Source organism: Ruditapes philippinarum, unplaced genomic scaffold, assembly GCF_026571515.1.
Source record: "Ruditapes philippinarum isolate M1 unplaced genomic scaffold, ASM2657151v2 ctg1245_1_1_1_1, whole genome shotgun sequence".
NCBI lineage: Eukaryota > Metazoa > Mollusca > Bivalvia > Venerida > Veneridae > Ruditapes > Ruditapes philippinarum.
Window position 1 is genome coordinate 63,955 of NW_026857902.1, and position 67,454 is coordinate 131,408.

The window sequence follows — 67,454 nt, forward strand, 5'->3', positions numbered from 1 at the left end:
GACTTCTAGATTAATAAAATTAATCTGTCACAGTATTTTCTGACTGATTAATTTTTAGTCTCCGCAAAATCCGGGGGATGCTCTCGCAAACTCCCCCTTACATCAACTTTATCTAATTAAAGGTTAATTTACGCACGGCAAAAGCGCCTTGCTCGGATAATCTGATATTACAAATACGGATGAATAGGAAGGAAAAGCATGCTTTTCAGCACTATTCCTTCCTAGTTAAACCGATTTATCCATTGTTCATCCTCAGTCTTAGCCACATGGACATTAACAATGTTTTTAAGATTATGGAACGCCGTTTCTGTCTTTTAAGAAAATGAGCATCTACATATGTATGATTATGTCACATTGGGAAAATATCACGTTAATATGTTTCCTTTCATCACCTTCTGACGCAAATGTCGAAGCAATATAAAAAACAAAGTATTTTTCTTGTTTGAATTACACTTATGTTGAAAGCATTAGTAAGTTGACTCAAGAAATATAAAGAAAGAATGGGTTTATGAGAGCTATTAGAAGATCACGTGACTTTGTCTCGCGCTTTGATGAATGAGATGGTATACTTTGTGTGTCGTAAAGTACTAATTACTTCCATAGCAGAAAAGTCTTATCAGATCCCATTGTTTTCAAATTAATGACATTTCATCGCTATTTCCAGATATAACGTCGCAAGCCTGTAATGGCCAGATAACAGTAGCAGAAAAACAATATCTTTACCATCTTAATATAAAATACTTTCGCCGATCGATTGCCGGCAAATTAAAAGCTAGTTTCCGCAGGTATTGACGGTGATATATGAAAACTGCACGCAAGATTTTAATTAGTCTTGTACAAGGCTCCATTTCTTTACGACATTCGTCAACTTGGAAACGATTTAATTTTCCGTCCCCGGGGTCATTAAAGTAACGGATGGATGGCTGATCGACAGGTTCGCAGAAGACGACAACGTTATTTCTACCGGAAGGAAGTGACATGTTGCTATCGGAAACTATGCGTTGTTGAAATTAAACGCTACCGGATGTTGGTAACGGATAGCAATGCTGGAAACACGGCGTGGTTTTATAAACTGGTATTGATATGCCCTTTCAATTCAAAACAACACAGCGGTATTAGAGAGGAAATCCCCTTTAGCAATTCATATTGAGTAAGCCTAGACAATTGCTCCTGCAATTTAATCAGTTGTACGAGTAAAACCGGTATTACATGTTATGTTCTAACCTAGATCATAATTGAACCGGATGGTGCAACTTTGAAATTGTCATATTTGCGGTGATGTTTCTATTATTATTAATTAAATCGATTGTATGACTAGACTTGAATATGTAATATTGTAGACTTGAGATGTACGCTCATAATTATTATTTTAAGGATATTTTGCTATTGGCTATATATTTATCAGATGACCCTGGTATCTGTATTATAACATAAAATAGGATCTTGTTATTGCAATCACACAATAACACCATGAAGAGGAATACAATCAGGGCGCAAACTACGTCTTTTTACCTGAAAGTTTTACATAAACAACATTTTTTCATTAATGATTCGATTGCATTCTTAGAATTGAGCATTTTTCATAAAAAGGAACATTTGTCTATAGAGAAAATTTAAATATAAATGAAAGTAAATAATTTTGTTCATTATCCACTTCAGCTTTGTAAACATTTTTTTTTAAATATATAAGAAATGGACGTTTGAGAATGTATGTTCTTAATATACCCTGTTAATGGATTTGCCAGCTTTTAATTTTGATAAGACAATTGAAAGTTTAGAACCGAGCCAGGCTAGTTAAGGATCGAAGCTTTAAGTTTCGTATTATGTTTAAGCGTTTGTGTTCTTATTAATTTTGTACTTGGTGGTCGTTAAATTTTCAATTATCACATTGTTAAATCTGTAAGTAGCCCTTGCGTACTAAAAATAAAAATAAATCAGCTTGACAGGACTTAAAGCAAAATCAAAGATAACGGTAGTGTCCGCATCTCACAGTCTGTTCAGAATTTAACTCTCTTAATTTCATATAAATGTAAATGTTTTATCATTATGTATGATTTTACTGACATGTCAATTATGAAAATATTATAGCACTCATTTGAATATTCGATAGTACTCTAGTTCTGTCCGTGTAGTTTACGAGAATTAATTAATATGGAGTATATAACTAATGTTTTTGAAAGTCCCACATGCTTAATGTATATAGGTTATCGTCACATCTGCGGGAGCACAGTCGGTCGAGTGGTCTGTTGTTTAATCCCCGCTGTTACCATTATTTTAGACTTACTCATTATTTTTGCAGTATATTTTAATTGATGCAAAATTGTCTTCACGGATATGTCCTATGAAACAACTTAGAAACACTGCTTTGTCTCGTTTCGTACTGAATTTCACAGTATTGAAATAAAATTTATTAATTTTAATCCAAATGATTTTAAATGTTACTTCTGAAACTGTGTTATCTAAAAAAGTTTAGACTTTACCCAAATAATTGCAAAACATAACATGTAGGACATTTAGAACTTATAAAGTATGGAAATGACAGGTAAATAAAAACAAACAATAAATATCCATGTTTTATCATTGCATGTAAATATCCATGTTTTATCATTGCATGAAGAAATCAATGTTTTATCATAACATGTAGATATCAATGTTTTTGTTATGTTTAACCATTGTATGTAGATATCCATGTTTTATCATTATTGCATGTAAATATCATTGTTTTATCATTACATGTAGTATAAATGTTTTACCGTTTCATGAAGATATTCATGTTTCATCATAACATGTAAATATCGGTGTTTTATTATTACATGTAGATATAAATTTTTATCATTACATGTAGAGATCAATGTTTTATCATTGCATGTAAATATCCGTGTTTTATCATTACATAGAGGATATTTGTTTAGTTCAGTGTAAGATCGGAATATATTTCACCGAGTGAGCACCAAAAGGTATATTTCACGAGTGGCGCTTTTGGTGTTCACAAGGTGAAATATATTTCGATCTTACACTAAACTAAACAAATTTCTTTTTATTACATGCAAAGAAACGTTTTAAAAAGACATTATACCTAATACTGAATAAAAAGCGCGCCAAATAATAATACATCGTGACGTCATTTACGACGTCACGTCATTAAGTTGGTACCCAATTCTGTGCACGCTGGTATTTCACTGAAACAACGTAAGGGGCTTAAATTCAAAAACAGTGAAATTATCAAAGTGGTAATTTCACTGTTTCAAACAGTGAAATTACCAGTTTTTATATCACTGATATATTTCAATAAACCACCGAAAAGCATGTAATAAAAGTAGATATCAATGTTTTATAATTACATATAGATATACATGTTTTATCATTACCATATGTAGGTTCATGAACCTTGTGAGTACATCTTATTATTAATATGTCTAGTCAATTCACTTTGAAAGCCGTAATGCACTCATTAGCAGTCTGTATAGTAAAAGAGCAGAAATTAAAATCACGTGCGTTTCTGTTCACCTAGACAATGCTTCAATCATCTATATTGTAATATTTTCTTCAATATATGGTCTTTGAAATCCAAGATTAATTAGTTTTTATTTATTGATTTATTATATTTTGAAAACGAGTAGCTTCGTTTGAAAGAAATGTTAAAAATGTCTGCCATCACGTGATTCCACGACCGACGGCTGTTGGTATAACTAGTATACGGTAATTTTATGTTTTATAGTTAGCATGCCACAACGACGCTTAATATCATAACTGTCGCTAAATGTCGCAACGCTGTCGTCAGTGTCCTTAAATATCACAAAAATCCTTGCCCTTAAATGTTGGAATAGTAATATCAAATGTCAATCGATTTTACTTTACGCTAAAAAACACCATAATTTAATTTGTTAAGAGTTATTTCTAAATTAAGTTCAAAAAAGATAGTTGACTATATCAATTTAAAGGTTATGTTGATATTATTAATTGTTGATATGAAAATATTGAAAGTTATCTGTATGTTTTTAACTTGATCTGAAAATAACTTTAAAGAAATTTGACGACATTAACGATAATGTTGGGACATTAAGCGAAATGGTTGTTTAGCATTTAACATTGAAATTTAACGACAGAAGATTGTGTGATGTATTACGACTGTTGTAACATTTAAAAGACATCGTTGTGACATTTAGCGACAAGTGTGACATTAAGAGGCGTTTCGATATAAAACGGAAGTTAACGGCAACGTTGCGACATTAATTTTTGCTGCGTGATATAAGATGACGTCTCGACATATAACGGTGTCGCACCAAGAAAATATGACTATTTTTGCAAAAGGGGCCTATTATAACGCGATCTCCACGAACACGTTTATCCGAAATATGTGAATATTTTAATCACTACGGAAAGATTTAAAAACAGCTATTTTAGCTTTTCAACCAATCCGTAAAATCTATTTTAAAGTAAATCATTATTTTGATTAAAAGATTATCAATAAAATAGTGTTCAACATAAACTGAACTAATATTTTAATCATTATATACAGGGCAGCAAAAAATAAAAGGAACACATTTATGAATACTCTGTGCGCGTGTATGTTTACAAGTTCTAAAACGTCTTTTATCCAGAAGAAATTATCTTTTATATGTATTTATTTTTTTGATTTTTTAACTTATATCTGAATCAAATTTATATATGGTTGTATCACTTTTCATTTTTGCAGTTTAATTCGGTTAGACATCTTTATATATTTGGATCTAGCCCATTCCAAGTGCTTCTTCATCATATTTATCAGTCTTCGTGGAAAAGAAGAAAAATAAAATAAGAGTCAACACTGTACATTTCAATATTTTTTGTTTTTTATTACATTATGCTGCAATACCGTCACAGTTCCAGACAATAAAAATGGAATTGCCAATAAAAATAATCAATAACAACGAATAAATCACTCATTACCATGGAAACAGAAACAGTTTATAATTATGTAATTTCTAACTGTAGTGCTTTTTTTAAATTACGTAAGTTTCAAAGTTAATGGTGTCCCTTATTAAATTCTCATTTCTTTTTTTTTTGTTTCCGACTCTGTTGATGTTAAAAATGAAAACAAAAATACTTTCTTTAAGTATCTGTGCATTTTTTTTACTCCCAAAATTAATTTTTAGATGGATCCCCCTTTTTTTAAAGTATCCTTTCGTTGAGCAGTCTCTAGCTTATGATCAAGACATAAACCCACCCTCCCCTAACCCTCGACCCCCCACCGTTTCGACCCTCTGAAGAAGTTTCGTTCGGCTGCTAACCAGACGACAATGTCATTTTGCTAATTTGCAATTCTTAAATAAACAGAATAATAAATACTTAAAGAAATGCACGTGCAAGCATTTAAATAATGAAATTTAAATTTATTAATTTCATACGTTCAATTTTCCGACTGGTATATATCTGTCATTTTAATGAAAAATCAATTTTTAATCATAACTTTTTTTATTATGATTAAAAAAATAACCATGGCAAACTGTGATGATAAAATGATACAAAAGACAAAATGACATGAAAAAGAAATTAATGAAATTCTGTTGGGAATTTCATAGCAAATGAGAAAATAATTCATTCAAGCCTTTTGTCATCCGTATATAACAATATCTGAGAACTATATACATACAATAATAAATTTATATATCATTAATAACACATTAAATATCTACTTAACATCTTCTTGTGTATATAATAATATGTCGATATACTCAACAAATTTTCAAAATGGTCACTGTTAAAAATGGATTCTTAAAAAAAAAATGTGCCGATTAAAAATAAGAAACAGCAAAGTTATACAAACAGGGCATTTTCTTTCTAATATATAGCCCCAATCTAAAATATTTTTCCCCAATTTAAAAATTATCCCAGCTGCTATTAATGTCTAGCTCTTTCAGCTTCTGGGAACACTAGAGCTGTTTTGACATTTTAATGTAGCTGTACGTTATATGATTGACACATACTATATGAAAAAAACTTAAGTCACTGTTTTTTTTATCAACATTTTAGAATTTTCTTAAATTTACGAAAAAAAGCCTCATATTTCCCAATTCAAGCTAGAAGCATTTTCAAAAAAAAATGCTGCAAAATGCTGCGTAATCAGTCAATTAAAGAAAATTAAACAACAGATTGTGCATTAAGTACTATAGTTTGCAAAATTTACAACTGAAAAAGAAACTATATTTTATACCATTTAAATAGAAAGAGCAAATATGATCTAAAAAGGTAAAGAAAACGTAAAATAAAAACTTTTAAATTGTTTGTTCGTACATGCATTTTTTCTGGTCCTGTCAGTAATATAAATAAAATTTACTTAAAAAAACGAAAGTCCCTAAATTAAAGTATATTTAAAAGTTTTTGTTCAGCCATCGCTTAACGTACTAGAACAGAAGATGACTATTTCATATATAGTCCATGTGCATTTAATAACCTTTTGTTCAATCTTTCTCTTCATGTTATTGAACGTTTTGTTGTTGTTGTTGTTGTTGTTGTTGTTGTTTTATGGCATATTTTGCAAATTAAATCAGACAAAGAGTGTCCATTTAGAAAACATGTTGAGTATAATTTTTTTTAAACCACTCGTTTACAATTTTCCTCTCTCTTATTAACTTCTGACATGAACATATTATAAAAAATGTCGCGAAAATCGTGCTAAAAACACGGTATCAAAACATTGCCAGATTTCGCTTTGCAACATTTTTATTCAAATTATTTATTTAAGTTAATAATTTTTTGGGGGAAAAACTGTTCAGATTTTGGTTAAATCTCTATCAACATACATGTTATATACACAATAATCATGTCACGTTTCTTATCATTCTTGTCAATATACTGAGAAGAAAATTAATATTCAATTGTAAACTTCTTGCCAAAATTCCAGGAACACACACATAATAGATTAAAGTATATGAAATTAAAGACAGACTATTTCCAACTGCAAACGAGTAGTTTTAAATAAGACAAGGACTAAAGAATCAGATAAATAACATTCGCACATAAATTTATTCGAACTGATATGTAAATATTGCACTTTACCAATCTTTCTGTACGAAAATTAAAAACAAAAACAATAAAAATAAAATTTATACAGAAAAACAATATTCTTATGAAGGGAAAATTAGATAAAGGAAAATAAGAAATATGTCTTAGCCTTTTTTCTCCATTTTTTTTTAATCAGTACATTAATGGGTTCTACCGGTTTAATCACCTTCATTAATAGAGGAGCCCACACTGGCAATCGGCAAATTTCGTCAATGTTCGTAAAAGGTATGTTCGCTTACAATATAAATCAAAAGACCAGAATAAGAATAGTTTGTGTTTTACGTACAAGAAGCTCTTTTGTACAGATAGAGTAATATGGAATCTATGTAGATATATATACTATATGTAGATAATTTTTCAGTTTTCAAAGTATACTATCTATTAAACATAAATATACTTACTTATCAACATAATGAGCATCAAACATAAGGGCTATCTTTCACAAAGTACACACACAAAAGTTTCCATTTTTTTCTGTTACCTAATCAAAACTTCATTCGTTCCAGTTTTTTTCTCATGACGTCACATAACATTTACGTCACATAATATCGATGACTACCATAGTATTCAAATGCCAACAGATGATACTGATACATGTCATAATGCTTTGTATATTACCTAGAATTTCCTAAGATCCCAAGTCCAAGTTACTATATCGACTTTCGCTCTACTTGAGGTGACTCCAGACATTATATGCGCATTTCATCCCCGAATAATCCAATTTTATTTACTATCCGAAATAGATCTACACTCAATAAACTTCCACGTGATTTGAATTTGGACCAAAATCCGGATAACCACGGCCATTATCGTTCATATCCGGAGGCATCATCCTTTGTGCCATTGGATTTCCGCCCATCATTGGCGGGATTCCGTCCATTGGAATTAAATGTCCATTCATACCAGGGGATCTCCTTTCCATGAAATTAGATGTGTTCATCATACCACCATAAGGGCCCCAATTTTCCATGGGAGGCGTACCTGGAGGCACATGGTGCCCATGGCCTGTCATATTTTGTTCATGATCCATGGAACCAGCAAATATATCACTCGAAAGACGCCCACTGTGAACAGAGCCGGGGTCCATTTCATCTATGTCAACTGTAATTGAAACAATTGAAAGTTAATTGACACAGTATATTACTGATAAAGAAAAAGAATTATGCATTGTACTAGAATTTCAGGACTCTTTTAACGAAGAGCTTTCTTCAAATTTGTTTTAGCTGTGAAAATGCTTATAATTTTTACAATTTTACAATGTACTTAGAGTTAATTTCATTAGATGAAATTTCAACGCACCATGGTAGTCTGTCATGCCATCTTCCGAACGATCATCACTTAAAGAGCTGTCGATATCGCCATTCTTTTTCAGTTGTCTTAAATATGGGCTCCATCTTTGTCGGCCAGCGTCCTTCTTTAGACGCTTCTCTTTGGCACGTCTATAAATAAAACCATATTTTTCTAATAATAGCTTTAAGTTCATCTATTGATAGAATCTACTGTTACAAGTACTTTGCGGATGGCTTACCCCGTAGGAGCCCCTATATGAAGTCAATTGTCGTCCATTCTGTTATCATGTGGTATTAAATTCTCTATTCTGATTAGCTTAGAACAGGTGGTGTACGTGCGGCTTGGAAATGGTCAAATCTTGTTAAATGTATATGTTGCCGCAGTCCAGCAACTGTTGAACGGCGACAATTAGGAGCTTACATTGACACCATCAAAAGAATATGAATGAACAAGAGGAGCCATGAACAAGAGGTGGCGCTTGACAATTGTATTTAAATGTCCTTTCACTTTGATCTTAGCTATGGTATCTTATTTCAATTTTATTAAAACCTAACATGTACAATGATAATACAATGTATATGTATATCAATGTAATAAATCAACCACCTGGCGGCAAGTTGTGGTAAAGTTGCTTACGCCGTCATGCAATCTTTTGGTTAACAGACGAGATCACGCGATGCCGGTCTCCTGAATTGGTGCACATTATTTTAATAACTGTTTAATATTCATTAGGTGTCAAAATAATGTAAATGCAAGCGAATTCTAATTTCCATGCTATCATACAGAGTAATGAATATTTTGTATCTAATGAGGATTATTAAAATTATATATTCATTTTTAAAACAAAAGATTATATACATCAGTTTCAAAAATGAAAAAGGACTTAACTCTTGTTCGTGAGGAAATGGAGGAAATTTGTGGTGGTAACACAAAAATTGATTTTGTTGAAAAATATTAGTAATATTTTGTACGATTGCATTTTGTTTTAGCATTAAAAATTAAAGCAAAGGATCGCCATTTTTAAATTCATACAAATGTACATTTGTAAATATAATACTGACCTGTTTTGAAACCACACCTGCACAACTCTCATATCTAGGCCGGTTTCAGCGCTCAATTGTTCCCGCACATGACGTGCGGGTTTTGGGCTCTCGTTGTACGCTCGCTTCAGTGCTTCAAGCTGTTTGGCTGTTATTGTAGTACGTGGACGCTTACTGGCGTCGTCAAGACCATAGTCACCAAAACCCTCTGTGATATATATAAAAAAAACATTGATAATAACAGACTGATGTCATGAGACATTTAACTTTATTACGTAATGATAACAAGAATATAATAACGATTGTCTCTACTACAATTCATTTTTCAACCACTTAAAATCTTCGTCTGTCACTTTTTATAAAGGGGTCAATTATGGGTAATCGTCTGTGTATATGTGTCGGAATGACCCAATATAAAGAAGCATTAAGGTTAAAGTTTATTTGGAACATTAGGAGCAGTCGGATTTCAGTTTTAGAATGTAATAGACCTTTCTTTCCGGGAAAATGAAACCTTTTCTCAAAACAGATTCATATTTCACCATCGTGTGACATATACCTGGTATAAGTTCACACACTCGTCTTAATATATATTATATCAGTTTACACAAAAGTTGTAACACTTACAAACTATCAAACTATAAGTAACCGAGGCTTATTTTACAAATGTGGCGTTATAGCAATTTGAGACTGTGATAATTCTATTGTATAATAAACATTTCACCTAGGTGTCCTTTTTCCTTTCTAAACATCACACTGACTTAAACTTAACAACAAATTTATTCCCGGAGCATTAACTTTGTATATGTTTAACAATGTCTTTAAGTATTGTAAGACCCGTGCATATGTCCACTTCTGGATACAGACCACATATTTTTTAAACAAAACAAAAAGCAACTAACACAAAGTAACGTATTCATTTCCAAACCTACATACATATAAGTATTTGAGTGTTAGTTTCAGTAGAAAATGAGATAAAGTGAATTTTTTACCAATGTTACAGTCACGTGACATATTTCCGAAATTATATCACATTATTACAAGTGATACAAAGTCACAAACAGCTACCAACTCAGTAGCAGACGACACTTTCATAAGACTTTCAAAACTCTCTCATAAATTCAGAATATTGTGATCATTTGATGAAAATTGTATAACAACATTTTGTCGCATCAAATCTCTTTTTTATATTAACTATCTGAAAAAGTTGCGAAGTGCACATATAAGGGCATCAAGGTTCATCATCTGAGCCCCGCATATCAACAAAGAGTTTATAATTTGTTTTCAATGCTGTTCGTGACCCGTTGGGAAATCTATCACAAATAAATGGGAGAAAATCGTTTGCGCAATGATACAGATTTGTAGGTATTTTCACACAAAGCGTTTTATATGAAAACACTGAAAGATCAGTAAAATGTGGTAGCGTGCATGTACTTTTAACTTCTCCCCAAAGGCTTAGATTAATCTAGATTTATAAAGTAATGACTGGGATTTGTTTTAACGAACAATAAGGGTTTACTGGTATTCCATCTATTTTCATTCTGAATTTTAACGGCAATAGTCACTGACCTGTAAAAAAACATCAACAACAAAAAACATATATACATTGTATATTCATTGTATAATATATATGCTTTCTGACAGTTTGCATGTCCCTGATGATGATATATTTTTTTTACATTTTCTTTTTGATTCAAGAAATGCTAAATGCATTGACAAATCAAAACAGAATCATAGCACGTGTCAATATTTGAAAAATGTTATTTCCGTTACAGTTTGTGGAGGATTTTTTATATGTATGTGTATCTTTGCATCTATTTAGTTTAACTGTTTTAGTCATGATATGATAAAGCCTTCAATTTACCCATAGAAATTTAATTAAATTAATTTATTAATCCAATGAATGAAATAAGAAAAGATAATTTTCAGGGCATTTCTATGTACAGAAAGATGAAATTAAACAAAATATTTAGATTGGTTTATTACTCAACTCACCCTCACCTCTGGCTTTCGCTGCTTCATAATCCGTTTTACAAACAAGTTTTTTGTCCTCCATTAAATAAAACTCATCTCCCGTGTTGAGTTGTCGGCTGCACATAAGGCATGCGAAACATTCCAAATGATAAACATTGTCCTGCGCACGCCGAACTACTTCCGTCGGAGGAATACCTCGATCGCACCCTGCGCATTTCGTACCAAAATGTCTGAAAAAAATTAAAAGAAACATGTTTATATTAATATCTTGAGTAGAGAAAAATGAAACAGTAGGCGTTTTTCATATTTCATAAATGCTGTTGCATCTTTCATTTATCTTTCTTTTTTTCTAAGTAGAAAAAAAGAAAGGGAGCAGACATCTTGCCGTTGACATCTTATATAACACCGCATGTGCTTTATCACGTGACAAATATGGTCCAGAAGGATCAACTGTCCCAGAATTAGAATTGTAACCCTTCAAAATGTTATCATATACAATCTGTATACTCTTCGCACAATAGATTTATTTTGTATCTACTGTAGTATAAAACTAATACACTTAGAACTAAATAATTTAAGCTGTGATTTGTATCATAAAAAGTCATTTATATGTATCGTCTGCAACCTTTATGCTAATCACGTTTATCATCCAGAAGCTGTAAAATATAACACAAAAAAAGAAGAAAATAATCAACGCTTCATGAACATAAAACATTTTTCACGAACATTACAGTATTTGTACAGGGACGGTATCACTCGCTGATTTATAACCCGCGCTATCTCTTCCCTCTATTTATACAGACAATATTTATGAATCCTTAAGAAAACAAGAATTTCCACCGAAAATGGAGAAATTGGGCAAAATAAATATTTTCTTTTGCAAGGCTTCAATCAGCACGCTGGGGCAGATGACATAAAGTGATTCAAATCTTGGCTAAATGTTGCCGCTTGTCTGAAAGCAGAGCAGAATTAATTGCAGAAGTTTTATTTTCTTACATTAGCGACATCTGCGCATTAATATCAAGAGTATACTGTGTTCATGAAATTTTCATTTGTTTATTTATTTGTTTATTTGTTTTATCTCTGATGAAATTTTGAATGTCTTCAATTCGGTTTTATTGTATTAGGAATGTTGTATTAAGGAAATAAACAAAATTTGAATTTTCTGAAGAAAAAGAAAATCTTCAATTTCTATTGAAATCGCTGTTGTATGTGATGAGAGACTATTTCTTATGCTCGAACTTTAAAGAAAAAAATTAATTGAACCTGTAACGATAATTGAATATAATCTTTAATTTATAATAATCAAGTGTTTTCTAATGCAGCGTTTGTAAGCATTAAGAAATTGTTATCTTTATATGCAAAAAAACTGTATAGTAACAAAAAAAATCCATACTATACATTGTGTACTAAAGCAAAGGTGTATGCGAACGACACTAATGCAAAGTTGCGTTATATTTAGTCCATGTCGACTTAAGGCTATTTGACAAAGGTCTTGTTAATGTTCACAATAACACAGAGTGAAGTCTGTTTATTACAAATATCTGTTACAATAAGTCATTGTTATATTTATGCAAAGCTCTGAAACAAAAAGTATATGCTTTACTCATACAATGCTCTGGAACAATAAGCCAATGTTATTTTTCATGCAAAGCCCTTGAACGCTAACACTAACTTAGACAATAAGTCAGAGCTATATTAATGCAGTCACAGAACAAAAAGTTAGTTTTATGCACTGTTCTGGAACAATAAGTCAGTGTTATTTCATGCAAAGCTCTGGAACAATAATTCCAAGCTATATTAATGCAAACAACTGATCAAAAAGTCAGTGTTATTTTTATGCAAAGAAGTAATGCTGTAATCGTGTGTTTCTAATAATAATTTCATCTTAATTTTGATAATTAACGTTGGTTTAATACGTATTTACTATGTACTTAATATAAATATCACATACTTTCATAAATAAACTCTTTCAGAAATTAAAAGAACCAATGTACGGTTGATTTACATTAGTGAAACTGATAATTAAGTATAACCAATTTAGTTTAACGCAAAACATCTGTAATTGCTCCTTTTATAATTTGTTTTAAAATCTAATTCTCTGTAGACGGTTAACCAATGACAGCATTGTCAAAGAGATACGCAAGGGAACTTACGTCAGATTAGCGATTTTCACAAATGGTGGATAAAACAATCCATTTAATGATTCCATTTTAATTCTAGAATCCTCAACGGGTTTCTTTGCAAGATATAGAACTGTTCATGTTTTAAAACGTTTACTACGCGAATATTCTCAAAGATTGGAAATAATTTTTACGTACAAAAAGAAAATGTCTTCTAACCGACAAAATAAGCGTCTGTTTTTACTGACGTAATATCATTGAAGTTTATTGTAGTTGTTGTTGTTATAGTTTACATTTGGAAAGCTTCCGGTGGATCAAATGATTAAAAAAATGGATCGAATAAAAAACCATGCCGTTAATATTATTTAAGAAACGGCATTTAACATCTAATAGAATTTTACAAATATGAATGTGATAAGCTCTTGGACTTGCATCAACGCACCTTGTCCTTTCCGTCGAAGTTCGATACAGCTTATAAACCTAATTTGTTTTACAGATTCACTCATAAATGTACATTGATCTTCATAATACTTTTATATATTTTTCTTTTATACAGATTGTTTGTATTGTTAAAGGATAGTCTGTTATGTCGGAAAATAGCTTATATAGCTAATGTTTATATGTTTTTGTAACCGACTATAAATAAAGATTATCTTAAAGATTACCTTAGGACTGATACTAGTTGTTCGGTGTGATGTTCGAATGATATAATGAGCGTTCTTTTTATTAGACCAACATGATTATACATCACCTACCGGCGACATTACAGAAATAAATGACATGCTCTCCTGATATGTGCATCACCATGGAAACTGTTTATTATTAATATGGATAATTGTTATTTCTGTTTGTTGTTGTTGTTGTTGTCTGTTGTTGTTATATCGTAGTTTTGGTCGTTAAATCTTTTGTTAGTTTGTTCATTCGTTAGTTTATTCTTTGGTTTGTTTGTTTTTGTGTGTTTGTTTGTTAATTCGTTCGTTCGTTCGTTCGTTATGGACAGCGAAAGTTTACTTTGTAAATTTGGAATAGTGGAATATGTTTGGCATTTTCTGTGTGTAAAATAAATATTAAATGTTCAGCTCGTTAAACTATGGAAATATAGTCATTTGATTTTCAGATAAATTTCCATATTTCAGTTCACTACTCAATGATTCTTTCACTAGAATATATTACAAATAGAGATGAATATTTATCATAAAATCAAGTAATTTCAGCACTATAAAGGGAAATAGAACCATTTCCAATATATGTATTTTTAACAAATTGAATACTTTGAAATTGTCATAAAACGTTTCGCATTATTTTGCTATGCATAGTTAGATATTTCGATTTAAGATATTTCGTTTTAATTAAATTTAAGTGTCTACTAGAGAGATCGGACCATGACAAAAAATGGTACTCTAAACGAATGAAGTGGTCCGAGACTGACTAATATTGTCATTTTTTACAACTTTAACGGTATACGACAATTTATTAATTAAATTGATTGCATTAATCAAATAATCATATCTTGTCATTTTGCTTTTATCTTTTATAAACTATTCATAGTTTAAAGATGTGACGGCACGAAACGGACAGTAATAATTATTATAAATATTTAAGGACACTCTTTGCACCTTGAAATTAATTAGGAAAATGAGAAAATGGTTTAAAATAGACGCACATGACGCGTAAGTCACTTTGATAATATTCGTTAACATAAAATGGCACTTTTTTCTAACCTGGCATTTTATGAAGCAACCTGGAAACTGGTTATCCGTCGCCCCTGGGACGCTACCCTAATGCAAATGTAGTGAAATATTAATAATATTTGAATATATCCGGGCTTAATTTCTCACTTGGCGGAGATAATTGCAAAATTACATCAAAGATAGAAAAAAAAATGATCGAAATAACCTCTCGATGGATAAGACTTTTTTTAGAAAAAGGTTCTCCCGGCGCGGATTGAAATTATTATACATCAGGGAAAGATACTTGATAAATTTTATATAAGATATGTTATAGTAAAAGTGTTATGTGTTTAATAGTATTGTGTGTTTGATAGTTTTGTGTGCGTGTTCCAATGAAACGTAAGTTGTGTAATTTTCGTTTAGAGATTAAGCCGGTGCAGATACATGGGAGGGGAGGCCAGCAGTGTCGCCATCACATATATAACACACGTCATCTTCTTGTTAATTTAGCAAATTATGAGTATAAAGTAAGACCATTCTGCGGTATATACCGAATGATTCTTGAGGATGAACATTTTACATTTCTAAATCATTTCAAAACATTCAAAACATTTAAGTAAGGGTTAATCCTGTCACAGTCCTTTATCTTAGGATAGATCCTAAAATGTAAAGTTATACAAGGTGAATATGTCTCTGTCATATTTGTATTATTAAATTTCAATCTCCCCGTTCCATTGGCTTAATATACATGACGTTTGTTTGTTTGTTTATAATGAGTTTTACTATTTGTCTTCATCAGCATTAATCCACTTAAAATGAATAGTTTGATAAACAAAAATATAAAATTTGAAATTTGTTAAAACAAATCATCCATCTATATAAAACAAATGTATGATTGTTTTGATCTGATATTTTTTGTAGATATTATAGAAAATGGCTTTTTATAATAGCCTCGAAGGTAAAATAACTCAACTTCAAGTATTTAAACGATAACTATCTAAATTGATTCAGCATCAATTATAATACTATGAGAAAGAAAGAGCGTTCGCCCATAATGACCGTCCTGACACCCAAGGTGACCCATACTACCCATTAACGTTACCAACTTCCGCACGAGATCTCATGCAAAAAACAGAATTGCCTTGCAAATAACGTCATGGATACACGGAATTTGTTAATATTCGGACGAATCCAACATATGTTTTCCCTGGTTATCGTTTCCATCTAATCTCTGGCATGCGATTTGGCCATTTAATTTCATTAAATATCGTGATAGCAACAAGTAAAATGATAATTTATTTCCTTCTTTTTAAAGTTTCTTGCGATTATCTGAAGTGATATTTCGCCATCGGAAAGAAACTTTTCACGATATTTGTGCTTTATTTTAGAGAGAACACGGTTGTTCGCTTTCTTTATTTTGTTTTGTGTGTATGCTGATTTTGTTGCTATTATTCTTTTTGCTTTTTGTTTATTTTTCATTATTTTATTTTTTTCATCAAATCTACCTGGTCCTGATTTCTTACTTTTAGTTTAAGTTTGAACTGTCGCTTAAAAATTGCGGAAAGCAAATGAACTTAGATAATTTTCCAGTAGGTTAGGTATATTAAATAACTGATAACAGAATGAATATCAAAATGAGTAAAGGACACTTTTAGCTTAGTTTGTACTATCTTTAATCAAAATTTATAAATATGTTAAATATTCCAAAACTTTAAAATGGCGTCACAATACATGTGCCTAACAGGTTTCATTATAAAGATTGAATGATTTAAAAAATATTTCATTCAGTAACGTACATTATTTAGGTCTCATCTGCTCAAATAATCAACTATAGTGGAGGAACTCAGCGGTAAGGGGATTGTTTATTGGTTCTACAAAATGCTTCTTCTATGATTCATCAAATACATGAAAACATTTTGTTGCAATTTAGAAATGAAGAATTCATGAAACTTTCATATTGCTTGAATCTCAAAAAATGGGAACTGCAAACATAGTACAGGGTACTTACCTAAAGAAATCATCTTTGCAGTAAACATGGTCCCCTTTTGAGAAGCATTTGTCTGTGAGCTGGGCATGGCAGTCGGCACATTTGAGGCAGCGGGCGTGCCAACATCGTTCCAATACTTTCAATATGAAGCGGTCCAATATTGGCTCCCCGCATCCAGCACATTTCGGGATTGCCGCTGAAAATATATAATAAAACGCTTGACCATTGATATGTCAAAAATATAATATGTTCCTTAGATAAAGTACAGTCTGCTAAAAATAAATTGCCTTAGCAATGCTACGTCCTGGAGTAACTAAAACTTGAACCTATAGTATCAAAGTGTCTTTAGCTGATTTTTCACAGTTGTTCTGTTACTTCAATTTTATATCTTAAGCTGTGATTTTTCATGACGTCATGTCAATAATATTCGATAACATTCAATATATAGTTGAGAAATTGATGTTGTTTTTTTTTATTGAAATCCTAATCATCCGGAATCTATGTGTTTTTTGAAAAATCTAGCTAACAAGACAGCATCTCGGGACACATGTATTTTTATACCTCCAATTTTCCAAGACGTCACACAACCAGGTCATAAATACGGATAACAGTACCGTACGCTGGTTTCTAGCGCATGCGGTGTCGGTGCCCATATTGAAGTAAAATGAGTTACGTTGGATTTAATTTAACTAAAACTTGCGAGTTTGAGAGATAACTTAATTACTGATATTAGTTATTTGCGAGGAAGCGGTACGCTCACACAGAATATAATGTAATTATATCCCGTGTTGACGCAGAAAATCATTTTATCCTACATCACGATTTTTACACGTGCTAGTTCTATTTTCTCTCATTTTCTTCAATATTTTGCATTTCAAAAATTGATGTTTTGTTGCATTGTTTTTGGTTTTTGTTTTTGGTTTTGTTTTTTGTTTTTTGGCTGGGTTGGTTCGGTGTTGTTTTATTGTCACTTTTTTATCTTTTTTTGTTGTTGTTGTTGTTGTTGTAGCTAGTTATTTTAATGTTGTTGTTGTTGTTGTTGTTGCTGCTGCTGCTGCCGCCACCTCAACGAGCGAATCATGTTTTCCTGCGGGTTTTTACCAATCGCTTTTTGCGCAGTATTAAAAGCAATTTAATTATCTATATTTAAGGTAACAATGACAATATTTGTTGTATATGTAGTTTGTTTCATTACTGAGTTCACAGTTCCTCACAATCAAATCTAAAACGGGAACAAATCTAAATAAATTTATTATAAAACTGACTTGAAAGATGCTGATAACAAAATATGTAATATTCTGTGTTTCCTTAACACCACAGTAAATTAATGAAATATAATATCATAAACTTTATAAAATAATACATGTTTTCATCATTTTACACCACCATTCTTCTTTTTCTGACAATTTATCAGTATATATAATGTATTTTAATATCAAAATTAACGATAGCTCATTCTTACACGAAGAAATATAATTCTTTTATTATCAGAACTTTGTCTTTTTGTTATGTATATTTTCACGTCGGCACTTTAACTTCACGCGTTTCCGACACCCATGAATGTTTAAGGCACACGTATTTTCTCCTATTTCGTCTATACGTTCATTGTCGGCCTTTTGTCCACAGGTGTCGCTTGTGACGGTAATATAATCAAACGAGATGGAATTTCTCTAATTCAGAGGCAAATGTCATTTTCTGTCTCATATTTATTCTTTTAGAAATGGTCTTATAGAAATTGGCTCTGGCTCATTTTGAAAGCGATACATATAATTGCGAAATGAACATATGCGCTTAAATTAGTACGTTTTATGAGAAAATAAACGAGATTTTTTTTTTAATTTTTAATCTACTTTTCATGGTAAAAGTTACATTAAGTATATAAATAGTGACGAATAATTAAAATTATTTATACTTTTACAGACAATAAAGGAAGAAAGATTCCTACGAAAAAGGTACACTATCCTAGTGTTTTAATTTTTTTTCAATTTTTATTATTATTTTTTTTTTTTTTTCAATTATAAAAAATCCATTACGATTAGTCTGAATGGTGTTGATATATCTGTGACTCATGGGTTGCACTGGGAGGCTAAAGACTGTTGCCATGAGAACGGTAAAAACAACAGATAAAACAACCTTGCATTTAGACGTCCAAATACCGAAATAAAATAAATCCTGGACAAAATTAGGAGACAAAAGTGCTTACCATGAATGTTTACGGATTATAAGAGCATAAACCTCTACCATACGGTACACGTATTTTGTATGGTGACTGTATGGTGAATTCATCTTTGACAAGCAGACCTTTAGAATTAATGATGTAACTAGCGTATTATCCTTTAATTTGTATCTTAATATCTTGCTGCACCATACAATTTTTACCAAGAATGGAGCTAATCATTTCAAACTAGCTTTTGATGTGAGTTGTCTGCAATACATAATTCATACGAAAAGTAAATGAATAATAAATATTATACTTAAACAAACTTTTAAAATAGAGATAAGACCAATGGGTAGAGATCAATCTTCATTTCATCTTGTTTTACTGTTTCAGTCCTAAAGATCGACAGTCAAAGATTTATTACTGTTTGGAAAAAAAAGAATAAAAAGAATTACATAGCCAGATGTTTTACTCATACACCGTGACGATCGCGTGCAGTTTTATCATTTCTCACAACTGTTTAAAGTTACCGCTTCACCGGTTTCATGGCTGACCCACGCGACATAGTCAATATTTTCTCATGATAAAGTTCGATTTCTTGAATACGTTTTCAATAGAGAATGAAACTTAAAAAAGTACAATAATTGAATATGTCGCATTTTTATAGAAAGGGTCCCTTTTATGACTACTGCGGTAGATACTGCTTTGATATCCGTACCAATGCCTGTCGAAAGTGAATGTGCACAAAGTTGACATAATAAAATTGTCACAGTCGCTTGCCCAACTAAATAAATAGATGACAGAACATGCACGTTTATTTTAAAAAGGATGACATTTGGAGAACGTAAAGTCAATATCGAACTTGAATAGTAATTTTAACCGATTCCGATGCACACTTTGGTAATTTTAAACTTTTTATTTGTATGTTTGTCAAATACTCTTATTTTTGTTATTTTACTATTTTGTAAAACATTTGTTTATTCCAAGCCTCCACATCTTTTACTATGAACCTACTTTCTTTGAAACTTTTTTAAAGAATAAGATCTTTTTATCAACAGGACGATATCAAAATAAAAATGAATGTTATCTTGAGCTAAGTAAATGTTTTGTCTTATCCCGGAGTACCAGCATTTCTTTTATCTTTTATATAAAAGTTTGTTACATCTCGGTAAACGACAGGGAAAACCCCCACTTTTGTCGAGTTCCTGAATGTCTCTTTTATCTATACATGCATATAGCTAGGTCATTTGAAACCATTATTTTTACATGACTAGGTCATTTTTAAAAATAATTAAGACATTGCTAGATCACTATTAACAATTATTTAGATATGACTAGGTCACTGGTAAATATTGCTTACAAATAACTTGGTCTCTTTTAAGCAATTAACTAGACATAGGTAGGTCACTTGTTACAAGTATCGCATGATATTACAAAGCAAGAAAACTGTTTTAATCAACACCGGAGTGGCAGCGCGTCGGACTAGTAATCTAAAGCTGACCGCGTGGGTTCAAACCCTATCAGGGACAAGCCGTTGTTTCCTTGAGCAACAAACTTTACATTCATTGCTTAGTAGTGGATGGTTCCAGGAATGGATTGAAAGTATTTCAGTAAGGTTATAGCTTCCAACACAATCGAACTAAAATAAATTTGTATGAACTAAACTAACATTGGACGATTCAAATAAGTGCAAAATAAGGGGCTGAATTACACTGAAAACAAGGGACGTCATTTGATAAATATATAAAAGCATATTTCTTTATAATTGTTCTTGCCAGGCGGGTAACCTAAACGCGTTCTCGGTGGTATTTTGTGTTTCCCTTAAATTTTCCTAACAGTTTGATAACAGATGTGTTTCTATCGTTAGCACGTGTTTGTATCAAGACTCCATTACAATACTTTAAGCTATTGATACATCCGAAGATATATCCTTTCCATTTAAAATGGCGTCAAATTCTAACTTCCGCCGAGGCACGCGCCCTCCACGTGCAAGTCACATGACAATATTCCGCCCTCTGGTGAGCTAATTGACAATGATTAACCGAGAAAATTGAGCGTTAGAAAATGTCAAGACCCATCAAAGTATCTCACTTTGCAAATATTGACGATATTTGACGAAAAGAAAGTGAAATGGACACCAGAATATGAAGTTTTATTGAAGCTTGTAATTGTGGCCATAGAAAATTTTATTACAGCTAGCGCGTATGCCGTAATATCGTTGAAGAAAAGGAATTCTCATCGTGTTTTCATTTAACCAATGCATAAGACGCTCCCTACAAGTTTGTCGTAAGTTTTTGCTATTTATGAAAGATATACTAACTAATTTCGCAGAAAACTTATTCTTTAAAAACTCTTTAGTAGCAAAAAATTGCAAAAGAGATGAACAATAGTAAAAATGAGCATGATAAAGCTACTTTATATTTAACGAATGAAAATAACACATACATGTACTTGATTTTATATGCATTTTAAAAAAAACATAAAAAAGATAAATCAGACGGTAACCATTTCCTAGGATCATTTATACACAAACGATTAAAAAGCAAACTAAGGAGTTCGCGATAATTTCACATTGTTTTTTCAAATGTTTTGGCCATAATATTTTAATAAAACTTGTTTCAACTTTCAAATATAAATCAATATATAAGTACACAAAAAGAAAGTCAGTACATTTGTTATCGTGCTTCCAGATGTTTAGATGAACATAAAAGGAGTATCAAATGAGGGAAAAAAATAAACTGTAGTTCTTAATTAAACACTCCTGAGAGCTTTCACAAAGGAAGAAAATTTCTGCATCAGTACGCAAAATTGAAAATGCACCAAAAATGATAAACATTGCTACACCGTGTATATTTACTTGCTTACATTAACAGATCATACATTTGGAAAATAATAAAGATATATATGTCTGCTTGTCTAATATGTGTCTCCAAACACGTCATACCTACTGCTTGTGTGCTCAGACTTAACATTTGATGTTTACTCTAGTTGCCACTGGAATAAATGGAAGTTGTTCGAATTTGCAGGTTATAAAAAACAATTATTTAAAATTTTATGCATGCAAGATAGACCTTAGTTATTCCACGAACTGTCCTTATGATGCCCTATTATAGTATAGCAAATTAGAAAACGTTTTATTTTATTTTTTTCTATTCTGTAAACATAAAGTCATGCGATTATTTCAAAAGGTTTTATAAAAATGAAAGGGAATTATGTAAGTGCGACATTTTTACTATCTTGACTGCATTCGATAGGATCAGCAATAAAAACGTTTCATTTGTTGTTATACATTGCGCATGCGTAAAACATTACTCCGTTGCAAAGGATGTCATTGTTACTGTTAACATATTTGAATGTAAATTGACGCTGCTTTTGTCAAATTATGCAAATGCATTTTAAGTACTTCTAACTTATGTGTGGTAATTTGTACACCTTATCGTCAGTTAAACAGAATAGAAAATATTAAATGAATCATATCTTATTACTTGTACTCATTTTATTGACACCTTGGTATTTTCTTGAGTTGACGGGTTTATATACTTCTTTGAAATATTTCAGGACGGTGAATAAAACAGTTCAGCAAGTCCGTGAAACCGTTGTTGCAAAACAATTCTATTCACTTCAGTAACTTGTTTGATAAATAGTAAACTAACGCCGGAAATATCAATATATATTAATGTCAATTCTGTGAAATAACAAGATTTCCGGTGCAGTGATTTGTGTACAGCATCAATCCTAACTACAGTGATGGCAATTTAATTACTCCGCGGAGAAAAAAAATCCCAAATCGATGCAGTTCCTGGTATAAAATTTGTTTTGGAAAGAAGCGCCGTGTCTACTGAAACAGTTTTATATCTTTTCTCGCCCTAACTCTTAAGATAAAACATGTCGATACTTCGATTTTACGCTGGAGATAAAAAACAACAACATAACTTTGTCAAAACATAAAATCATTCACGTGGATCATCTTCAAAAAGAAATATCAAAACAGAATATAATTTAATATGCATTCTACGCATGTCACATCATTCTCATGTGAAAAAGCAACTTTTTGTAATCTTTTTTGTAATCATAACCTTGATAGTCCAGCAAAATTAATGACCAACTATAAAATAATACAGAAAAAAGCTTCCAAATATGTGTCCTAAAGTATCTCACGATTCTTTTTATGGTGTTGAAAAAAAACCAAATCAATATTTAATAGATAAACACATCTGATTATTTTTTGCATATGTTAGTGATTCATAAAAGAATACCTTACCAAACAATAACTAGAAAAATAGAGAGGGACGATATCATGCCATAAAAAATGAAACACTTCCAGTTTTCAAACTTTTGTAACAAAAACAAAATGTTATATGAACAGAAACGATTCAAAAAGCTTAATACCCATTTAACGGCTAGAAAGGAAACAAAAAAAAAAACGTTGTCTTTTTGTTGTTTTTTTTTTTCCTAGCAGAGCACGATTTTTATTTAATGAACACTTATATTTTGTAAAATATTTCTTATATAACTGCTTGAATGCTTGCGGTATAATAGTATATATTATCTTTATTGTTTTAACTCTATATTTTCTTTATTTGGACATGCGCAATGACATTTTTCAATAACGTCGTCTGCTCGTGAGTTAGCAGGAATTGAATGTGGCTTCACCGGAAATCGTGTAAAGTTCTTAGATCGAAACAATGCTGAAATACCAGTAGGGTTTCCGTAGGGACCGGGGAATAGAAACATTTACGATTATTTGTAAGGTTTCATTGCCGTCCGTCCTCTACCGTCTATAGCTTGTTGACTTCACGGTGACACAGCACGGGTTTCGTTCCCCGGCGATGAGTTCTAAAGACAGATGTTTTAGGGTTTATATAAAGAATACTCGCTTTCCTGTAGAATTGAAATGGTTTCTGTTGTCATTTAAGTTTAAGATCGTGATTTAGAGAATGTACGGCTTCAAACTTTGACTTGTAGACCCAACTCGACCCACATTTTTCCTTCGAAATTATCAAGAAAACGTATAATAACGCTCTATTCATCATTTAATTTACTATATTAAAAGTGTTCTTTACCACAAACATATGCATCTAACATAACGTATGTTATTTATTACGGAAATGCCGTTTTCTGAATAAAGTTTTTTATCATTATCTTTTTTTCTACAGAGATATATAACGACACACATATATATATATATATATATATATATGTATACCGAAGGACTTGCATAACAGAACATGGCTACAGTAAAATGTCCAGAAAACACGTGTATTTCCTTGGAAAATGACCCTAAAAAATAGGTGCGTTCATAGTGCAAATATAACTTGTTTTGTTGTTGTGTATGTTGGACTGCACCTTGGCGTAGATTACATAAAAGCATGTATACTTAACCTTTGTAGAAGGTCATTCATCTTGGGTTAATATTATTGTACATGGCTTAAACTAGCCACCATGCTTTATGATTTGAATAAAAAAAATACGTAAAATTTCTAAATAATGTGTATGTTTCTTTTGATAATGACTGTATATAATTATACAACGAATGTGTTATTATGTGAAATAACTGATTAACTTTCTTTTTACATTTTAATGTCTGAAACTTCTCTATGTTGTAAATTTGTATTGATATAGATACAGAGAAACATAATAATAAGATATGGTTTATAGTGAATCGGATATACATAACCATACGTGCAAATTGGACGTCATTTATAAGTTCGACGTCATTTTTAAGTTTGGCGACATTTAAAAGTTGGACGTCAAAAATATAAATCTACTTGTCGGATCAGAATTTTTTAACTAACTACCTTTCCCACGGCACACGCAGTATTTGAAAATAATTACAATATATTCTTAAATAAATTCAAAGCCATCTGAACAAAAACAGTGCCCAATCCGTCTGATAGATAGATAACATAAACTCAGTCAGTATTCATCACGGGATTCGAACACACAGCCTAATGGTGTGCGAGTGATGAATTTTATACACATGTATGTGGCACGACTATTTCTCGTTATTCTTAAACCTAAAATAAATGTGACTAACCTGCTGTTGTTTTCTACAAACTTTTTACAGACTATAATACTTAATTGGCAACCAAATCGTTTTAAGAAACCAAGTTTCAACATTTAAGTAAGATAAGAAAACTGCGTTAAATATATAATATATAAAAAGCGCGAGTGCAGTATTTGTATGAGGGTGCTTATTATTATTATTATTATTATTATTATTATTATTATTATTATTATTATTATTATTATTATTATTATTATTATTATTATTATTATTATTATTATTATTATTATTGTTGTTGTTGTTGTTGTTGTTATTATTATTATTATTATAATCATTTCGATACGTTCCGGGTTTAACTCCAACAATAAAATATTGTTCATTTAGAGGGGGTTGTAATTTTGTATTTTTGTCAACTTTCATAATAATATTATACAAATACATGTATGGACTTTTTAGCTGTTGAATATGATGTGATATGTACTGAAAAAATTAATATTGACCGAGGCGATAGCCGAGGTCAATATTAATTTTTCAGTACATATCACATCATATTCAACTGCTAAAAAGTACATATCTGTTTTATTATATAATTTATAAATAGCTTATATAGGGCTTATCACATCTGCCATTGCATACAACGGAAATCATTATTTTTCAGCTTGTCTACTGTTTCCATAATTTGGCCCTTTCCATTGGCATGCTAATCCCTATTGTTCTTAAAAATGTAAAACGGTAACAAAAATAGACTAATTTGACTATTATGTACACCCCACCCAACGTTTTTAGTATAAAATATAGAATAATAACAACAAACTTGGCGTGATGTCACGTCAAAGTCTTGCGTCTTTTAGGGATTTCCAGAAAATCTATTTTTAGAAGAAAAGCCGGTGAATATACTCTGAAAATCTATTTTTAGAAAAAAAACAGTGAATATACTCTGATATTGACCTGTTATTTTTTACAAAAAGTTGCTTGTTAGCCAATCAGGGAAAGGCATTTCAAAGCTATTTATAGATTATATAATAAATTGATTTATTCTTGTTTTCATCAACAAATCACATTTTTAGAGGTTGACGGGTTCACAAATTATACCTTTGTCAATTCATGCGTGGAAAGTAAGCAAAATTTTATTGCCTTTGAAAATACACACAATTTTTCCAATATTTTGGAAATATTGAATTTGGCCGAAAGGTCATTAATCAAAATTAGGAATCTGCTGTTCGCCGTTACCGTTATTTTGTTGTTAGTAGAAGCAGGTGGGCGCGTGCGGCGGTGTCTTTGATCTTATATGGGGACTACCTGTGACAAGTCATGCTTCATTTAGTTAGTGTCTGTCTATTTCACCTGGACGATCGTCCGTGATCCGACTAGAGTAGACATTGTAACACTGAGATGTCAGTCAGGATAGGGCCGTAAGCCGGTTACAACTCCGCGCTATAAGCGGATTCCACGTGGTTACTAATGGCAACAAGATGGATGACAGCGATAAGTGATAAAATCCGTGCCGTGCACGAACTATTTTACAATGCGGTGATGTATTCTATATGATAACAAACAACTCGGAAGATTAAACCTTCGAGGAATAATAAGAGGTGCTATTACATCGCCGTTTTTACAGACATTTGCATAAAATTTGAATCATTTACTAATAAATATGACAGTCATGGTCGAAATAATTTCAACTGAAACCTACTAAACCTGCGATATGAAAATTGTGTTCCTTCACAAAACGTGCGTGCCAGTCTCTAGAGCTTATGATAGAACTGATGCTTTATTTTCCATGCGTCTTAAACAACGGTTTTATATCTTACACTGTGTCTCATATACATTGTTAACAAATATTACATTTTTTCGACTTTTAACACCTGTTGAAGTAATATGTGAAACATATATATGTGATTGTAACGTCTGCAGCCATATTATTGAAGAAAAAAAATACATTAATGCAAGAAAAAACGTGGCACCACAATGTTATCAGAACAAAAATAGAATTTTATTATTCTTATAAATGATAATTTAGTAAAATATTTCGTGAAACATCTAAAAAAAGCGCTTTCCTTAATAAAGAATGTTTTTGGCCAGAACACCTCATCTTATTACATATTAATGATGTCATTTCAACGCTTAATATGGTGACATCATTTCGCGATCTTAAAAAGAGCTGAATAGAATTAGTGTTAGTCAATTCTTTGGTATTGTGATTGATATGTTATATGCGAGAAAAAAATCAAAAACTGGCTGAAATATTTGGCTGTGCCGAAACTCTGCAGAGCCTCATTATCCGTCTTAAACAGTTGAAAGTCGGCTTAATACCGGAAGTCGGTGCAACAGTTTTAACGAATATCAGAAAATTATCAAAATTTCTTTTTCTGCATGCGACAACGTTGTACGCATTTACCTACGCGTTAACTGCCCTAAACGTTCCACGTAACGTCTTCTAGGCATGACAATTTATTCACGTTCAATGAAATGATATCAGTTCACCATAATACTTTATCAGATCAAAAAGTGGACTTTCATATTATTATACTTTTTCACATACTTAACATGTATATTCATCGCATTAGAAAGATAATAAAAATATAACTCCGATATATTTTTTTCACATCATATAAAATTCATATTAACACATTCTCGGATAGAATATATTGTAACTTTAAACCTGACATACATCTTCCACTGACAATACAGGGCATACAAAACCACTATTAGTACAATTAGAATAGTCCTGATATGTTAAATTGTCATAAATATATTCGGTTACTATTATATTCATACTTGATGTTCAAATCCGTAAATTTTCTTATCACCAAATCTATTTTAACGCTAACATTTTTAAAGTATGTACCATGAGGGAAAAAAACCAACTTAATTGAATTTATTCTCACAATAAATATCAATGATAAAATGATTTAATGATTTATCAATAAAAAATCACAAGAAATGAAATATGTTATTCATGCTACAATACTTTTTTAATATTTTATTTGATTTTTTTATTATAGTTGTGAGCGAAATGGAAAAAAAACGTACAAGGCCGTGAACCTTTTGAATTGGCATTGCATAATAAATATCACATTTAAAAGTTCGCTATAATTGAAAAGCGTGTTTAATTGTGCAATTAAACTGTGCCAAGTTTTCAGTATGTTACTATTTTTTATTACGCAATTCGTTTGTTTTTTATATCAACATATAAAATATTCATCACGACGACTCAGTAACTATATAATAAAAAAACTCTTGTTTTTAATGAATGAAAAATTATTTCATTTTTTAAAAATTCATAATGAATACCAATTTCGTACATTAAAGACTTAAACAGCTTACAGGAAAAGCATTATGGGATAGGGGAATCGTTGTCATGAAGACCGTTTATTTACAAGTAAGTTCTAAATATAATAATATTGTATACATTAAATTTGTTTTATGATAATATATTTTATCTATTCAGTCTTAATTGACCTATGCTCTCACCTGATTTGTAATGATGAAAAGAAAAAGTAAACTTGATCACATTTGTTGCAATATAAAAAGTATTTGGTTATCACAGTCACTTTTTTCGTGCGCGCGTTCGTTTAAATGACCTTTTCATCAATTATATGTTTTATGGCCAGCATTCATAATGAATCGATTAATATTAAAAATAATTTTCTTCTTTAGGGACAAATTAATTGAACTGTGATGTAAAAATCAATAAGGACCCGAGATTAATCAGAGACAGGATTATAAACGATTCCGTTCTACAATGTACATGGAAAAACTAAGATGAAATAAGTTTTCTATAAACAAAAATTCTATATACATAATTTCTTTTTATTTTTTACACAAATAAGGCTTTATTGGAAGGCTATGAAACTAGTATTGTTAGAAAGACTAAAGCTCACTGTCAACAAAAACTTTTAATTTTAAAACTGTATTCTTAGAATTGAAATTTTAATGAAAACACAGTTTTTATGTGTATCATGAAATGTTATAAAAGCTTTCTGCCTTTTTTTTATAAAAAAAGTCGTCTGCGCTTACCTTCGAGCATCTTATTCCGGCTAATCATGTCGGCAAGAGATGCCGGCGGACTCCCGGGACTTCCCGACGGCGGCAAGTATCCGTTATGCGGGGATTCAAGTCCCACACTCATTTCGGCCTGCACCTCAACCTTGGATGTTTCTAGATAAGGCCGCGTTATATTTATTGTAATCCAATCAGATAAAGAATTTTTCCCGTTAACAATTTTCTAATTTAGGCTTATCGCTTAAGCCCCAAATTGGTCCGCTCCGAGGTTAGATTTTGTTGTTCTTCCAAACTTTCAATTCTTAATAAATTGTGACAATAGTTATTGGCTCTGCGTCTCTCATACCACTTGCAGACGACAAGCATCGTAGAACCACGTGACTAGGATATGAATATTTATTAGGTCGTCATTGATTTTTGACTCTCTATGGAGAGATGGGTGTTTCCAATATTACATTGCTCTTTTCTGATTTTACCGTTATTTGCGGGCGTGAATTAAGGTTTCCCGATCTGAATATTTTATTACAAGTCATTGGCGAACCGGAATTTAGCATTGCAGTTCTTGCAAAGAACGGTGAAAAATAAAACTTGCAAATTCGTCTGCGATTATATATCTTCATAAGACATTGCGACGGCGTAACAGAAATTAAAGAAAAGTCAGACATAGTAGAAAAAGAAAACGATTTTTCAGAACTAATAGAATTGTAGCGAGCTTAACACGATTTCTAAACACAGATGTCGATCTGGTTGTGCTGTCAGACGGACAAACGTATCTAAATAATGCTACAGTTGTAATACATACATGAGAAGTCCATTGACATTCCTTTAATAAGACATTTCAAAGCAGGCGACATTTGTATCAGCAAAATTTTTTGTTTTAGACATTATACAAAAAGCTTAAATGAATCAGTGGCAAAATGTGTCTTCCACTGACCCCAGGGATCACATGTCCGATCCCTACCCGCCCCCCCGGTCACTACACAACATTAGTACATATCCGAGCCTAAAATGATGTTTAAAACTTAAGTGATCTTTGACCGATTTTTATATAGACGGAGTGAACACAAATTTCTTTTCCTTTTATTTTAGCACCGTTGCTTTTATTATCTGCACGTGTTTTCAGGTACCATTGTAAGGAAACAATAACTATGAAAGTAAAGGTTTAAATTGAAAGAAAAAAGAAATATGGTTAGACAATTTTGTAATGGCATGTCAGGTAAGGGTCCTTTTACAGAATTGTATTCTTTATTTAAAAGACATCGATGTGTTTACCATGATATCATGTTATAAATAACTAACCTAACTTAACAATAGTTATTTTACTTATTAAATAACTTCATTTAATAATTGATGCTTACTTTTTAGTACAATTTTTCAGGTTACTGTCATATAGCTAGAAGCATAATTACTATTACCCTTCTTGTATACGTGTGTACAAAGTATCAAACACTTCTCCAGTACAAAAAGTGTGGTATTGCTATTGATAATTTCACATAAAGCGTTTGCAAAAAATGAAGAAATACAACCATGCAGTATTAGTATAGCAAATTGATTTTCAAATATCACGTGGCATACATTGTATGAATAGATAGTATCATAAAAACATTGCTATAATAAATATTAAAAAATATGTTTATATAACAGATGAAGGTTGACGACCCCACATGACATTCGACAAAGTCCATGACGCAGTACAGTGCTTAATCCTGAACATGTAATCTGTTTTCTTCGACTTTTGTCGCATTTTTCAGATTTTTATTTCTTTTTTTTTACGTAAACATTTCATAACTTATTCAATCAATGCCAATCTGCACAACTGTTTATCTCTACCAGGATAAACGTGTACCCTTCCAACATAAATAATAACTGTTCTATAATGATTAAAACGGGAATATCTTTCTTTATATTAGCTTTTTTTGGAGTTTTTTTTTTTTTTTTTTTTTTGGGGGGGGGGGGGTTGGAGTGGAGTTGTTGTTGTTGTTGTTGCTGCTGTTGTTGTTGTTTTATGCATTAAATATACTGTATTTAATGTATAAACAAATGCAAATCAAATGTTTAAAACTATAATTTAAGACAGCTTAAACTGTACATTGTGTACACATTAAATGATAATACAAAGGAATGAAAACATTTCTTTCTTTCTTCATTTTAACCGGCATAGTAAAGTTCTGACGTTTTAAAACATTTAACAAAGCTATTGTCTGTGAAGTAAATAATAATATATTTACTGAACCTCGGGTCCATATAGATCCAACAGGGTTTACACGTAAATTTCACACGGGTTCTCAAAATAAAGGGAAACGCAGCATGTCCCGGCCTTTACCGCAAACACATCAAATGAATTAATGGAGAATAAGAACGCGACGGAGATCGCACGCATGCTTACGTCCACCCCTTGACATAAGATATACGTGTGAAAAATGAGCGGGCTTACTGAAAAAAATCGCACGTAAGTTGTCGGCTCGTTGGCGCGTGCTGTATACAGACTAGAAATCTCAGCCGACGTAATTATATAGTCATACGTGTTACCAAAGGTAATTATTTACTTTTCCAAAACTTTATGATAAACAAACAGACGTTAAGCATCTTTTTCAAAACTTTTACATAATTCTTTATTATAGTCTCATCAATGTGATACAGTATATACAACATATCATAATTTAAAAAAGGCACATTGTCACTCTGTACAGAGTAATATGTTAATATCATAATACAAGTATTAAAATCCGCACATTATCTACATCTTGAGCATAGCACATATGTAATATTTCTATCTATATGGGACATTCATGAGCCCTAGTCATGTTCTGGGTAAGTTTAAGTAAGAACATGTTACTGAAATATAGATGTAATGTTATTGTATGCGCTGTGAGAACATGCTATAGGACATGATCTAAGTCATGTAATGTTTATAGGGATCGGTGACCATGTTAGGAACATGTAATATTTACTGAACTAAAATCTTTATGATATAGATAAATACATCATTTGTCAGCACACAAAACACTGTCTCTCTTTTATGTTTCCTACAAACTCTAATTATCTATAATCATTCTTGTATGTGTGTAAAACTATAAACACAAAATGTCATATGTATTGCATTAATCACCAATAATAGTTTGCATTGTCTGTCAGTGGTCTTTATTCATAAGTCAGTTGTATTCTAAGCACTCCCACAAAACCCAGAGAAAACTAAGCATGTCAACGTTTGGATTTTCATACCTCTTGTAAAGAGTTCGCCTGGCACAGTCAGTAAGAATTCACAGTCCATGTTAAATGCCAAGACACTGCGATCTAGATAGTTCCCCGGCTAAAATTGGCACCAGAACAAACGAAGTATTGACATGTACTTTCAAACGTACACTCTGCCATTCCTTCAAATAAGTTGTTAAAAAAGTATGGTGAAGGAGTGTTGCTCTCCCGCTGAGCTATCAAAGTCTCGTAAATAAAGTACATAAGTGGGAATGTACATGTATACAAAGGAAGAAGCCAATGTACTAAGCTTACAGATGAGAAACAGACAAACAGACGGACATGTGCATCTGCACATAATCGTAAAAGCACTAAACTTTATAAAGGTAAATTAAATTCTGGAAAAAAGTGATCCCTCGGAAACACTTGTGTCAATACTACAGGACATTTCAAACTTTACAATATGTTTGAACACTAACTTATTTTTCCCTAAAATTAGTTTGTCTTCCTTTAATAATTTACAGGGAAGAGTTTTCATTGGTCATTTTGAAATTACAAAATGAAATCTAGGAATCTCATTGGCTATTTTAAAATAAAATGTAAGATACACATGTAGTTCTAAACTAAAATGTAAAGGATGGTTCTTGCCATTATAAATAAAATGTAAAGGATAGTTCTAAAATAAAAATGTACAGGATAGTTCTTAAACTTTCTAGTTAAATTGCTCAGATATTTAAGTTCTGTTTAACAGTAATTCCTCCCACAAAACATTTAACACTGCATTCAGATCTTATTACATTTTCTAGTGAGCAGTTTATTTTTCTTAAGAACTTACTGAGTTTATTTTACACAAGATCTAGTTTTAAATTTTGTACAAAATGACGAGAATAATATCAGAACTTATCAGGTACCCTAAGTGTATGATGTTCACAATAAGTGTTAAATATATCATATGATTATTGATGTGTTCAATTTAAACTTTTCATATATTTATGCAAATTAATCAAGTATTGAGAAATTTTCCACTTTTCAACAAGAATCATTAGGTCATTTTTATACAAGCTATGCTTACACTTTTTATGACTGCATGGAAAACTAAAAATCTAACATATGCAAGTTAACCTGTTTTACTTCGGCACAGCATCTTTTTAAAGGTACTTCTTGTTTCAGACTGGGGTCCATACGAAAGTATTCTTGTTTCAGACTGGGGTCCATACGAAAGTAAAACCTTACAAATAAACAAACATTTAAATAGGCAAACTATTGGGTATTTGGTAGATCTAGTTGAAATCGGTTACTGGTATATAGCAACGTTTTGATATTGAAATAAATAGTAGAATATTTTCCGATGATTTTACTTATTAGATTTGAAGGATGTACAAAAATTTTGCACCAGTCCACGAGAATGTAATATCGTTCAACGGTTCAATATAATGCGCGCTATTTTTCATAAAGCAGACGATATATCCAGCAACCAATATACGTATTGCAACATTTTTCTTGATTTCCCATGAGAGTTACAATATCTTTCCGCGAGAAATTTCAGCCTATACGAGATTACCTTGAAGAAAATAGACCTATTTTGTATTGTACTTATATATGAATGATCTGGAACTACAATTTCCGGCGCACCTCGTCGTTTACCCATAATCCTTTAGTCCGGAAGGGACGAAAAAAATGTAATTGATATAGACGGCAAAGTCTTACCTTCTTGTGAACCTAAATATGTGACCTTGACCTTGAAGTTTCGGAGCCTGAGAAGTTTAGAAGAGTAATGGTATGTGAAACGTCGGTTCACGATAATAGTTTATGGGAAGGAATTGTATTTTAGGGGGGAAACGCATCTGGACCAATAGAAAAACAGAACAACCAACTATAAGGTGGCCTGGAAAAAATACAAACAAAAACTCATCCTCCAAATGAAGGATTGTGAGCCATCGAGTAGGCATGCGCAACAATCCCTGTCACGTAGCTCAAATGTCGTCTAATTAGCATATAGAGATGACATTGACCCCACAAAGTTGCAGATTGTCTCACCAGATGTACGAGTACGCGAATACAAGTTATATATATACTAGTTTCCAAAACTGATGAAAGTTGTGTGTTTTTTTTTTCTTTATTACAGCCCTTAATTCAGATACAATTATTTTTTTTATAAATCACACTCTCTTTATTAGTAATCCTGGATGTATGAATACATGTCCTGGTACATCTCTTCCTTTTATTAATAACTTGGAGGTATTTGATACCTTTTATATAAAGTTTTCAAAATAATAATTATTTTACTGTGTCATAAATTGTTTTCTTATCACTACTGTATAATTAAAAGTTTATTTTTTATAGTCATAAATAGTTTTATTGTATTATGCTTTTTATTTGGTGTTGTTCTACTCATTACAATAATTATGTGATGTTGTTTTTCGTTTTATATCTTGAAATGCCATGTATTTATATACTGAAATGAATTATTACTACATGTATTATAATTATCATATATTCATTATTCATATATGTGTAACAGTATCAATTTTATCCTGAACATTTTCCTAAAAATTTAATTAACCCACTTCCTGCTGACTAGCCGTATTTTTGAGAGCTTGAATGATAATCGTGGTCAAAAGTTTTATCTTTAACCTAATATAGTTACAGAGGCAACAGCAGTTCGAAAGAAAAGTTAAACAGATTGCGACATTACTTTTATTTCCCGTTATTTCTCATTTAATGTGTCTAGCTACACCTGTTAAGAATTTCTCAAGTCATTTTATGAGGACCATCAATTGAAAAATCAAAAGAAAATCAATTCTTCTACAGCGAATGAATAATAATTCAAGTAGCACTGTGCGCTGTTTTGCGACATTGAATTCTATTGCCGCCTTTGTAAGATGCGATCACTTTACGGCAAATTACCGAACACTAGAAATTCTCGTTTACCAGTTTTCATAAAAATTCTTCTCTGTAGTTTCCCGTCTGTTAACTTCATTGGAACAAAAACAGAATATTAGCAAAGGCTGACCGCAAAAGAGCTACACACAGTACTGTATATGACCATGCGTTGCAGACGATATTGCTATAGAACTGAAAGGAATTGAGCGGGAACGCTTTGATAGCGAACCCTGAGGGAAACATGCGATTTTAAAAGAATCAGTTTGTTGGAAAAATTAAGGGTTCTCGGGAGAGAACGGACAATTTGATTCTATGACAATCTGATTGAAACTAGACGTATCAGGCAAGTTTTATCATGTGATATTCATAGACGGTGATTTAAAAGCAGAAATCCGGCTTTAATGTCAATAGAAAATAACAGATGCACGTGGCTTTTGATGATAATCTAATACGTTTTTGTAACAATTGTTTAGTATGAAAATGGCCACAGGAAATGAAAAATATGCTTTATAAAGTATTGTTTGTTAATACATCATATAGTATTTGATTGCATCAATAACAGACTGAATGCATCCTACTATTTGCTTTTTGGTACCTCGAGAGTTCTACGCAGAATACATCATTAACAGTACATAATGAAAATGCAAAAACGGTACCACAGTGGTATTTCAGTAGCCTTCCATTCATTATACGGTAACTTTTACTGCTATCCAAACAGGTACGGTTATAATAAAAATATTTCCCAATGCAATTGAATATCGGAGGTGAATACTCATTAAATTCAGTGGTACGACGCCCTTAAATACAAGAATAATTGAGACATAGAAAATTAACATTGATACTTTTTCGATTAGGAAAAATACAACAGCATCACATAGTAATATTATTGTAACGTTAGATATGCACATCAGATGAAGAAACAAATTTAAAACTTTAGAAAAAAACATGTATATTAGATAGTTGAATTAAAGGGACTCCCATGACGGGTCTGGACATACATTTTCGATATAAATGTTCCATTTGATGAAGGTCTGGACCAATACCTTGTGTGCAAAATTTCAGATCATTCGCTAATTCCCATTTATAATAAATGTGAAAACTGATCCAAAATTGAAGAGCATGACAACGCTTTTTAATAAAAATAAAAACACCACGAAAAATACGATTTACAATTTATTTCTGAGTATGTTTATTTATTATCCTTTGCATATCTTTCTGTTTTAAGTGTCCCAATTGATCTATGGAAGAAATTCTATTTTATAGCCTTTAAGACCTCAGTGAAGTCCCTTTTATGTATCAACATACACAAACAAATCGACCCTATGATTATGGAACCGATTGATAAATTTTATTCAAAAACTATTTTATAAGATATAGCTTTATACCCTTTAAAAGAACTTTTGAATAAAACACTAGTTCGTTATCTCGCTCAGTTACCCAACATTTACCCAATTGTGATAGAATCGTATACATCTCTGTCAATATTATTAATTGTTCATTTGGAGAGCTTTCATTTCATCGCAATATTTTTGATACTCATTTTTGAAAATTTGCTTTAACTGGAGACGAACCGACAACCGTTTTATTCAAACAAGTCATGTTTTTGTTATTAAAGTGGATTGGTCTATACAATGAGCACTTCTATAAATATTTCACAAATATTGATCAAAACAATAGAATGTATCATTTTGATATTTATTGAAAAAAATGTTGAGAGAGTTCAAGGTGATTCTGTCTGATGAATAATAATATATTGTTCTAGAACAGCTTATAATATGCTATATAGATATGCCAGTTTGGATAATGTTTCCCAAATTCCTAGTCTTTAAAAACAACACCATCCGTGGTTTGTTGTTGCGTATTATACTAAATACTATATGCATTATCTATTATGGTATTATGGACCTTCCATTATGTGCCAATTCACTTTAATTGTGTACAATTTATCCGATACTAGTAGTTTAAATGGGCAATTTTCACAGCAACGTAGAATGGATGGTAAATGGGGAGAATTAAGGTCACTCGTGATAGAACAGTCGTGTGTTGATTGATCCTTTTCATTTAAAAGGTCAACAAAGGACAAGTGATCTAGTGATTTGAAGGGCCCTCTTTATTAAAGTTTAATTTAAACTTCAGAACAAATTGACCGCCCTTGTAACATGACACATGGTTTCGCTAGCAATTCGAAAATTTAAGCTCATTCATTGCAAGGTCTAGATTCCAGGAGCATCTTGGACAACTAGGATAACTTACAAGTTAAAATTATCTAGACTAGAATTTCTGTAACTTAGTTAAACATTAAGAATTATAGCACACGTATATTTCTCATGGAAAATTGCTGTATCCATTCACTTCTATTAGTTTGACTTAAGGGTTTTAAACAACATGTATATACATATAAATATATGTAAATATTCTGTCATAATTTTGATGCGTTTCTTATATACTACTTAAAAACAGCGGAATGGAGTTGTTACAAGCAGAGGATGACAAGAGGGAAACATCAATTCCCGACTGGACACTTGGTCAATATCTGGACAGCTGATGAAAGGCCTTAGGTCAGCAAGAGGGTGATGGGATGTATGGATCTTTGACGACTTCACACTTAACCTTCGTCACCTCCTTAACGGACCGGACATATTGCTCGTAATGGAAATAGTTTCGCCAATACAATTTGGCCTTTTGTCTGTAACTGGAATCGTGCATGTGCATTAATAATTCAAAGCTTGGTTACAACTATGATTATCAAAGAGTACAGAGTCTAACAAACGGGAGACAATACATGAAAGAAGAACAAATGAAGAAGTCAAAGATAAATAGAAGAATGAATATAAAGTTTATAAAAGAGACGATGTATTAATTGACAAAAAACAAAGAATCGAAGGCTGGGCGAGTAATAATAAATACAGTAAGAAAATGGATATATATCTCTAGAATTTTTGTGGAATTTAGATTAAGAACAGATTTAAATTTATTACAAGTTTGATTGTTTCACTTTCTACATTTTATAATATATCTGTTACATATAAATGCAAGATAAACTTTATAGAAAGATTTTTCTCTATTTAACAAATCGCAGTGAATTTCGATGATATATTTGACTAAATATTTGTACTATTACCATAACACTTTTACACTGTTTTGTAAATATGTAAACAAATTACATGTAAACTATATTTTGTTTTTGGATGGTGGCCTATTAAGCAATAAAGATATTGTATTGTATTGTATTGTATTGTATTGTACTGCAAGCGGTGCATTTTCAAATGCAGTACCATTTCTCATTGCACGAATTATTCCATCTGATATGCCGAGACACATTTTAAGGGTATTTGGTGATATTGCATACTTTTTTACTTGTTAAATAGTCAAATCTAAATTACTGTAAGCAAAGATGACTCAAAACGCTGGACGATGGTCATATAACAAACAGTCGTAAATTACAATGTACATAGTATATGAATGTAATAAATGAAATAAATATATCATCAGAATTAAACAACCGTTTATTAAAGATCAAAAAAAAAAGAAATATTAAAACGACTGTCAAACATAAATCGACTTTACAAGCGTGCAGTATTATATCAGTTCTATAAATTAATAACGATGAGGAAGAGTTATTGTTAAAAGATAACTTACAAAACTCACAACATCTTATTGTTTGGATCACTTATAAAAGGAATTCAATCAATGTCTGAAAATATTCTTTGTTTAAAGACATGACAAAAGGGTTTATTTATGCGGCGTTTGTCTGTTGACTTATACAAGTTTTTGTACAGGAAGAACTTGAACAGGGTGACATTGTCGCGTTTCGACTGTCGTTGTCTGTCACGTGAATCCGTTTGTCGTTAGTGATGGGTTTTTAGCAACCACACGAAACAATGTACATATAGCACAGAACGTCTAATCGCTCCGCTTGACTAATACAGTTTCATTTTCAATGCATATAATATGCGAGTGGTTAAATTACAAATGAGGTCACATGTTAAATAAAGTGATACTATTTCAATTACAATTAATTTACAAAATCATGAAAAAACATGAGCAAATCAGATATGCAAACATATGATAGAAATAGGTCAGTGTGATGCTTGGGTATTGGCATAAACATAAAATAATAATAATAATAAACATAGGAACAAGAGTATAAATTTATGCTTGTAAGCTTTTATAGCATATATTTATGTGAATATAAGATATGTACTAGTTTTTTTTTGTTTTGAGTTGTTTGTTAATAAATGATATAGAATCGTTTGATTGTAAACAGTAAATCAATCGTGTAAATCTGGGGAAATCATTAATATTGTTCACTGCACTCAATAGCTTTTCAAAATTGTAATACTACATAATCAGAGATCTATACAAATATATAATATTAACATAAACAATGAAACAATTAGTTAATTGGAAAAAATCTTTTATAAAATAATGATAACTTATTTAATCTGGTTACATCAGAGATGTATATAACTATGTTATGTCTCTAGTTACAGTTGGAAGCTGTTTGTGTTGGTGAAAAAGCTTATATGAAGACTGAATTCAATTCTTATATGAAACCAATACTCTGTCTAAGAATTTTAAATGTAATGAAGATGAGGAAAGACAATGAATCTAATGTATGATACGACTCATTATTATACAACATTTTATATTAACTTCATGATAATAGTTAAACAGATGGAAACTTATGAAATTTATTTATATATTTCCATGGCAATCATAGAGCGGCGAGGAATGTAAAACAGACGGGTTTCCTCGATTTTTCTCCTCAATTATTTAGGATGAAAGACCCAGATTGTACTATTTTATCGAATTCACGGCGACTTCACAGCGACCTTTACACGTCTAAACCATAAATATGGAACAGACCCGAGCATCGCTTTGTATGCGGGGTTAAAGTTTCGTCAGCGGGTCGCGAAAACTTGTGAAGATGCCTGAAGGAAGAGTCTGAGATTACACTTTATTCGAACGCGGAAGTGCGAGATTTCACGATATTTGACAGTAGACGGCGAGTCTCTGTGAAATATGTCCCCACATCGCCAATCTGTTCGATACTGGTTAGGGCTCGTTCACACATTGCATTAACTAGTTAGATATTTCATCCGGGTTTTTACGCCGCGCGCGCTGATATTCTCGTCTTGTGCATACTATTAGTCAAATCTCGCGGGATTTTAAAGTTAGTTAACAAAGATTTTAACTTAAATAAATGAAATTTAATTATAGTCCATTGTCTGAAATTAGATACAGTGTCCCTTAATTGAGCCATAAGGTTATAAAATTGTTTAATTTCAAGCTCAGAAGTTCTCCTACAAAGAATAGAGAGAGAAAAAACTGATAATTTCGAATATTTTATATTTTGATTTAATTAATGTATCAAATTAATTCAGAAATAAAAGATATAACAAATTTCTTAAATGTTTTAAAAATAAAATTCCATGGAGAAATTCAAAATCAACTGAAAACAAAACAACAAAAAACAGAAACAACCATATGAAGAATCATCGTTATCATTATTATCATTATCATTATCATTATCATCATTATCATATCATTCATCATATCATAATATCATCAATCATCATCATTTAATAATAATATAATAATTAATAATATTATAATAATATTAATTATTATTATTATTATTATTATTATTATTATTATTATTATTATTATTATTAGGTTGGTATATAAGACAATTGTTTGCGATATGATTTCAAGTTAAGGCAAGTGTAAGCATGATCTAGTTAGAATGCATTTACTTTGTTAATACACCACTCGTTTTCTAAAAATAATAATGATTTTAGAATAGGTTAGTGTTTATAAGTAAGCATTTACAAAATTAAATAAGTTAGTTCACTGTATATTGAATATATTTAAGTCTTTTCGGTATTTGCGAAAAATAGTTTTGTTGTTATTATTACTACTCGTATTATTGTTATTATTTAATAATAATTTATTAAAATGAGCTAAGTGAACGTTATCTATATACTGATGATCACAGTCAATCAGTATCATTTTTTTAGATTTATCATAAAGTCGTTGATTAATACAAGGGAATTATTGCCCCTTTTCTGTATAAGAGTTTCGTTCGTGTTTATTTCTTGTGACATTCAGTAAGCTGGTAAAATAAAATAAAGGTTTACACTTCATTCGTTTTAATTGTTGCAATATTTTTAGAAAATTGTTAAATTTATGTGATATTTTTACAAGACATCTTTGTTTTCAATGTACTTGCCCATCATATGTTCGTATTATTTTTAATTTTATATGGCTATGAATGTTATAACATTTAATGCCTAAAATGTTATATTATCTTTTAAAGGAACTACTTAGAATAAACAACAATATTGATTTATTTATGGTAATGTTTTACATAATGTTTCAGAAATAGAAAAGAAACCACTAATCATACCTTTCTGGTTAAACTTTAACAAAGGGAATATAAAAAAATCCACAAATATCCCCTTTCAGTTTCTTAAATCCAAAATTTCTTGGTAAATTTCACGTAAGACGGTCGCATCTAACCATAGATTGTTAAAGAATAGATAGACAACACACAAATGAAACAAATTTCGTGGCTATTGATGGGGGAATATAATTAATCAGGGTTTAATTAATTAGGGGAGGCCATTCTTTGTGTTATACTGAATAGAGAGTATAAGCCATGTAGCATTTATCTAATTTCAAATCTATCCCATGTCTGATGATTTTGACCCATGAGCGACTAATTGAATTGGTTTTATTAAATATTTCCATCCTCTGTCGACCCAAGATTTAGAAAAATTGCATATTAAGTCGTCAGCATTTAGTCGTCATATTTGTAACAATTTTCAGAGAGTGACTTTCATCAGTTCCTCGAGCAGAATAAATGAGAACTGACATTTTACAGCTCAAACATATCTAGTGTTCTAAAATACGGAAAACTTTTTACTACTCAAAAAAATGAAATAAAAACTTTTGTCGGTCAGTTAAGAAATGTTGCTTTGTTTTCCTTGCTTTTCAATCTTTTGCTAAATAGTTTGTTTTTATTCTAAGAATTTTTGTTATATTATGTATTTGTAATAGTTTGTTTTTATCTCCAATTTAAATTTCATAGCTAATGCGTTCTACAATATAATAGAAACAAATTGTGAATTTTTTCTCCTAATTTAGATGATCTTTAGTTTTACATTATTTTTTCTACTATAAATGAAATAAATGGATTCATTTAAATTAGTTTCTAAAACATCTGACATAAAGTTTAACATATTTCGGAGCCAGGTGAAAAGGCGAACTGGCACATAAATGTTATAATATGTATGGGTGTGTTTCAGATAAATTGTGTAGAACATTAAACAAAGCTACTGTATGGAATACATGTTACTTGATTTCTATATCTGTTATGTCAAACAATACTGGTTTATAAACATTTAGTTATCAAACTCATTGCTAAATCTATCATATTAAACATATTGCCCGGTTAGTCAATACTATTTTATTTTTTTCGATTGTGTAGGAAGCTATAAGATTATTGGAACACTATCGGATCCGTTCCTGGAACCAACCAGTACTAGGGAATGAATGTTCATGGGGTTTAAACCCACGCGGTCAGCAACATTTAGATTACTAGTCCGAGTGTTACCCACTCGGCCCTATCGTCACTTTTCTTTCTTTGCTGTATTTTTAAATAAAAGTAAACACATACATAATCTAAAAAAAGATCAATGTCTATGTAAATTCAATGTATATGTAAGATTGTTACACTGATGGAAGCATATATTATTTTTATCATATGAAAATATAAACAACTATATGCATCAAAGGGACATGTACAAAGAAATAAATCTCGACATATCAAAAATATTAGTGTTAAATGACAGATTGACGAGCAATGAACATATTCTTTAGAAAGTTATTACACAGTTTTGGTTCTTGAGTAATTATATAAAATGTGCCCTAAAATCTGTTTGCAGTTTCCGTTATCAAAATGAGACCACACCAAATGTGCATTTAAGTGACATTCGAAACTTGTTCATTTTAAGTCCGAAGTATCCAATAGATTCTTTGGTAAAAAAAACAAAATATGAAAAAGAAAACGCAATATTAAAAATTGAATTATAACTAGACAGTGCTACACACCCTTAAGGAAAACCTAATTAGTGTGTATTCCCTTATGGACCAAGGGTTGCATTTAATGGCTGGGGTATCAAAATTGTAGCCAACGTTTATCTATGCGTGATAGTAAGTGGCGACTAAACTGGAGTCTATGCATCTCTTAGCTCCAACAGGTGGAGTGGTTTGACTCCTGGTGTTGGTTTGAAGATTGTAACACCCGAAGTCAGCCAAAATCATCTTTCCTGTTTCAACGCCATATGAACTAAACTGTGTTGGTGCACCGTAAAATCAATCAAACAAACCATCAGTGTGTAACGGTTTCTGTCATTCATTTATCAAATCGGTACACTTGAAAGGGTTGAACTATAGAGAAACAAGCGATGATATTCAAAGGGCGGGCGATTTTAATCTGCGACGATATGATATTCGTTCTGTCATAATATGAGTGCCGCATTTGACAAACGCCCCCAGTGGAACACGATTTAATTCATCAAAACTAGTTCTGGGAGGCTCTGGTTAGTATACAGTCGCTATTCTGACAATTCCAGTCAATAATTAATTCATGCGGAAGTCTGTTTTTGAATAACGCAAACCATCCAAATATACAGTGTTATATTTTGGGACAACTTTCAGCAAACAAGCATTGGCAATTGGTCGTTGATAACGGTAACGTATAAACCTCAACATAATATACCGTAAGGTCAAATAGAGAAAATAAGAATACCTTTAAAAAAGCCCAACACGGCATAATTGAACATGTTGCAGGCTCGGTTTGATTGAGCCTGTTCATGGACGGTACGGTACGGTCAAGTGCAAATTACCGTCCACGCCCCCTAGCACTGGCTTATTCAAACCTGAATGAGTTTAAGCTCTCTTGCAAAAGCGTTTGATCTACAAACTGTAGAATCAGGTGTCAGAATCCCGATTGTGGACATTTGGTAAAGGCAGGATGTATTACTGACAACGATTCGGAAATGTCAGTTAATGTCTGTTGGCATTTCCTCGAGGGAAATAGGTTTCACTGCTTGCGGTACATATTGTATGGGTATAAAACTAAACTCAGGTTAAAACCCTACCCTCCAGTTTCTCTGTACTTAAGAAAAACTATTCAACATTGTAAGCTAGGTATTATACGTTTTTGTTTTCATTCCTAACTTTTAGACGATCATGACAGGTGCCATTTTTTTTTTAAATTCACTCGTCCAAATAAACTTGAATCATAACGGTTTTCTATATTAATTTACAAATGACAATTCTTTAAAGATCTTGTTTATAATCATTTACAGTGTAAATTGAAATACAAAGTGTTTTATTTTGCATTTTTTTCCATTTGTCCATCCTGACTTCTATAATGACATTCAATCATGTACCATCCTCTAGAATTTCTCCTTTCCTTTAATTCTTTAGGACAAAAAAATAATCTTTTCGCTCGAAAACTTCTGGTCTCCATCAAATTGCAATAAAAAACATGTTTTAGAACGGAGCAATAAATCATGATTCAAAACAACGTCGTATTGAGAGTTTTTATTATGATTTATTGAAATAAAGTACCATTGTTATGTCCCTTAATGACCCCTAATGGAAGTATACAATCACGCCTTATTTGCTTCTATAAAAGGACCCAACGGAGCGTTTTGTGATGCCAGGAAATGTTTTTGGTAATTATATGCTCGTTTGCTTTGTCATTGTGATTTTGCTTTGTATATCAAGTGGAAACGATATTGATAAGCTGTATGTCATTTTTTTTGAAGAATTATCTTATACATGTATACAACAGTATAATTATAAATAACACATGGGTTTGTGGGTAACAGTAAAAATATCATCCCGAGACAAATACTGGTAAGATCTTTCGAGATATGATATTTTACTGTTACTCACAAATCCACAAGTTATTTATTTTATTACCCGAAACAAATACTGTGATGATCTGAAAATATCAACTTAATCTAACTGTAACAAAAGGTGAACCAAGAGTGACAATAAATCAACTGTCCTAATCTTGCAAATTGTAATTAATTTTGTTTTGACGAAAGTAAATATATATTGCATGTGCTAAGTATTTTGAAATAGGGAATGTTTGTTTGTTTGGCGAAGAAAGAAAACATTTACAATTTACATTGAAAGTACTTGTACTTTGGATTAGGAAGGACTTGCGTATAATTTATTATGAGCTGACAAAAAGACTGTCTGAAATATTTTGATCATCATTATCGTCATCATCATCATTATCATCATCATCTTCATCACCTCCACCATCTCCATTATCCTCCTCCCCATCATTAATAGCGATGTCTTCGTAGTAGTATTTGTTGTTGTTGTTGTTGTTGATGATGATGTTTTAGATCTCCCGAGTAAATGTGCTCAATGTGGGCTATAATTGTGATACACTTGTGCCCGACATCCTTAACCCCTACACCAATAGTGATGAAAATATTCAGGAATGATCCTAAGATGATCCTCTCCGAAGATTGCTCAAATAGAATAAGTTGACCACCAAAACTAAAAAAAACAAACTTAAATGACCTCTTCTCGTAACTATCGGGTAACTTTTGATGAAACTATAGAAATAATGAAAGATAGGTCTTTATAAAAATAATGGTCAAATGGTTCCGGCCTGTGGAACAAGGTGGCCGCCAGTGTTATAATAGAAAAAAGTGTAAAACGAGATATACTACTTAACTGTTTTGTAGATTTTAATGAAACTATACTGGAATGGTCCTTAGATGAACCTTTATAAAATTGCTCAATTATAATTAAACCGATACAGTAGGATTGTCAAAATGTCGGTCTATCCTGTGTGATAATGAAAAATCATCATAATTATCAAACTTACCTTCCCATTGTTCAAATACATCGGTACAAAACAGGATGGACTGATGTTATTTTGCCCGGTTGTTTTTGAGTCTGTGACCTGGCTTACTTAAGAAGGTCTGTTCAAATTATCACCTTGAGTGGAAGATATTTTATGATAACAATTCTAAAACTTCAGTAGTCAGTTGACGCGTAAAACTTTCTTGTTCTATACACAAGTTTATTACATTCACTGGTCTTTCATTTCAGTCTCAGTATCGCATGCATACATTAGGAGAATACCTACGTACAGTATAATAAATATGTACAGCGTTAAAAGTAAAAGAATACAGGGCGTCAGTTTAGAAACACCTGTCTTGAACTGCTCAATGGTGGTAGAATACTTCATGACAATACAGAGTGAGGTTCTAAGTATGAGTATTAATGTCAGTCAGATGTTACTTGGATTTGTCTAGAGCTGTAAGATTGCAGATTTCTTGTTGGCCTTGTTGGTTTTTGTTCAAGCATAATCCCCCCTCGGCTCCAAAGGGCCGTCACCTGTCAAGCGTTTCTTTTTTAACACTCGAACATAATTACAACTCATCGTGTTGTATATGCACGTATATAAAACGTAACATCATACTTCGTTATAAATCAAGAAAAAAACAAGGTGTATTGTTATGAAGAACTGTTATAATACAATATATGGCTGACTGTTGGTAGCTTAAGGTATACTGACTTTAACACCACGCACGCAATAACCAAAACACTGTATACCAATTAAAAGTGACCAATTCCTTAAACTGTATTAAATGATATGAAATGAACTTAAGCATTACATAAAAAATAATTTGATATAAAATAATGCATATATTCAATTAAAATGACTACGTATACATTTAATGTTGTAAAGGTCATTTTCTATGACTTAGTAATTTGATGCACGCCATAGTTCGTGTGTTTGGAAATTAAAGACTCCACAGACAATGGAAACAAACACATTCTGCTGAATTATTTATTGAAATTGTTTTTGTTCCAGAAGTATGGACGAAACACAAATGTGTTTTCGTAATTTATTAAAGCGAAGCCTCTATTTTGTGACCTATAAAACGGCCATTTATCCATGGTTCTTAACTTTGCAGCGTAAACGGGGGTTGTCATTCACGTTTTAAAAAAACACAAATGTTATAAAACATTAAATTGCGGATATTTTTGCTGAGAATGAAAAGGAATTCGCATTATTGGTGGTTTATGGAAATGGAATCTGGCCGCAAATGCCGCGACTGGATCGATTATAATTGCGTTAAAATTTCCAAAACTATAAAATGACGTAGAATTTTCTCAAGCGCATTAAAAGTTAAAGAAAATCTTTTTGTTTCTCTATATACATCAAATGCGTCCTCTAGGCCCTGCCCCGAATAAAATGTAAATGAAATAAATTAAAAGTAACGGGACAAGAAAATTACACGTGAAAAATAACTGACATTAACTAATTTGTCGCTTAAATAAGTTGCCGGCCGGTTTCTATGAAATATCAGGATATGCTTCCTGAGCTCCAGTCCTGACCGGCGTAAAACTTTGTCATTACTATACGGTGGAGTATGTCAAACCATCGTTAGACAATGTGCCGTGCGCAAAACATATGTCTGCTGCACCTTAAAGGTTAAGGTCAAATGTCAAATTTGTGTGACCACTATTACTTTAATACTTGGTGGATTTCAAGAATCTTCTTCTGAATTGAGTGTAGGAAGAGGCTTTTCGTGTTAAGCATAAGTGTATGTGGTGTGTGCTTGTGTGTTTGTATCTAGCTTATTACTTCATGGTTTGTCGGAATATTCAGAACATGCTCCTACAATCAGATGTGTGGTGTTTGCACCTGCTGTCAAAATTGCACATGGAGGTCAAATTTGGTATATCTGATTTCCTCTTTGTCTTATAGCTTTCTTTTTTCATGATGGATTCATTGTCAAAATATGTCTCCAAAGGGACCAGTGTTTTGCGCGTAACATCCAGGTAAACTTTGAGGTTAACATGGCATATTACTGGGATTTCCGTGTGGTAAAAAAAATGTGTGGACTTTTTTAAGTGACCTCAATGTTTTGGCCAATTTTGACCCTCAAGTATGCTTTATATAACTTTTGCACTGGACCACACATGCTTCTAGCGTAATCAATAACATGTATCTAATCTCTGGGCATTTAAGCTCTTGTGACCTACATATACAATGTACATCCGCCTGGAACCAGTTCTGTAACTTTTGAAAGGCCCACAAAGGTCAAAATCTACCGAATAGTTAAGGATAAATTGTTGCTTATAGAAGGCGAACAACTTGCCATCACAAAAGCTACATATTTATATGGAACGCCGTATCAGTCTTATATGAGTATAATTCATTTCATGTAATATTCAAATATGGAACGCATTTACTGCCATAGATGGGTTAAAGGTAAAATTCATAAACAAATAAATGGTATTTAACCTTCGTCAGCATCCGATTGTAGATATATCAACATATTTACAATGATGATTTTTATCAGGTAGACATGCCGTATTGACTACAATAAGCTTGAAATAGTCACTTAAATGCGCACAGTCTACTTTTGTAGGCTATAGAAATTGTTACTACAAATCTTTTATAAACAACATGTTTTATATATCAATTCGAAATTAAAAGAATAAAACGAAGTAACCTGCAACAGACTCGCACTCTTCTACAAGAATTCTTAAACTTGATAGAAACTCTTTGCCTGTTTGTTCTTAATTCTACTCAAAACCAAGCCTAGTAATTATTCAAATAAATACCTGAAATGGATGAACTCTCCTTACGGGAAGTTGTTAATTCTTTTAGCTAATCGGCCAGTCCTGACCTAAGTAAAGGAGAGGTTACAAGGAGCTTCATCTATCTGATAATGTGGGATGAAAAGAAACTACATGTATATGATTTCGACTGTTGTCTTTACAAGATTCCCAAAAAGTCACTATAAATTACCTTTCGTGGTTAAAAATATATTGATGACACTTCTTTCGCCGTCAATTTATTGTGAAAAGGTATCACAGACGAACACTGCATAGATGGAATGTATGACGGTCTTTGAGTAAAATGGGCGGTAAAATGACGTACAATGGTCACTGTTAAAGTTCTGGGTCAGAATCAGAAGGCGCATCCGAGCAATTTAGCATCAGCATCTTATTTGACAATGGTCACGTTTTATTTCTTCGTATAGGTATAACACGAATTCCGGTTATTTCCAAGAAGTAGACTCGAGAACGATATTCAATATTAAACGCTTTCTTCAGTCTCAAACTTTATTCAGATATTTATTCAATTTCTTTGAACTAATCTAATTTGTCATTACAATATAAATACTAATGTTAATAAAACTAAGCATTCAGCGAATATACGTTAAAGCCGCACGTCTTCAGATTCATGCTTATTTTCATGAAGATTTTGAAAATGTACATATAAGTTAAATATTGTGAAGAAAGTAACTAACACATTGCTAACGGCACTTTCAATCTACGTACATTACCAAAAGAGATCAAAATATGCAAAGATATCCCTTACTGCGTTAGTCACGCAATAGAAATATGTTGATAAATACTGCAAATCAGTCTTTAATCGCACGTAACATGAAAATTATTGTTTGAATCTTGAACCAGTTTACCTTTCTTAAAATATCAGCAAAATGTTCTCAAGTTTGATTTTCTTGAAATATTTTGGCCCGTCTTGAGGCATTCAACTTTAAGATAAATGTACACAAACCATGGAGCCTCGCAAGGTAGAAGAGTTTATTTCTTAGTCCAGTTTTCTAGTTTTGTCTGCTTTACTTCCAGCATAGATTTTTATCGGTAGAAAGTAAGGGTTATTCATGGAAAATCAGGCAGATTTTTTTTTTTAAGTTAACCCAGTATGTCACGTTGAATTCGTTAGAGCATAATTCAGGCACTGCATCGTTCTTGGACAAGCTGTCAAGCAGTTAACAAGAACAATATGTCTTAACTTTCGCAATGAAGTGCTAGTTACTTCTGTAAATGCCAGAGCAGATGTACGAATGTCCGTAGACAGCAACAACGAAAGTGACCTGCTAAGTGCAGGAATCGAACCCGGGTCGTCCGATTCACAGTCCAACGTTGTATCAGTTGAACTAACCGGACAGTGCAAAAAATCATGCAAATCAGGAATGTTTAAATTTTATTCTCAATTTTGTTAATATCTCGCGTACATTTCTGGAACTTAAGCATATGGGAAAAAGAGTACAGAAACTACCTTATCTGCAGTTCATTCAAATTATTGCGCGTTAAAACGACAAGTCTCCAAATGTATGACATTATAAATGTTTATAAATGCATTCCATGCATCATTTAAAACGAACTCTCAAAAAAAGTAAACGTTTATAGAAAAGTCGTGTTAAACTACCGTGAGAAAACGTAGCCGTTCTGTCAATAATTGCCGATTATTTATAGTGTTTTAATTATTTTCTACGCCGGTCATTAACAAGAAAATAGTTCCTGCGACGTATCACAGCGGAATGATCAAAGTAGGAACATCCTTCCGTGTATTACATAAATACTCCGCGGATCATTACCTCTGCAAATAAAGTCGGCATATCTCTTTCGCACAAACATGGAAAATAATATCCGAATTTGCATTTTATACCCAACGGTGGAGACTCGCACTATAACCGTTCGATATCGCTATAAAGGTGTCTTATCGGCGCTATTAATTTCACTTTTCACCATACCTGGAGGCGTTCATATATACATGACATTGTCGACGCACGTGCGCACGTTCTTTGATGGCTCGTGAGCATAGAATCATTAAATCTGTCGAGAGTATACCGCACGTGGACCGCCTTGTCTTTCGAACGCGGGAAATAGAATTAGCCATTCCTAATAACGTGTACTTGCAGTAAATTTAACCCAAAAGGGATATAAAAGAACCAACCTATAGCTTTAAAACAGCTTATTTTCCTTTTTTCTCCTATAAACTTCAGTAAAAAGATATAATATGGAAAAAGTATTAGTCATAACATGTGTGATGTTAAAAAAAGCACATTTTGTTCATCTAGCAGTCTTAATTGTATAAAAACCGAATATGTTATAGTAATTTGTTAGAGGGTCACCGTATTTAAAAAGCATTTTAAGAAAAGCAGGTTCAAATAAACAAGACAAAGACTGGGATGAAATCAGATTGAAGACTATTTACGAAAAATGTTCTGCTTGAAAACAAAAACAAACAAAAAGAAAACAAAAACAAAAAATACTCATAACTTATGTAAACCTTACAACGGAAGAATTTGTTTATAGGATGGCTTACAGTAGATGACTAGCAAGTGTATGTCAATGAGTATTAATTCTTTTATTTACTGGACTTTCAATTTTCTCCTTTCTTGTTGTGAAATGGAAATGAAATATGTAAAAAGGCATTCTACATCTATACAGTTCAAATATCTTCAGTGGCAAACCGCTGTTTCTATGAAAAAGTAAGTGTATAACCATTGTTTTGTTTTTTGGTACTGTGTAGTTCAAGTTATAGATCCGGGAGTTTGTACCTTATAGATTCCTATCTAATCAAACTAAATAAAATTCTATATAAACTATATATAGACTATTTTGACCAACACGAACGCATAACACTTAGTGCTTGTCAACACGAACGCGTAACACCTAGTGCTGGTCAACACGAACGCGTAACACTTAGTGCTGGTCAACACGAACGCGTAACACTTAGTGCTGGTCAACACAAACGCATAACACTTTGTGCTGGTCAACACAAACGCGTAACACTTAGTGCTGGTCAACACAAACGCGTAACACTTAGTGCTGGTTAACACGAACGCGTAACACTTAGTGCTGGTCAACACAAACGCGTAACACTTAGTGCTGTTCAACACAAACGCGTAACACCTAGTGCTGGTCAACACAAACGCGTAACACCTAGTGCTGGTCAACACAAACGCGTAACACTTAGTGCTGGTCAACACGAATGCGTAACACTTAGTGCTGGTCAACACGAACGCGTAACACTTAGTGCTGGTCAACACAAACGCGTAACACTTAGTGCTGGTCAACACAAACGCGTAACACTTAGTGCTGGTCAACACGAACGCGTAACACTTAGTGCTGGTCAACACGAACGCGTAACACTTAGTGCTGGTCAACACAAACGCATAACACTTAGTGCTGGTCAACACAAACGCGTTACACCTAGTGCTGGTCAACACAAACGCGCAACACCTAGAGCTGGTCAACACGAACGCATAACACCTAGTGCTGGTCAACACAAAACGCATAACACTTAGTGCTTGTCAACACAAACGCATAACACTCAGTGCTGGCTGGTCAACACGAACGCGTAACACTTAGTGCTGGTCAACACGAACGCGTAACACTTAGTGCTGGTCAACAAAAACGCGTAACACTTAGTGCTGGTCAACACAAACGCGTAACACCTAGTGCTGGTCAACACGAACGCAATAACACCTAGTGCTGGTCAACACAAACGCATAACACTTAGTGCTGGTCAACACAAACGCATAACACTCAGTGCTGGTCAACACAAACGCGTAACACTTAGTGCTGGTCAACACAAACGCGTAACACCTATGCTGGTCAACACGAACGCATAACACCTAGTGCTGGTCAACACAAACGCATAACACTTAGTGCTGGTCAACACAAACGCATAACACTCAGTGCTGGTCAACACAAACGCATAACACCTAGTGCTGGTCAACACAAACGCATAACATTTAGTGGTGATCAACACGAAAATATCTCATCTCATTCAGTGGTCATTAACACGGAAACACCACATTAAGTGCAACAAAGAAAGCATTACATTATGTGCTGTCCATCAACAGCGCATGGCCTACAGTGGTGATCAATACGAATCCATTTCCTTGTGATCAGCACGAAAATTTCGCATTTAGTGTAAATCAAACCTAATCCAACTTGTACTAATTAAGCAACTTAAATGCATCGTATTTAGTGGTGATCAACGAAAGTACATTGACATCATGTTTTATTAACCAAGGGAACAAACTCCTCATTTACTCTACATGGTAGTTTCATCCCTTCATGGCATGAATTGTCGAAATAGAAATAATGGCCGTTTCAGGCAAACAAGTAGAAAATACACTATCCAAATTTTTTTTTCATGATAGACGTATACATTTGTATTTGTTTGTGGCGTATAATGTTATGTTTTTATGGGCAAGTTTTCCAGGTAAGTATTTTATGTCGGGATATATGTATTATAACAGCTTAGCATAGCTGTGTCCTTTCAAAAGTATACGCTTATTTGCTGAACGGCGCTGCTGTGTGGTCCTCGAAAAATTTTACAACATTTTGGGGGTCAAAATTCTGTAAAATATATAATTGATATGAAAAAAATAACTATAAACTGCTAAATTGGGTGAATTGTCAACTTCTTTTACATAATTGTATGATGCAAAATAATATATGTATAAAAGCACCATTATGAAGATGATAAAATTGTGAGAGACTAACTTTTCTTATCTTAAGCATATTTGGAATGACCCCTAAATGGCGGGTGGGGAGGGGGGAGGTGATAATTGATCATACTTCTTTATAATAATCTACATTGTATTCATATATTTTGATATACCTCTATCATACCTATCATCCTTTTAAACATTTGGTTAGTTATCTTTAAAAATACATTGCATGAAAAGTAAGGGTAGTAATTAAGAAAACAATACATTAGTTTGATTATGTGTTTGTATTTCATCAACAAATACATCACAACCGGTTGAAAAATTAGTCTGTTTCGCAGTAACACTGGTCATTGTCACTACACTTCCATTCACGGTTGTTGTGTAAACCACAGTGCTCGTGATTATCGTGGATTCTTTCACAGTCATCATCATCCTTACACGTGGCAGCTGTAAAAAGCACAAAACGTCACTATTTTTACTTATTTCACTTTAAACGGTCTTAATTTTTGGTATGTGATAAATAGAATATTAAATTCGTGTAAGTTCATTACTGAATTTATTGCACTCGTTGAATAAAATAATATTATGCTCGCCAGAGGCTCACATAATATAATTTTATTCAACTCGTTCAATAAATTTAGTATTGAACTTACACTCATTCAATATCCTCTATATCTGGTCATCAGATGTCTACTAGTTCATCTTGACTTGCTGCATTTCTTGCTTGGACGTCCTTTAATGTTTGCATTAATGCTTTTCTTGTTTCGATAAATGCATTGTAGTTGATAGGTATCCATACCCGGATTGCTGGCAATATGGTTAAAGAGATCAAATCATGTTTGTCATTGTGCATTCATCTAAGGTATTTGTAAGCCATTATTATTTAAAGACAAAACTTATTTTTCAAGACAATTACAACTTACGTGTTTCATGTAAACATTTACACACACCATCAACACAATGATTCTCAAACCCTCCGCCGCAATTTATGTTGCAATCCGATTTATCAGTGCATGTCTGAGAAATCACTGAACCTGCAGGAATGAATGAATGAATTAGATATCTATAGAAATTGTCTGATAACCGTGTGAAAAAAATAACGAGTTCCTATAGTAAAATGTCAGTTAATACAGCCTAACATGAAGGTGACAAAATGTCAATGCGCTTCCGTTGTTTTAAGTACAGAGAATTATAAAACTAATTCTATTTCATCACTTTCGGGCCTACATGTATATATGCGCCAAGTAAGGTAAGTAAGTAAGGCAATTATAGTCATATTAAGTTAACAAACATTTGTCTTACCAATCAGGCAGGCTAAAATACAAAATATAGCAACTTTCATTTTACACAATATGTTCGTCTATTCTTCGTAGATATTTTCATCAAATTAATGATGACAGCAATACTAAGCGGTCCTTTATTATGTATAATATCGTCTGAAGTTGATAAGCGGCCGTGCGTAAGGCCAACAATAAATAGATATTCGTTTCTTTCTTTCTTTGTAATAGTGCGTATGCACTTAATTGTGGCCGTTTCTGGACGACGTCACAGGCCAGTTCCAGCGCCAACTTATATTTGGCTATGCTCGATGCATTACGCATGTTTAATTTCGGTGATCGCCAAAACTTTTGGAACTAGAAAGACCGCACATATATATGGCCCTTTCTGTCTAGCCAATGTAAGTTTTCGCACTAATGTGACCATAGTTAGCGCCATGGCATATAAAATTAACAAGATTGGGCTATTTCTACCCGTATGTACCACTTGCTCTTAGCCAGTCAGAATGGAGAATTTAATATGACGAGTTCAGGAAAGAATGTATTTCAAAAAGAACCGACTGAACGGCGATTACTATTTAATTTCGGACATGCTTATACTCGTACTTGTACGATATGTAATTATGCATTTATGAGTAAATTTTTACATATATAGAGGATATTGAATGAGTGTAGGTTTAATACTAAATTTATTGAACGAGTTGAATAAAATCATATTATGCGAGCCTCTGGCGAGCATAATATTGTTTTATTCAACGAGTTCAATAAATTTAGTATTGAATCTACACGAATATAATATTCTATTTATCACATATATAAAATAAGAACGGTAAACTGTTAACAAAAGTCATTTTTCTTTGACGAGCCTATAGTGTAACGCTAATATTAGCGCGCTTTAACGCTATGTGTATAGAGCAAATGACGTGACGTCAAAGTGTTATTACACTACAGTCTGTCTTATTAAAAATGGAAATGAACGTCTGCCTGTTGTGAATTATTTAATAAAAAATTAAACTATTTTTGTAAACTAAAAAAAAGTCACCCTCGAGATTTTTCAGGATTTTACTTTAAAGTGTCTACTTTTATTGCGAAAGCAAATTTTGATTTCTCATTGGTAAATCTCTGTTGTTTATTTTCCGTAGCTATTGCAAAAGAACTCTTTATTTGGAGATGAACGAGAGAAAGCACGTGTCATGTTTCTAAAATATACATGAAGTTCTCGGGGTCGTTTCATGATTATTTTACAAAGCTGGGTCTACAAGATGTAACGGTTTTAACTTTAGTTGCAATGCATGATGGAAAACTTAAATAAAATGAAAAATAAGCAACAAGAACACCGAGTCACATGGAGTAGATCTAGAAATTGCACTTACTTTTAAGCTGAATAGAATCCTATGAACTTTATAAACGTCACGACAAATTCGCATTCTGAAGATTCCTTCATTGCCAGTTTCTATCCAGTTCAGTAGATCCCGCTTTTTTACTTCAAAAATCCTGAATGACATGAGTCATGACTCCTAGTGACTCCTACACTTTTGATGATCCAGATTTTTTAAACTGATAATCCATCTCATTATTAAAACATTGTTCAATTTGTCGAGTTATCTGGGTTAGCAAATGAAATATGTAAATGAAACACATCATAAATTAATTCAGCATGTTCCAAATCCATAATTCAAGAACGGCCCATCAATTTTAGTTGTCAACATCACAATGCTTATGGATTCCTGACGAAAAAAAACAAACTTTATTACGTCAACAACAATTGACGAAATATATGACGTAACAAAAATGCCTCGCGCTTTTTATGGATGATTCCAGTTGCGGCATTGACAGAGGGCGGTTAGGCATATGTAACCTCAAACAGATAATTTTAAGCGTTGAGATAAATTTGTCTTTATGGCATTTAAAATAATTTTTGTATACCCAGATTTTGCAACTTAACTGTAAAAATTGCACGTTCAATTCATATATTAATAATATAAAACTTTTGATAACATTTAAAAATAATTTTAAACACACTTAAAATGACATGAATCTACAACAGTACAATACTTCTTCCATTAATTACAAATAAAATTCGTTTTGATTTGATGTTTTTGAACTATTTTTTATATTTCTCAGAAATAATTTCCCTACATATTTTCTCGTTATTCAAGATTTCTGTAAATCTTACTCTTTTAGCTACAAAATATACAATACGTAGTATTTTTTCTCCCGCGAAAAATATGCTAGATTTTAGATCTATTGTTTTTTTAAATTTTAGGAAGGCTAAAATTATTGAGAACGTCACTCGGTGTTTCTCTTTGACTCGATCTACCCTTCATATTAACAAAATAATTATATGTAACACTTTGTGTCTACAAAAAAAAAACACTTATTATCGCTTATTGAACACTCCTGTCCAATTTCAACTAACTCTTAATAATATCAAATCACTGCCGGTATTTCTGGACATTTTGTTGAATTGCGAGACGGAAAGTTCAATATGTATTTACGATATTATATTCTTATAATTTACTTTTTCCTCGAACGCGAGTCCGTGTTCTTCCGTTAGCGACGGAGTTAGTTAAAAACAAGCAAACCAATGTTGAACGTATAGTGAATCAGTTTTCTTAATATTTTTTGTCAAATTTGCATGATAATGTAGTATTTGTTGGCGATTTCTTGTGAAAGTTGAAACTTAAGAAAAGTTTTAGCGCACGAACACCGCACCCGAAATAAGAAGGGTAACATATTTTTGTATCCCATCGGACCTGGTCAATTTATTTATTTTTGAATAGACGTGATGCACACTAATGGACAGAATTCAGACAACTACAGAATTATTTAAATTAAACATTAATTAGCGAAGAACCATTTTTATAGTTCCTCTAGCTTGTATTCCCGCTCCCCTTCGATCCGTTGCGGTCTACAAGATACGCGCTTGATTGAAAAGCTATAATCAAATCACTTTCTTAAAAAATAGGAAATACGACATTATATCATGGTAACTTATTAAATCTGTATGTGTTAGAATTTATAAACCTTACTGATATTTTCACTTCAAATGATTTTGATTATTTTTAATAATGGTTTGTTAGTAAAATTGCCCTTTTGACTCCAACTTTGTTGTCATTTTTCATTTTAATGATAACATTTAGCTATTGATCAGTAAGTGAATAAGAATAATTTATTTTTTTATAATTACCGAGTACATTTCACGCTAATTGTGAGACGAACCCTAAATGACGTCTATATGGGCGCCGCCATTTTGAAATGGACGTCACGTCAGGTTACAACGTAAGTCAACGGGGAAAAAATATATTTTTAGCGTTTTGACAATATTCGTGACTTTATTGAAAAAATGAAAAACATGCCTAGAGATATGGACGTCAGGGTTAACATGACATTAATTTAAACGATTTTACTATTATATTAAATAAAAAATGGAATGTTCAAATTTGATGGGACAGACTATAGTGTAATATTGTCTAGTGTAATATCGTTTTTATTAAATGGCTTTATTACACTCCTGCGCCGCGGTTTATGTGATAAATAGATCTATACAACTGACGTTCAAGAGCTGACAAACTGTGGCAGAGTGGTTCATGTTGTTGACTTCAAATCACTATAGGTTTCGAATGCCGCCGGGATATTTTGAATTCTTTCATGTGAGGGAGGAATCTAGCTAGCTTATAGAACGCCGGCTGCTCTACTCCTCGTTTAATTACTACTGGTGGGCGTGAAATAGGGAGGACTTACACTGTCAATGGAGACACATACACATACTCATACTGCCTTGAAGATAAGATGCATGGTATAGTTTTAATAAAAGATTTATATAAAAAAAGAGCCACTTGTCAACATTCAAACGGCCTTCAAGGTTAAAATTTGTGTGATTTTGAGATTTGTGTCATGATTGAAGTTAAACAGTGAAAAGGTCGGCAACAAGGCTATAGAGATCAAGGATAAAACATCTGCTAATAGTTATGAAATAGGACACTGCCATGTTGAGCCGTTTATATAGGTAAGAAATCAAATATGTAACATGAGTGAAACAATTAACCAGATTATAGTGTCACGAGTGAAATGTACAGATAAGACAGACAAGAGATAAAAAATAACCTGCCCTCTTGTTTGAACAAACTTCCTCGGCTTTCCTCAAAATGCCTGTGATAACCAACTTATATATTTCTACTATGGTTTCATAAATTGATAAATTGGTTTCATATATTGTAAAATTAATTAATATATTGATAATTCGGTTTCATTTAAGGATATCTGATTCCATACATGGCTACTTTGGTTCCAGATATTGAAGAACTGGAATCATATATTGACAAAATCAATTTATATATTGCTACCTCGGTTTCATACACTGACGGTATGGTTTCATATATTGTAACTCTGGAAATCTTAATGTAATGGATTCCGGTTAAATAAGGTGCTTTCAATTCATATATAGTCGAAGTGAACTTATATATTATCCAAATGGTTACATAAATTGAAAAAGAACAATATCAGACAGCCATGGCTTTCCATAAATATTGGCTAACAAATGATAACTTTCGTTACTGCCAGTGTGTTTCTTGCGCTAAATCACGGCACGTTGTAGCATTTTTTTCATTATTCAATAAGGTTGTAAATCATTATGAAATCCTTTGCACAAACATGAAAATATATCGTGACAAGATGAATGACGAGATTTACCTTTAAAACTTTATAAATAGTGGTTCTTAATTCTTTGACATACTTCTATCACATTAAAATTGTAGACCGTGAGGCCGCTGGGCCGCTAGGACGATAACTTCACAAAAATGATAAAATCAAAACGCTATCTCAAAGTGATTTTTTCTTTTTATATAACTTTTAAGTACATGTATCAAGAATTGTCTAAAAAATTGTATTAAGGATCTTTTTTATTGTTTTTATAAAATTTCTACAACTTATCCGGATATTCAAAGTACGCATGCTCGGTTTCCCGCTGTTACCCAGCTTCGCTCAATCTTTCCTTTTCGAAATGGGGTATGCATCAGGTATAACAGGGCCAGGATTTGTATACATGTAATGTCAGGACATTTAAAAAGTTAGTGCAAATAACTACTGGAAGTGCTTATCTACAGACGTTTTGAATTAAATTTGGACCGGTCAGCGATAGTATTATAGCTGCCTTTTCTGCTTCAACTGTTTGCATGCACTGACATTAGTTTTTTATTAAGAAAAAGATCGATTTATGTTCAAATCGTCTACTTTCGGTTCGGTCAAGCGATGGCCGACTTAGACAAAAAGTGCATTTTCGCTTTAGAATTCCATCTTTTGCCGTACCAACTGGTCAAATATTGTACATTTTTCGAAATAGAAATCATTTCTGTGTAGATTGCACTTTATTTGGTGGAAATTGGTTGACAATTAACAAAGATCAGGGAGGTAAAATAAGGCCTGGTTGTAGTTCCGCTGGCGAACCTTTACTAATATTTATTGTATATATGGATGAAATTTTTAAAAACAATATGCATATATCGTTGAAAAAAAAGCTGATTTGACTCATCATTTTTTTTGTCAGAATGTCGTTGGTCAACAGGTGAGATTCACGCCCTTCTGAGAGCCCTGCGTAACTGCTTGCAGTAATTTAAGGCACATTATGATATGTAAATATTTACATCTTTAAAAAGGTGAACATGAATTTTACAATGTTTAGTTAATATATTAAGAGAATGTTTGATGCTTGTTACTTGAAGAGAGTAGCGAAAAATGTTAAACAATTTGTCATACAAACAGTAAAATGTAAACAAATGTAAACAAAGAAGTATTTTGACTTCCATACAAAATACTAATTCACTACAAATGTACTTTCTGCCAAAAAGCAACAGATGAAATAGATGGTTTAAGTAATTGGCCAATGAGCAAGTTCTTGTATTCTATAAAAGTACACCAAACTTAGAATGTTTTTTCGAAATAAAAAAATCAAGCATTTCTGAGGCAAAATGGGCCTTTAAATTATATAAGTAGCTTGATTAATTTATATTGAGTAAATATTTTGTCAAACAGAAGCGAAGTTATAATTTTTTCTCCGCTTAAATTTAGTACTCTTCATTATTCATTTGCAGAAGAAATTTATTGTTATAAATATATAATTGATTAATTGCGTTTTGTCAGTATATGTGATGTATTGCATTGTATATACATGTATTAAGTATCCCATTGCTCTGTATTGTATTGATATTTTTTTTGCTTGTATTTTTTCTCTACTGTATATTATAAAATATGTGACCTAAAATTATACTTCAACATATTTACCGATGTGTGTACAAGTTGAAAAAAACTCTGTTCTGTTCCATTTAACCCATTTTCATTTATCCGTATTTTATTTTTTATCAACAAAACTGTCAACATATGTTATATGATAACAAACTTTATAAAGTCATAGTACGTAAATCAAGTAAAGTGATAACATTTAAAAATAAGAGAAAAGTTTAACAATTTGGTATATTTGGTAAATATTGATATCATGTTTACTATTCCATTTCAAAGCCTGCAAAATAGTTCTTTTAAGATTGAGAATGTGTACGTTATAACTCTCACAAATTAATGTAAATATTCTATATAGACATCTCATTTATAACGTATTCATGTTAAGCAAAGTTAACCTCAACCGAGTATATTCTTTACAAAAAAAAACTTCTTGTTTGTTTTTTATTCTTAAATTATTTTTTTTAAAACTTCCTTATTACACCAAGGTATCTAGGTTACTCGTTTTTACGATAAAGCACGCAAAGTCGTGTGAAATGTTTTAAACTCATTTATAATATTATCTCATTGTAAAATATAAAAGACACATCTTAATAACCTTTGTAAAATAGCGACTTGGTTTCCCTTTATAATAAAATGCTTTCAAGTATTTTATGTATTCTATTTTATATATTATGAAGATTTATATCAGATAAAATTCGTTTAATGTATTAGCGTGTAAAAGGAAGCGGATGAAACCTAAATCTAAGAATCATACCATTTTTAAAAGGTATACAGCTATAGCTTATAAAACATTTTTATAATTTTATAATTGGTTAATCACGTTGTTTCAATAATCGTCTGGTCAATTTTCGAATAGAACAAATCTGTTATTATACTCGCATGAATTTTGTATGTAAAACAGATTAAAATGTTACACAATTTGCTTTTAATATTAACCACCATATTTCTTTTATACAAGCATTTTGGAAGTATTCTTTTTTTAGAATTTAAACAATTTTTTTTTGCAGCAGATATATAGTTTTATACACTTTAATGTGACGTGAATGTTAATTGTTTTTTGATATATCTTTTAAATGCGGAAGTGCAAATATAGACAAAATTTTGTCAGTTTCGTGTTTCAATTGCATATTATAAACATTTAATATTATACGTGTATATTTATATTTTTAATATTTTAGTTAGTTACAGCAAATATCAGTAAATTTCGGCACTTGACGTATCTTTTGATATGCTTTAATGCTTATACATTTAAAACCGAGGTTTGGTATATCGGATTACTTGATTAAAATAAATTCGTTTAAAATACGTAATAGCATAACTAGATTGCGCATGTCGTCGCATAATTTATTTATAGAATCTCTTAGACATGGGAGTAATCGAAAATCAAGAAATGAAAGATTAAGTTATTTCTGCGGTAATGACATAGAAGATGAATTTCATTTTATAATCACATGCAAAAAATATTCTGACTTGAGAAACAAATTCATACCAAAATATTATGTTAAAAATCCGAGCATGTACAAATTTATTGATTTATTAAGTTCTAAAAAGAAAAAAGTCTTGTTAAATTTGGGAAATTTTATAGCACAAGCATTTAAACGCAGGGAATTAAATCAACCGAATCTTCAGACATTATTATAAAAATGTTATCTTGTTAGTAATATTACTTTATTTCTTTTCATTCTCCATGTTTTGTTAATACAGTCCAAAGATGTATTTGTATCATTGTATGACACTACGCTACTAAATAATGTTAACTTTGATGATTACGTGATGTTTAATTATATCTAAATGTATGTATTTTGTGACCATGTGCATTTTGTACACGTCTTATATGAATAAACTATCTATCTTATTTGATTAAAACCTGTACTTTAGCCACTTAAAGCTCAATGGATTGTCAGCAAATTTCGACACTTACTAAATGTGACGTAATTATTCTCACAAATTAATGTAAATATTTTATAAACGCTTCCCATTTACGAGAGAATAGTACGGAAGAGCATTAGTGCCAGGTGTATGTTTTTTATTAACTCGAAATTTCGAGTTACTAACTCGAAATTTCGACTTACTAACTCGAAATTTCGAGTTACTTATCTCGAAATTTCGACTTACTAACTCGAAATTTCGACTTACTAACTCGAAATTTCGACTTACTAACTCGAAATTTCGAGTTACTTATCTCGAAATTTCGACTTACTAACTCGAAATTTCGACTTACTAACTCGAAATTTCGACTTACTAACTCGAAATTTCGAGTTACTTATCTCGAAATTTCGAGTTACTAACTCGAAATTTCGACTTAGTAACTCGAAATTTCGACATACTAACTCGAAATTTCGACTTACATTGCACGACTTTCATTGGTTGCCGGTGAAAGCAAGGATTGAATTCAAGATACTTTCTTTCGTGTGTAGTTGTTGCACATTGACAGAGCACCTTTAACATTTATTTAACAGAACAATTTTATAGGGTCAAATTGTCCACACATACTGAACATATCCTTCGCTTTTTTGGGGGGGGGGGGGTGTAAAATCACACTTTCCACATTTCCGTGTAAACAGGGTGTTTCTTTTTCTTAAGCACACATACAACCATCATATGGAGAAACAACAAGTCCAAAACCCACCCTATTGTAAACTGTGCAATATCATGTGTTAAATAAGTTTTAAATGACGTGTATAGGCCAGTTAGTCTGTCACGTTTCTTTATACTAATAATGTTTTTGTAACATTATTCATTATTTACTAATACTTTGATTCATATTGTGTTGATAAAAGTTGATAAAAGTGATACTTGTTATAATATATATGTTGGGAACAATATAAAAGCATCCGATTTTACAAGAAATATAGTCAGTCCAACAATTTTGACAAAGGCCTCAGCACGCCCTATTTTGGCCACGCCGCGATACTTTCCTCAGATGTCCCACACGTAAAGTATAGGATCGATTTTTTTACAGGGATGAGAAGAATATGATTAGTGAAAAGAATGTTCGAACAGATTGGATACAATACAACGTCTGAAGAACGCCTGAACGTACAAATTAAAGGAAGCCTTGTATTTTTTATGTCGGTGTGTACATGCCATTACTAAGTTTAAGTTAAATTTCAATAGTTTTTGTCCAGGCACCCGTTTCTCCATCTCCATCGTTCAAAGGCACTGCCTACTATATCTTATACCATCTAAAATAACTTTGGCCATTCTTGTAATGTTAATAAGTCGAAATTTCGAGTTAGTAAGTCGAAATTTCGAGTTACTAAGTCGAAATTTCGGGTTAGTAAGTCGAAATTTCGAGTTAGTAAGTCGAAATTTCGAGTTAGTAAGTCGAAATTTCGAGTTAGTAACTCGAAATTTCGAGATAAGTAAGTCGAAATTTCGAGTTAGTAAGTCGAAATTTCGAGTTACTAAGTCGAAATTTCGAGTAAGTAACTCGAAATTTCGAGTTAATAAAAAACATACACCTGGCACTAATGCTCTTCCGTAGAATAGCAAAGCGGTGTTTCTCTTTTAACTTTTTATTTTGGACTTTCTTTAATATACTGATTTTTTATTTTTATTTGTTTATTATTACCATTATTGATCGATTAGACGTCATATATTTAAATGTGTTTTTTTCTCTACATACGGTTTCTGTTTAATACATGTAAACATTTTAAGCAATAGATATGATCTGAAGTAATCATTTTTCGTCCTCCTTTATGTAAACTACCGGGTTGTAAAAGCTTACATGTATAAAAAGCGACTTATTGTTAAAATAGTTTATGTAGTGACACTTTTTGGTTTATTTTATACCGTCTTGTAGGAGGTAGTTACTTCATCTATCCTCAACCACTTTGCCCAAACCACCACCCTCTCACTGATGGCTTTAGTTCCAATGGCTTTCCTTTGATTACACCCTTAAAGATTTATATTAATCTAGCGAATTCCTTAATTAAGTCGTTAATTGCTATCAATAATTGATACTTCCACTATATACCTTGGGTTACGTGTCCCTCCATTTTTATATGCCCGAAATAATTTCAAACTTCATAGGATGATTGTCCATATTAGGTAGAAGACCCCTATTGATTTTGGGGTCAAAAGGTCAAAGGTCAAGGTCACTATTACCTTAAAATTTAAAACAGTTTCCGGAGCATAACGTAAGTCCCATTTGGCCCACAATATTTAAACTTCATAGGATGATTGTCCATATTAGGTAGAAGACCCCTATTGATTTTGGGGTCAAAAGGTCAAAGGTCAAGGTCACTATTTCCTTAAAATTTAAAACAGTTTCCGGAGCATAACATAAGTTCCATTTGGCCCACACTATTTAAACTTCAAAAGATGAATGTCCTTACTGGGTAGAAGACCCCTATTGATTTTGGGGTTACAAGGTCAAAGGTCAAGGTCACTATTACCTTTAAACTGATTACAGTTTTTGGAGGATAACTTAAGTTCCATTTGGCCCACAATATTAAAACTTCATAGGATGATTGTCCATATTGGGTAGAAGCCCCCTATTGATTTTGGGGTCACAAGGTCAAAGGTCAGGGTCACTTTTAACTTAAAACTGAAACCAGTTTCCGGAACAACTTGAGTTCCATTTGGCCCACAATAATCAAACTTCATAGGATGATTTCCATATTGGGTAGAAGACGCCTATTGATTTGGGGTCACAAGGTCAAAGTTCAAGGTCACTATAACCTTAAAACTGAAAACAGTTTCCGGAGCATAACTTAAGTTCTATTTGGCCCACAGTGTTCAAACTTCATAGGATGATTGTCCATATTGGGTAGAAAACCCCTATTGATTTTGGGGTCACAATGTCAAAGGTCAAGGTCACTTTTACGTTAAAACTGAAAACAGTTTCCGCTCAATAACTTAAGTATTAATCAACCTACAGCTGTAAAATTTTATAGGATGAACAGCCAAGTCCAATACATGAATCCTATTCAAAGGTCAATATCAAACGACCTTGATATTGTTAACATATTTACAACTGTCAAACTTCATAGGATGATCACTTATATTGAGTACATTAATTATATACCCTAAAAATTTGCTTATATTATGTTATACCTCTGGCATCTTTCCGTCCATCCGTCGTAGCTTTTTTACTTACAAGATAACAACTTGATGGTGGTGCTTTGGAAACAGCAACTGTATATATATATAAGCTATAAAGGAGGATTGCTTTTTAAAGGAGGTAATACTATATTTAAAATCCCCATGTCTTACAAATCCTTAATTCTTTCTTAAAAAAAGATACTTTCGGGCATATAATGCTCCGCCTAGCGGTGCTCTTGTTATTTCATTATTTTTTTTTTGTTTTTCAGTGTCCTGTTAAGTGTGTTTTCGGTGACACTATATGACCTGGACTGTGTTCTATGAACGTAGCTCTTCTGATGATCTTTATTCTCATATTACCTTCAACATCCATGATACCTATATACCTATATAATCCTACAAATCATTCGTCCTCTTTCATGCTTCCCCGTCTGTAGTTACATTAACTTACTAAAATCCAGAGGTTGTTAGTTCGATCCTCCACTTCTCACACAAGTGTACATTTTGTATTTGTGGTTTCCAACAATATCATAATTAGTTCATTGGATAAATAAGATATACGTGATCTATTGATTTACTTTATTAAAGTCGAATTTTACACGATGCAATGAAATAAACTGTTTGTTTACATTTGTTAGATCGAAAAAACCGTACCATTTCTATGTATGAGGTCCTTATCCGAACGGTTGCGATTGTATCAAACATTATCAAAATAGCTATTTAAATTAATGATCGCACTTAAAAACTAGCAATCATTACTCGACGATCATATAAAATATCAGGCCTTTTATTTTATTGCAGTATTATGTGAAAATCATGCATAAAAGAAACACCGCTTCTTTGCTATCCCTATTTAAGGTGCCATTAAACAGTTCGTATACTGTAAGACTTCAAAAATGCAATGTACGATACTTTAAATGCCAAACCCGATTAGCTAAATAGGGAGGGTATTTTATTTGTAATGCAGAAGTTGCTAGACCGATCCTCGAGCGAGGCGTAATTTTTCCATGGCAATTGATCGCGATGTAATGGCCATCCTTCCACAACGCTGATTCAGAAATCATGTGAGATAAGTTGTCAATCAAATTCGGAGAATTTGGCAAATACTGGTTAGTGGGTCGACGGCCCAGATATGATCAAAACTGCTTTTTAAACGGCAAAAAAACCCAGAAAAACA

At 32.1% G+C, this 67,454-nt stretch overlaps 1 protein-coding gene across 2 annotated transcripts; it reads right to left on the minus strand.

Annotated features, from left to right (window-relative positions):
• Positions 1 to 5,866: 5,866 nt before the first annotated feature.
• Positions 5,867 to 29,645, minus strand: LOC132751447 (LIM/homeobox protein Lhx3-like). 2 transcript variants are annotated; one of them, XM_060741599.1, is made up of 6 exons: positions 29,311 to 29,645; positions 17,147 to 17,321; positions 11,373 to 11,575; positions 9,396 to 9,582; positions 8,344 to 8,483; positions 5,867 to 8,145 (listed from the first exon to the last, which is right to left on the minus strand). In XM_060741599.1, exons 1-6 carry the CDS (start codon positions 29,420 to 29,422, stop codon positions 7,796 to 7,798), a joined length of 1,167 nt encoding a protein of 388 aa, XP_060597582.1. In that variant the 5' UTR covers positions 29,423 to 29,645; the 3' UTR covers positions 5,867 to 7,795. The 2 variants fall into 2 exon arrangements, with proteins under 2 accessions (XP_060597582.1, XP_060597581.1); XM_060741598.1 differs by having other exon boundaries at positions 11,367 to 11,575.
• Between the last annotated feature and the right edge of the window lie 37,809 nt (positions 29,646 to 67,454).

Excerpts from the sequence above, each read along its gene's own strand:
- LOC132751447 (XM_060741598.1), bottom strand. The coding sequence starts at position 29,422 with ATGAGTGTGGGACTTGAATCCCCGCATAACGGATACTTGCCGCCGTCG. Across the intron at positions 11,576-17,146 it reads TGCAAAGATGATTTCTTTAG|ACATTTTGGTACGAAATGCG; the intron begins GTAAGTACCCTG and ends AATTTTTTTCAG. Across the intron at positions 8,484-9,395 it reads CAGGTGTGGTTTCAAAACAG|ACGTGCCAAAGAGAAGCGTC; the intron begins GTCAGTATTATA and ends TTTTATTTATAG.